This window comes from Heptranchias perlo, chromosome 2 (assembly GCF_035084215.1).
Source record: "Heptranchias perlo isolate sHepPer1 chromosome 2, sHepPer1.hap1, whole genome shotgun sequence".
In the NCBI taxonomy this organism is placed as follows: domain Eukaryota; kingdom Metazoa; phylum Chordata; class Chondrichthyes; order Hexanchiformes; family Hexanchidae; genus Heptranchias; species Heptranchias perlo.
The window spans coordinates 133,063,420-133,116,994 of record NC_090326.1 but is presented as its reverse complement, the minus strand read 5'-3'; the positions used below and the strand labels follow the sequence as shown (position 1 = coordinate 133,116,994).

The 53,575-nt window shown below is 42.9% G+C and overlaps 1 protein-coding gene across 2 annotated transcripts; it reads left to right on the top strand.

Moving 5' to 3' along the window:
• The first annotated feature begins 13,803 nt into the window (after nucleotides 1-13,803).
• mastl (microtubule associated serine/threonine kinase-like) lies at nucleotides 13,804-53,336 on the top strand. 2 transcript variants are annotated; one of them, XM_068007163.1, is made up of 11 exons: nucleotides 13,804-13,941; nucleotides 14,600-14,739; nucleotides 21,205-21,293; nucleotides 21,506-21,612; nucleotides 25,760-25,904; nucleotides 26,428-26,600; nucleotides 30,228-31,586; nucleotides 37,837-37,975; nucleotides 49,077-49,190; nucleotides 49,994-50,095; nucleotides 50,938-53,336. In XM_068007163.1, the coding sequence occupies exons 1-11, from the start codon at nucleotides 13,837-13,839 to the stop codon at nucleotides 51,093-51,095; spliced, it is 2,631 nt and encodes an 876-aa protein (XP_067863264.1). In that variant the 5' UTR covers nucleotides 13,804-13,836; the 3' UTR covers nucleotides 51,096-53,336. The 2 variants fall into 2 exon arrangements, with proteins under 2 accessions (XP_067863264.1, XP_067863265.1); XM_068007164.1 differs by having other exon boundaries at nucleotides 26,425-26,600.
• The last annotated feature ends 239 nt before the right edge of the window (nucleotides 53,337-53,575 follow it).

Genomic DNA, 53,575 nt, shown 5'->3' with positions numbered 1-53,575 from the left:
CGTCACCACACGGACTGCAGCGGTTCAAGAAGGCGGCTCACCACCACCTTCTCGAGGGCAATTAGGGATGGGCAATAAATGCCAGCCTTGCCAGCGACGCACACATCCCGTGAACGAATAAAAAAAATTTTTAAAAATTCAATATTTAGGAAGGACAGGCAAAAAGGGAAAGGAGGTGGGGTAGCGTTAGTAGAGGAGGAAACCAATGCAATAGTGAGGAAGGATATTAGCTCAGAAAATCACGATGTGGAATCTGTATGGGTGGAGCTAAGAAACACCAAAGGGCAGAAAATATTGGTGGGGGTTGTCTATAGGCACCCAAACAGTAGTGGAAATGTAGGGGAGGGCATTAAACAGGAAATTAGAGACACATGCAAGAAGGGTACAACTATAATCATGGGTGACTTTAATCTACGTATAGATTGGTCAAACCAAATTACCAATAATACTGTGGGGGAGGAGTTCCTGGAGCGTGTACGTAATGGTTTTCTAGACCAATACGTTGAGGAACCAACTAGAGAACAGGCGATCCTAGACTGGGTATTGTGCAATGAGAAAGCATTAATTAACAATCTTGTTTTTTTTTTATTCGTTCATGTGATCTGGGCGTCGGTGGTGAGGCCAGCATTTATTGCCCATCCCTAATTGCCCTCGAGAAGGTGGTAGTGAGCCGCCTTCTTGAACCACTGCAGTCCGTGTGGTGAAGGTTCTCCCACAGTGCTGTTAGGAAGCGAGTTCTAGGATTTTGACACAGGGACGATGAAGGAACGGTGATATATTTCCAAGTCGGGATGGTGTGTGACTTGGAGAGGAACGTGCAGGTGGTGTTGTTCCCATGTGCCTGCTGCCCTTGTCCTTCTAGGTGGTAGAAGTCGCGGGTTTGGGAGGTGCTGTCAAAGAAGCCTTGGCAAGTTGCTGCAGTGCATCCTGTGGATGGTACACACTGCAGCCACAGTGCGCCGGTGGTGAAGGGAGTGAATGTTTAGGGTGGTGGATGGGGTGCCAATCAAGCGAGCTGCTTTGTCCTGGATGGTGTCGAGCTTCTTGAGTGTTGTTGGAGCTGCACTCATCCAGGCAAGTGGAGAGTATTCCATCACACTCCTGACTTGTGCCTTGTAGATGGTGGAAAGGCTTTGGGGAGTCAGGAACTGAGTCACTCGCTGCAGAATACCCAGCCTCTGACCTGCTCTTGTAGCCATGGTATTTATGTGTCTGGTGCAGTTAAGTTTCTGGTCAATGGTGACCCCCAGGATGTTGATGGTGGGGGATTCGGTGTTGGTAATGCCGTTAAATATCAAGGGGAGGTGGTTAGATTCTCTCTTGCTAGAGATGGTCATTGCCTGGCGCGAATGTTACTTGCCACTTATCAGCCCAAGCCTGGATGTTGTCCAGGTCTTGCTGCATGCGGGCACGGACTGCTTCATTATCTAAGGGGTTGTGCAACTGAACACAGCAATCATCAGCGAACATGCCCATTTCTGACCTTATGATGGAGGGAAGGTCATTGATGAAGCAGCTGAAGATGGTTGGGCCTTGGACACTGCCCTGAAGAACTCCTGCAGCAATGTCCTGGGGCTGAGATGATTGGCCTCCAACAACCACTGCTATCTTCCTTTGTGCTAGGGATGACTCCAGCCACTGGAGAGTTTTCCCCCTGATTCCCATTGACTTCAATTTTACCAGGGCTCCTTGGGGCCACACTCGGTCAAATGCTGCCTTGTTGTCAAGGGCAGTCACTCTCACCTCACCTCTGGAATTCAGCTCTTTTGTCCATGTTTGGACCAAGGCTGCAATGAGGTCAGGACCCGTGTGGTCCTGGCGGAACCCAAACTGAGCACTGGTGAGCAGGTTATTGGTGACTAAGTGCTGCTTGATAGCACTGTCGACGACACCTTCCATCACTTTGCTGATGACTGAGAGTAGACTGATGGGGCGGTAATTGGCCGGATTGGATTTGTCCTGCTTCTTGTGGACAGGACACACCTGGGCAATTTTCCATATTGTCGGGTAGATGCCAGTGTTGTAGCTGTACTGGAACAGTTTGGCTAGAGGCGCGGCTACTTCTGGAGCACAGGTCTTCAGCACTACAGCCGGGATGCTGTCAGGGCCCATAGCCTTTGCTGTATCTAGTGCACTCAGCCGTTTCTTGATATCACGTGGAGTGAATCGAATTGGCTAAAGGCTGGCTTATGTGATGGTGGGGATATCGGGAGGAGGCCAAGATGGATCATCCACTCGGCACTTCTGGCTGAAGATGGTTGCAAACATTTCAGCCTTGTCTTTTGAACTCACGTGCTGGACTCTGCCATCATTGAGGATGGGGATGTTTGCAGAGCCTCCTCCTCCTGTTAGTTGTTTAATTGTCCACCACCATTCACGACTGGATGTGGCAGGACTACAGAGCTTTGATCTGATCCGTTGGTTGTGGGGGGGTCCCTTCGGAAAGAGTGACCATAACATGATAGAATTCCTCATTAGGATGGAGAGTGAAGTAGTTGAATCCAAAACTAGGGTCCTGAATCTAAATAAAGGAAATTACGAAAGTATGAGGTGCGAGTTGGCTATGATAGATTGGGGAACTTTACTAAAAGGGATGACGGTGGATAGGCAATGGCTAATATTTAAAGAACATGTGCAGGAATTACAACAATTATTCATTCCTGTCTGCCACAAAATAAAACAGGAAAGGTGGCTCAACCGTGGCTTACAAAAGAAATTAGAGATAGTATTAGATCCAAAGAGGAGACATAGAAAATTGCCAAAAAAAGCGGCAAGCCTGAGGATTGGGAGCAGTTTAGAATTCAGCAAAGGAGGACAAAGAGATTGATTAAGAGGGGAAAAATAGAGTATGAGAGTAAACTAGCAGGGAACATAAAAACTGACTGTGAAAGCTTCTATAAATATGTCAAGAGAAAAAGATTAATGAAGACAAAAGTAGGTCCCTTAAAGTCAGAAATGGGGGAAATTATAACAGGGAATAAAGAAATGGCAGAACAATTAAACACATACTTTGGTTCTGTCTTCACAAAGGAAGACACAAATAACCTCCCGGAAATGTTAGGGAACCAAGGGTCTAGTGAGAGGGAGGAACTGAAGTGAACCAGTATTAGTAAGAAAATAGTGCTAGGGAAATTAATGGGGCTAACGGCTGACAAATCCCTAGGGCCTGATAATCTACATCCCAGAGTACTAAAGGAAGTGGCCCTGGAAATAGTGGATGTTTTGGACATCATCTTCCAAAATTCTATAGACTCTGGAACAGTTCCTACAGAGTGGAGGGTGGCAAATGTAACCCCACTATTTAAAAAAGGAGGGAGAAAAAACAGGGAATTACAGACCAGTTAGCCTAACATCAATAGTGGGGAAAATGCTAGAGTCTATTATAAAAGATATGATAACAGAACACATGGAAGGCATTAACGGGATTGGACAAAGTCAGCAATGGTTTATGAAAGGGAAATCATGCTTAACAAATTCACTGGAGTTTTTTGAGGATGTAACTCGTAGAATAGATAGGGGAGAACCAGTGGATGTGGTGTATTTGGATTTTCAGAAGGCTTTTGATAAGGTCCCACACGAGGTTAGTGTGCAAAATTAATGCACATGGGATTGGGGGGAATATACTGGCATGGATTGAGAATTGGTTGACAGGCAGGAAACAGAGAGTCTCTTTCCGGGTGGCAGGCAGTGACTAGTGGGGTACCACAGGGATCAGTGCTTGGGCCCCAGCTAGTCACAATATATATCAATGATTTGGATGAGGGAACTAAATGTAACATTTCCAAGTTTGCAGATGACACAAAGCTGGGGTGGAATCTGAGCTGTGAAGAGGATGCAAAGAGGCTCCAATGTGATTTAGACAAGTTGGGTGAGTGGGCAAGAACATGGCAGATGCAGTATAACGTGGATAAATTTGAGGTTATCCACTTTGGTTGTAAAAACAGAAAGGCAGATTATCATCTGAATGGTGACAAATTGGGAAAAGGGGAGGTGCAACGAGACCTGGGTTGTCTTGTACACCAGTCGTTGAAAATGAGCATTCAGGTGCAGCAAGCAGTTAGGAAGGTGAATGGTATGTTGGCCTTCATTGCAAGAGGATTTGAGTACAGGAGCAGGGGATGTGAGACCACATCTGGAGTAGTGTGTGCAGTTTTGGTCTCCTTATCCGAGGAAGGATGTCCTTGCCATGGAGGGAGTGCAACAAAGGTTTACCAGACTGATTCCTGGGATGGCAGGACTGACGTATGAGGAGAGATTGGGTCGACTAGGCCTATATTCACTCGAGTTTAGAAGAATGAGAGGTGATCTCATCGAATCTGCAGGATGGTCAGGATTGGGAACTAAATATACCGAGTTATGAAGTCTACGGTAGAGATAGGGAAAATGGAAGAGGGGGAGGAGTAGCCTGAGTGATTAGAGATAAAATCACTTCAATGATAAAGGAGGATATAACGAGAGGTAAGCAGCCAACAGAGACCTTATGGGTTGAATTGAGAAATAGGAAAAGATCTAAACTATAGTGGGAGTTGTGTATAGGACCCCTGGCAGCAGCTCTGAAGTGCTAGATTGTATAAATGCAGAAATTAGATCAGCGTGTAACAAAGGCATGGTGGTCTTAATGGGGGACTTTAACCTTCACATAGATTGGGAAAAGCAGACTAGCAACTGTCAGAAAGGTAGTGAATTTCTTGAGTGTGTCCGGGATAGTTTTCTACAGCAGTATGTCCTAGAGGCAACAAGGGGCCACACTAGATTTAGTAATGAGTAATGAACCAGATTTAGTTAACAGCTTAACTGTGTGTGAACATCTCTCCAATAGCGATCATAACATGATCGAGTTCAATGTAGTGTTTGAAAGGGAAAAAAGTGAATCAGCTGCTAAGATTCGAGACTTGGGTAAGGCCGACTTCAATGGGATGAGACAGAGACTGTCCACGGTAAACTGGGCAAATCTGTTAATGGGTAAAATGACTGATGATCAGTGGGAAATGTTTAGAGAAACATTTAATGTGATACAGAATCGGTTTATACCCCTGAGGGGCAAGAACTCTACTTGCCAAAATAAACAGCCATGGACAACTAAAGAGGTAAGGTAGACATAAGGAAAAGGCATATAAAAAGGCAAAAAATGGCACAGATCCTGGCAAATGGGAAAGATACAAAGATCAACAAAGGGTCACAAAACAGATAGTAAGAGCTACAAAAAGAGAGTATGAAAAGAAACTTGCAAGGGATATCAAAACCAATCCGAAGAACTTTCATAGTTATATTAGGAAAAAGAGGGTGGTCAGGAGCAGTGTTGGCCCCTTAAAAACTGAAAGTGGGGATATTGTTGTTGACAATGGGGAAATGGTGGACATGTTGCAATTACTTTGCGTCAGTATTTACAGTAGAAAAAGAGGATAGCATGCCGGAAATCCCAAGAAAACTAATATTGAATCGGGGACAGGGACTCAATAAAATTAACATAAGTAAAACAACAGTAATGAAGAAAATAATAAGGAGTGACAAATCCCCAGAACCAGATGGTTTCCATCCCAGGGTTTTAAAGGAAGTAGGTGAGCACATTGCAGATGCCCTAACTATAATCTTTCAAAGTTCTCTAGATTCAGGAACTGTCCCTCTAGATTGGAAATTGCACGTCACTCCGCTTTTTAAGAAAGGAGAGGGAAACCAGGGAATTATAGACCAATTAGCCTAACATCTGTTGTGGGGAAAATGCTGGAGTCTATCATTAAGGCTAGGGTGACTGAACACCTTGAGAATTTTCAGTTAATCAGAGAGTGCCAGCATGGATTTGTGAAAGGTAGGTCGTGCCTGACAAACCTGACTGAATTTTTTTGAAGAGGTGGACAGGGGAATGTCAATGGATGTTATTTATATGGACTTCCAGAAGGCATTTGATAAGGTCCCACATTATAGACTGTTAGTTAAGATAGAAGCCCATGGAATTGAGGGAAATGTACGGACTTGGTTAGGAAGTTGGCTGAGCGAAAGGCGACAGAGAGTAGGGATAATGGGAAGGTACTCACATTGGCAGGATGTGACTAGTGGAGTCCCGCAGGGATTTGTCTTGGGGCCTCAATTATTCACAATATTTATTAACGACTTGGATGAAGGCATAGAAAGTCTCATATCTAAGTTTGCCGATGACACAAAGTTTGGTGGCATTGTAAGCAGTGCAGATGAAAACATAAAATTACAAAGGGATATTGATAGCTTAGGTGAATGGGCAAAACTGTGGCAAATGGAATTCAATGTTGGCAAATGTGAGGTCATCCACTTTGGATCAAAAAAGGATAGAACAGGGTAACTTTCTAAATGGTAAAAAGTTAAAAACAGTGGCTGTCCAAAGGGACTTAGGGGTTCAGGTACATAGATCATTGAAGTGTCATGAACAGGTGCAGAAAATAATCAATAAGGCTAATCTGGAGGACGAGAGTACAAGGGGGCAGAAGTTATGCTGCAGCTATACAAAACCCTGGTTAGACCGTACCTGGAGTACTGTGAGCAGTTCTGGGCACCGCACCTTCGGAAGGACATATTGGCCTTGGAGGGAGAGCAGCATAGGTTTACTACAATGATACCCGGACTTCAAGGGTTAAGTTACGAGGAGAGATTACACAAATTGGGGTTGTATTCTCTGGAGTTTCGAAGGTTAAAGGGTGATCTGATCGAAGTTTATAAGATATTAAGGGGAACAGATAGAGAGAAACTATTTCCGCTGGTTGGGGATTCTCGAAGTAGGGTCACAGTCTAAAAATTAGAGCCAGACCTTTCAGGAGTGAGATTCGAAAACATTTCTACACACAAAGGGTGATAGAAGTTTGGAACTCTCTTCCGCAAACGGCAATTGATACTAGCTCAATTGCTAAATTTAAATCGGAGATAGATAGCTTTTTGGCAACCAAAGGTATTAAGGGATATGGGTCAAAGGCAGGTATATGGAGTTAGATCACAGATCAGCCTTGATCTTATCAAATGGCGGAGCAGGCATGAGGGGCTGAATGGCCTACTCCTGTTCCTATGTTCCTATGAAACATATAAAATTCTAACAGGATTAGACAGACTAGATGCAGGGAGGATGTTCCCGATGGACTGGGAGTCCAGAACCAGGGGTCACAGTCTCAGGATACGGGGTGTGCCATTTAGAACCGAGATGAAGAGAAATTTCTTCACTCAGAGAGTGGTGAACCTGTGGAATTCTCTACCACAAAAGGCAGTGGAGACCAAGTCATTAGATGTATTCAAGAAGAAGATAGATATATTTCTTAATGCTAAAGGGATCAAGGGATATGGGGAAAAGGCGGGAACAAGGTATTGAGTTACACAATCAGCCATGATCATTTTGAATGGCGGAGCAGGCCCGAAGGGCTGATTGGCCTACTCTTGCTCCTATTTTCTATGTTTCTAAAACAGACCCGAGCAAAATGAGGTTAGGAGAGGTGGCTGAAGTACTGAAGAGATAGATTTTAGAGACTTTTGAAGGTGAAGAGATATTCATTAAGGCAGAGGGAGTAAGACAGTTCCACAATGTAGGCATTGCCATTGATGGTAGAACAGAGGAAGGGGAAAATACACAGTAGATCAGAGTTGGAAGAGCTTAAGGTGCAGCAGAAACACAGGGCTTGAGGAGGTTGCACAGCTAGGGAGGAGTGGGACTTGTTCAGGAATTTGAAGATGAAGTTGAGGATTTTGAAAATGATGCATAGGGGGACAGAGAACCAATTGAGGGTGGCAAAGACAGGATAGATGAGTGGGATTTTGTGTGGGGTGAGATGTGGTTGACAAAGTTCTGGATGATTTTGAATTTATGTGAGGCCTGGGATACCAGCGAGGAGGGCATTGACAGATGGGAACTTGAGCATGCATAACCAAAAAGACACAGTAGGACATATTGTAAATCAGGGAGCAAGGCAAATTTACAGATGCAAGCCAGTTAATACAAAATCATATACTCAAGACAAAAAGAGTAGAATAAGGTAGTATAAAACACTGGATATTACTTCTACATGGCAAAGAACAGGGCTGCTCCAGCTGAAGCCAGGGGTAAGCATTCCGAGCTAGCCATGGGTCATTTCACAACCCAAGCCAAAGCTAAACAACCCTTGAAAGCTCTCTCTAGGCTGATCTTATAACAGTATCCAGCTGATACTTTTTTTCCAGGGTCAGGTTGCTGCAGATTTGAAGTACCAGCCCTCATTGATATGAGGAATGATCAAGGTTACACATAGCTCCTCACTGTCACTGACATCACTGGAATCACTCAGGAGCAATGAAGGCCAAAAGTAATGATTCTCCAATTAAGCAGCAAATTCAACTGTATTTTAACAATGTAGGAATAAACATAACAATTATCATGTACAAAGCTGAAGGAAGTATATAATAAAAATACTTATGCTTAGGTGATTTTCACATTCAAAAGTACTTGTAATCTGGCAATTCCAGTATTTCTACTGTTCCTGATTTCTTATGAGCTCATCATTTGAGCAGCAGACCTAGTTATTGTCACTCATTAAAAAGCGACATTCATCCGTTTGGGTTTAGAGGGGGGGGGGGGAGAGGGAGGGGGGGGGGGGGAGAGGGAGGGGGGGGGGGGGGAGAGGGAGGGGGGGGGGGGGGGAGAGGGAGGGGGGGGGGGGGGGAGAGGGAGGGGGGGGGGGGGGGAGAGGGAGGGGGGGGGGGAGAGAGGGGGGGGGGAGAGAGGGGGGGGGGGGAGAGAGGGGGGGAGAGAGGGGAGAGGAGGAGGAGGAGGGAGGGGCAAAATGCTGCTGATGTTGGAAATCTGAAACTGAAACAGAAAATGCTGGAAATAAATAACAGGCCAGTCAGCATCTGTGGAGAGAAGAGACAAGTTAACGTTTTCAGGTGCAGACCCTTCTTCAAAATTCTGCAGATGCGGACTGACCTGTTGTGTGTTTCTAGCAATTTCTGTTTCGTTTCTAATTTCATGAATGTCGCGTTTTAAAAAAAATAAACACAGCTCCAAGTATTTAAACAGGTTTGCAACTTGTCCCACTTGAAATGAGAATCTCACAGGAGTTCCAAGCTCTTGCTGTTGTCCCTGACTCCGAGCGAGCACTGCGGTCTACTCCAGTCCATCGTTCAGTCACCAGCGACGGGGGCCGTTTGATGAATTTTCTACCCAAATATAAAACCTCGAAGCGAAGTCTGTTACAAGCGATTCCGACCATTTTACACAAAACTCTTTAACAGCGTGAAAGAATAAATTAATGAATCAGATTAATCTGCGATTAACGACTCCAGCCGTGCTGCTAGGACCTATTGATGCAGCTTCCTCACTGCCTGCTCACATTTGTCAAAGCACACGGATTAAAGAGAGATTTTTTTTTTAAAAAGTCAGTTCGAAAGCTTGTACAACAACAAAAGAAAAAAAAAACACACACAACCATTCCAGCGAAATGGGTATTCGTGTTAGACGTTATTCCGGTTCGGCATCTTGTTAAATCACCAGGCTGCCGTTTGGCGAAGGACCCGAGCGGAACTTTCAAAAACAGTTTTGAAAAGTGAGCGCGCGAGGCCGGTATCAGCGGTCGACCGGGACCAGAGGCGGTTTTATCCGTGTCTTCCATTGGAATCGGAAGGAATGGTCTCCCGGTTCGAATTGGAACATGGAGATTCCGAGTAAACGCGACGTTTGCAGTGCTGGCCCGTACAGGGACGTGAAAGCATTAAAGGTGCCGGCAGCCCCCAGTATCGAGGACTTCGCCATCATCAAACCCATCAGTCGCGGGGCGTTCGGTAAAGTGTACCTGGCTCGGAAGAAACACGACGAGAAGAAGCTGTACGCCGTCAAGGCAAGTACTGGACTCAATGGCCAGCTGGGGAGGGGAGGGGAGTGCAATGGCGAGGCAAGAGTCCGAAGACTTGCTGCTGAATGTAATCAAAACTAAACGAGGCGAGGCATGTTGTGTGGTACGATGATCGAGTTTAAATATTATGTTCAACGGTTGTAATTTATTTCTATGACCCTTAGTCATGTCCGGGCATGTTTCCTGGGATTTGGGGGCAAAAAAAAAGGTTTGGATGGGTTCAGATTTAACTGGCTTTTACTCCCCAGCTTTCCATTGGATCATCAGGTATGGACTGTACGGTTTGACTTTGACATTTTAAAAATAAACATTGTGACATGTGATATATTGAAGTCTTTTTCCCCTGTTAGTTTCAATGACCTTTTCCGGCCAGTGATTTTTGCTGAGAAGAAAAATGTGTGATACTGATTGAGGGAAGGGGATTATTATCCAGGAGATGGCAAAACCGGTTCTACACCGTTTTTGAAAAAAAAGGACTAAAAATTCAAGATAGAAAATGAATCAAAGTTGGTAAAACTCAAGGTGACACAGTCACTACTGATAACGCCACTTTTAGAAGAACTAAGATGGATCTAAACCACTAAAATAAAAGGAAAACTGCAAATGGAAATCAGAAATTGCTGGTAATACACAGGTCAGTCAGCATCTGCAAAGAGAAAAGAGAGGTCATGACGTTTTGAGTGTGTACTCTTCATCAGAACTGAATAATGAAAAATGAACGGGTGAATAGTAAGGTTGGAAAAACAAATGGAAAAGAAAGGAGGGGAGAGAAGCAACAGAAATGCCAATCATAGCGAGGGGTGGGTTAAATGGCTTGCAAACTGCTTAACATGATATGTCAAATCATCAGGTGAGATAATGCAAATAATCTGTGAATATTGGGTGGGTGGGTGAAAAGACAAAAGAAAGATCCATACAAATGAAAGAGTGGGAAAATGAGCAGGCTAAAAACATACTAAGATATGAAATTAAAGCAGAAAATGTAAGAGAAACACTGTAGATCTGCCAGTCACGAAAGTAGAACAACAGGCTGACACCACAGGCTCTGACCCATGCCAGTGCTGTGCTCCCACCCAAATGTCAGCCTGGCTCCCTCCCCACTTCTCAAGCACCCACCACTGCTGTGAAGAAAATGGCAGTTGTAGCTGAAGTTACTAAAATTAATGTTCAAACCAGAGGGTTGCATAGTGCTCAGCGTAAAGATGAGATACTCCCTTCCCACCGTCCAGGGCCCCAAACACTCCTTCCAGGTGAAACAGCGGTTTACTTGTATTTCCTTCAATTTAGTATACTGTATTCGCTGCACACAATGCGGTCTCCTCTACATTGGGGAGACCGATCGCAGACCAGGCGATCGCTTTGCTGAACACCTCCGTTCTGTCTGCAAGCGTGACCCTGACCTGCCGGTCACTTGCCATTTTAATTCCCCTTCCCACTCCTACTCTGACCTCTCTGTCCCCGGCCTCTTACACTGTTCCAATGAAGCTCAACGTAAGCTCGAGGAACAGCGCCACATCTTACGTTTAGGCATTTTACAACCTTCTGGACTCAACATTGATTTCAATCATTTCAGATCATAACCACTGCTCCCATTTTTTTGGTCAGCTAGTGCTGGTAATGGTTCTGTTGCTGCCATTTACAGCTACTCCTGATCAATCTTTTGTTTCATAACCTGTCCCTTTACCACCTTCCTTGCCTTGCATCATCATCCCTTTTGTCATTTAATCACCCTACCACTACCCTACCTCAGACCTTCCCTTTTATTCTTTCCTTCCCCCCCCCCCCCCCCGCTTCCCCCTTTCCCTGGCTCTGTACTTGCTCAAAAACTTTAACTCTTAACATCTTTCAGTTCTGACGAAAGGTCTTCAACCTGAAATGTTAACTCTGTTTCTTTCTCTACAGATGCTGCCTGACTTGCTGAGCTTCTCCAGCATTTTCTGTTTTTATTTCAGATTTCCAGCATCTGCAGTATTTTGCTTTTGATTTACAGTTCTTGAAACTTGGGTTGAGTTTCATTGGAGCACTGCAGAGATCAGAATGGGAATGAAATGGGGAATTAAAGTGGCGCAGCACAGGAAGATCAGGGTCACACTAATCGTGTTGGCTTGCCCCCAGTGTAGAGGAAACCACACTGTAGGCAGCGAATACAAGTTGTTGAATAAGTATACTAGATTAGAGGAAGTACATGTGAATTCTGCCTGGTATTGTGTGGAAGGAGTGTTTGGGGTGCTGGAGATTGGTGTGGGACGAAATAAATGGATAGGTGTTACACCTCCTGCGTTTGCACGAGCAAGTACCAGGTGAAAGACAGAGGTGATGGAAAATGGATACGGATTCCTCTGCAAAGTGGAGGGGGAGAAAATGTGCTTTGTGGATGGGGTTGTGTTGTAGGTGGCAGAAGATGATCTGGTAAACGTGGACACTGGTGGCATGGAAAGTGCAGGCAAGGGGGGGTGGCCGGGCTGCTTATGTTTTGAAAGAAGGAGGGGGTAAATGAGGCGATCCAGGAATTGGTGCAAGAACAATCAACTGTCCCGTTGAACACTGGAGGGAAAACTTCGGCTGAGGGAATAGGAAGATGATGCTTCTGGTGTGCAAAGTAGGGTCATCAGAGATGGAGAAAAGGATGGAACCCTTGCAGGAGGGGTGGCGTGGGAAGAAGCTTAATTAAGATAGCTGTGGGAGATGGTGGTCTTGTAATAAATGTCTGTGAAAAGCCCATTGATATAGATGGGGAGAGAGAGGTCGAGGAAGGGAAGAGTCAGAGATGGGCCATATGAAGATGAGGGATGGGTAGAAACTGGAAGCATAGTTAATGAAATTGTCCAGATTGAAGTGAGAGAAAGAAGTAGCACCAACACAGTCAACAAAATAATGGAGGAAGAGGTCAAGGAGGAGGTCTAAATGGGATTGATGCATAGAATGTTCAAGATGTGGAGATGCCGGTGATGGACTGGGGTTAACAATTGTAAACAATTTTACAACACCAAGTTATAGTCCAACGATTTTATTTTTAATCCCACAAGCTTTCGGGGGCTTTCCCCTTCCTCAGGCAGTGTCACTTCCACACTGCCTGAGGAAGGGGAAAGCCCCCGAAAGCTTGTGGGATTAAAAATAAAATCGTTGGACTATAACTTGGTGTTGTAAAATTGTTTAGAATGTTCAACATAGTCATACCTGCCTTTACGTAGGCTAAGACCCATGTGGGTTCTCATAGTGACACCTTATATTTAAAAGAAGTGAGTGGAGTTGCAAGAAAAGTTCTTGAAAATGAGTGTAAAATAAATATATTCCTATAAAGCAAAATTAAATGCATTAAAATATAGAGTTCTATGGCTAAATAGAAATTAAAACTAAACAAAGTTTAAAGAGAGGGAATTGATTAAAATTAGAGTAACAATACTAAAGATAATCACGAGGAATATAGTGGGAAGATGAGAAAGGAAATTGTGGTTAAAATTGATAATGAAAAAATGCTAGCAGATGACATAAAAGGAAATATTAACAGCATTTGTAAAGTCAAAGAATAGGGAGAGTAGGACTGCTCAGGAGTCAAGGGGGAAGCCTCATTGGAGAGGATGAAGGTATGGCAGAGATGTCAAATAAATATTTTGCATTAGTTCTCTGGAAAAGGGTCTGCTGGTGCAAGCAGCGATAGTCACTTTCATTTGGTTAACTGCAAGACTATTAGTATTTTTCCCACCAACAACTACCAGGTTCACTAAGCTGGGGAAAGAAAATGAAGAGGGAAGATAACGGAATGTCTCCTAATTATTTTTTAAATGTGTGAAACAATTATATAGAACTTTTATGTTGGAAAAAAAACTGATGGATGAGTTCCTATAAAATATAGGGAATTAAAATTCTAAACTCTAACTTATAAACATCCAATATTTGATGTATGCAAAAGTGTTTAAGTATCAAAAAGGAACTTTTCATATTTTTATTCTGTCTCTTCCTCTCACCCAAGGTTGTCAAGAAAGCTGATCTGATACATAAAAACATGGTACACCAATTGCAGGCAGAGAGAGCTGCACTAGCTCTTAGTAAAAGCCCTTTCATTGTGCACTTATACTATTCACTGCAGTCTGCCAACAATGTTTACCTTGTAAGTATATGCTATATTTATGTTCAGGTGCTGTACATTGTAGAAAATACCCAATAAAATATTATTTATTAAGTGCTTAAAGGAGGTTCTTTCTTTACTATAACAACTGCTTGCATTTATATAGTGCTTTTAATGTAGATAAATATCCCAAGTTGCTTCACAGACACGTGAAGAAAACATGGACGCCAAGCTAAAGGAGGATAGATTAGGAGGGGTGATCAAACGCTTGGTCAAATTGGTGGCTTTAAGAAGGGTATTAAAGGAGGACAGGGAGGTTGAAGAGGTCTAGTAAGTGAGTTCCAGAGAGTGGCACCTTGGTCGTTGACAGCATGGCTGCTAATGGTGGGGTGATGGGAGTGTGGGGATGCACAAGAGGCCAGAGTCAGAGAATTGAGATGATTATTAAGTTGCTAACAGCTGGGGAGATATTCTTGCAACTTGTTCCATGTTGCAGGCATGCAGTTGGGCTTTGAGAGAAGAATCTAGTGGGGAAATGGTGGAATATGTTGGCTGATGTGTCAATTTAAAATAAGTTTAAAAAAGATCTCCATGATTGCTAGACCATATAATGGCTTTATTTTATACATTTATAAAACTAAATCCAAGATACTGGTTTTCTAGGCATGAGAAATTAGACCAATCTTTTTCTTGCCCTCAGGTGATGGAGTATCTTATTGGTGGGGATGTGAAATCTCTGCTTCATATTTACGGCTATTTTGACGAAGACATGGCTGTAAAGTACATCTCTGAGGTTGCTGTTGCTTTGGATTATTTGCACAGACATGGTATTATTCATAGGTACAGTAAGACTGAACTGACACTTACAAAGTGTGATTGTGTGTATTCATTGACTTTTTTCTTTGTATTTGCCCCAACTTTCCTCACGGCACTGATGTGCTGGGATGTAGTTCCACAGGGGTTAACAGCCCTCTGGTGCTTTGCCCAATTGGGCTTTCTTCAAACCTGAGCCAAGATAGTGAGAGCTGTCAGGGTATTCAATTGTGAAGAACATCACAGATAAGCCTGGTCCTTTCCTCCCCTTATCCAAACACATTCACTTTGCTGTAGCAGTCACTGGGTATTGAGAGGGAGTCAGAATCCCAGCTGGCTGTTCCCTCCCATTTCCTAACTCAGGCATTTTGAGACTAACTGCTCTGGCTAAGATTAACTACCTCAGCGCAGACCAGGCAGGAATCGGGGGCCTTTGTGATCTGCATTGTTGAGTACTGCACTGAAAAGTGGATTTATATAAACTTTTGTATATCTAAAAACTCTTAATCATTGTTTCCCCATTCTTTTCCTCTTATTGATTTACATTGTTACAGTTGGAACGTTGCCTAATGGAGGTGAATTTTGCAATCAATCTCCGCTCCTCTCCACATTTCCCTCCAGAATGTCCATTCACTCACTAACAAGGCCCTTGCTATCCATGACCTTACTGTGGATGATTGCATGGATATCCTGGCTTTGTCTGAAACTTGGCGCTCAGATGGCAACACCTTGCCCGTTACTGAAGTCTCCTTGCTTAGCTATACTTTCTACCATCTGTCTGCCCAAACCACCGTGGTAGAGGTGCGGCCCTTATCACCAAATCGCAGCTTGATCTCTTCCCCCTGCTCCTGGCACCTTCTCCTCCTTCAAAGCACCTCACTTTGTTTGACCTCACCTGCCTCTCCTTTAAATCCCTGGTTCTCTACCATCCCCCAAAGTCCCATCCTGAGTTTCTCCCCTAGATATCCTCCCTCCTTTCCTCATCCTCGACAATCTCTATCTCGACTCACCTTACCCTCACCTGACCTCCCTGCACCTCTCACTCCAAATCCCCTATCCACGGCCACTCCCCTCAATCTTGCCCTCTCCTGTGGCCACTCTGTTAGCGTGATCTAGATCACAGACAAGGCTTTCTCTGACCGCTTTGTTCTATCCCTCACCCCCCCCCCCCCCCCCCCTCCAACTTCCATGCCACTTCCTTCTGCACCTGCTCCTGGGAAAAAAAAAATTCTCCCAAGTCACTTATAATTGCACTTTCAAACTGCCAACTGCCTAGCCTTTGGCCGTCCATACTTCTGCAGCTATCGATCTGCTCAAAAACTTCCTCACTTCCAACTTTGATGCCTTTGTCCCCAGTGAAACCTTTACCCTCTCTGGCCGGTCCCCCTGGTATGGCCCCATCTTTGCTCCCTCAAGTCCAAGAGGCGCATATATAAGCACATCAGATGCACCACTGGCTTAGCCATTCATCGCCAGATTTGACTAGACCACATCAAATACTATCGGGCCTCCTTTCCCTCTGCCAAAACCGCCCACAACTCCAGGCTCACCTGGAAAGCAAAAGCATTTTTTCTCCAGTACCAACCACCTCCTTAGACCCCTCTCCTGTCCTCTCCAATCTCGCCTCCAACAGCAGCTGCAGGGAACTCATGGACGACTTTGTGACTAGGATTGAGACCATCCATTCAGCTGCATTTGCTGCTTCGTCCCCTTGTCTGCCAACCCAAACCTAACCTTCCCCCGAGCTCCCTCCATCTTAGCCCTGATCTTGCATCTTCCTCTAGTTTCTCTCCTGTATTCCCATATGCCCTCTCTGGGCTCATCTTGTCCATGAGACCCACTTCCTGTCCCCTTCACCCCATTCCCAAATACTGTGGCTACGAGAGCAGGTCAGAGGCTGGGTATTATGCGGCGAGTGACTCACCTCCTGACTCCCCAAAGCCTTTCCACCATCTACAAGTCAGGAGTGTGATGGAATACTCTCCACTTGCTTGGATGAGTGCAGCTCCAACAACACTCAAGAAGCTCGACACCATCCAAGATAAAGCAGCCCGCTTGATTGGCACCCCATCCACCACACTAAACATTCACTCCCTTCACCACCGGCGCACTGTGGCTGCAGTGTGTACCATCCACAAGATGCACTGCAGCAACTCGCCAAGGCTTCTTCGACAGCACCTCCCAAACCCGCGACCTCTACCACCTAGAAGGACAAGAGCAGCAGGCACATGGGAACAACATCACCTGCACGTTCCCCTCCAAGTCACACACCATCCCGACTTGGAAATATATCGCCGTTCCTTCATTGTCGCTGGGTCAAAATCCTGGAACTCCCTTCCTCACAGCACTGTGGGAGAACCTTCACCACACGGACTGCAGCGGTTCAAGAAGGCGGCTCACCACCACCTACTCGAGGGCAATTAGGGATGGACAATAAATGCTGGCCTCGCCAGCGACGCCCACATCCCGTGAACGAATAATAAAAAAATAATTCCCACCAAAATGCTGACCACCCAGCTTCCCTTCCTGGCTTGCATGCTAGCGTCCGCACTCCCTTTCAAAACTGCTGTCATCACCAAACCCCCCACCCCCCTACCCCCAAAGCCATAAAGCCCACCATCAACTGCTCTGTCCTTGCAATCTACCGACCCCATCTCCCTCGAATGTGTTGTCACCTCCCAAATTCATGCCCATCTTTCAGCGCATTGCCCTGTTTGAAACTTTCTAATCGGGTTTTGCCTCTCCCTCAGCACTGATACGGTTCTATTTAAATATACAAATGACATTCTCTGTGACTGTGGTGCATTTCCCCTCCTCAACCTCTCTGCAGCATTTGACATAGTTGACCACATCACCCTCCTGCAATGTCCAGCTCATTGGGAATGACCTCTCATGGTTGCACTCTTACCCTACAATTATAGCCAGAACATCTCCAGAAATGGCTTCTTTTCCTGCCCCCACACCATTACCTCTAGAGTCGTTCAAGGATTTACCCATGGTCCTATCCTCTTGCCATGAGATTACGTGGCTCTTGGTGGGTAGGGAGTGTCTGAATTGTGATGCATAAGGCGTCACGACTGTATGGGACCAGCTGGTCTTTTCCTGTCCGACATTTTTGTATGTTCATCTACATGCTGCCCCTTGGCGACATTTTCCAAAAACATAGGGTCAGCTTCCACAAGTACGCTAACAACACCCAGCTCTACCTCTCCACCACCTTTTTCGACCCTTCCACTGCTTTGTGCTGTCAGCCAGTTTGACCAACATCCAGTCTATGAGTCACAACCTCCTCCAGTTACACATTGAAAAGACTGAAGCCATTATCTTTGGCCCCCATCACGAACTCCATATTATCGCCACTGATCTCATCCCCCTCCACGGCCACTGTCTTGGGTTCAACCAGATGTTTGCAACCTTATCGTCCTATTTGATCCCGAGCTGAGCTTCCGACTTCATGTCCTCTCCATCACAAAGATCTTCTACTTCCATCTCTGTGACAGCGCCTGCCTCAGCCAATCTGTGGCTGAAACCCTCATCCGTGCCTTTGTCACCTCCAGACCTGACTATTCCAATGCTCTCCTGGTTGGCCTTCCTTCCTCCATACTCTGTAAACATCAGATCATCCAAAACTCTGCTGTCCATATCCTCTACCACATCAAGTCCCGCTCGCCATTCACCCCTGTCCTCACAGACATACACTGGCTCCTGGTACCCCAAAGTTTCTCATTTAAAATACTCATCCTCGTGTTTAAATCCCTTCACAGCCTCACTCTTCCCTATCTCTGTAACCTCCTCCAGCTGGACAAACCCCCCCTTTCCCCCTTCATTCCTCTTACTCTGGCCTCTTGCGCATCCCCCTTCCCTTCACCCCACGGCTGGCTGCCACTTAAGCCCCATGCTCTTGAATTCCCTCCCTCAACCTCCCCTATCTCTCCACCCCCTCTCCTTTGAAGGCCCTCCTTAAAAACCCACCTATTAAACAAGCTTTTAGTCACCCAGTTTCTCCTTATTTGGCTCGGTATCCATTTTTCTCTGATTACGCCTCTGTGGAGCGCCTTGCGATATTTTTCTACGTTAAAGGCACTATATAAATACAATTAGTTTTTGTTGTACTAAGACAGACAGCAAGGACATAAGATGTTGCAGTACATTGTCATTTAGAACTTGCTCAACAAAAGAACTTTTGCATCAACAATATTTATTGTATAACGTAAATGTCAGTTGTCTGTGTCTTTAGCTTGCAGATAATTGGCAGTTTTATACCTTGTATAATAAAAAGTTAATTTTGAAGCTGGGAACATTAATCCAGCAGAAGGTGCTGATATCTGCTGGGGTGCAGTTCTGTAGGTGCCAACTGCCCTCTGATACCGTGCCTTCTGACCATTCTTCATGTGTAAGCATAAACAGCCAGTGTTGGCAGGCTGTATAAGAACATAAGAAATAGGAGCAGGAGTAGGCCAGACAGCCCCTCGAGCCTGCTCCGCTATTCAGTAAGATCATGGCTGATCTTCGACCTCAACTCTACTTTTTCGCCCGATCCCCATATCCCTTGATTCCCTTAGAGTCCAAAAATCTTATCAATCTTAGCCTTGAATATACTCAACGACTAAGCGTCCTGGGGTAGAGAATTTTAGAGATTCACAACCCTCTAATTCCTCCTCATCTCAATCCTAAATGGCCGACCCCTTATCCTGAAACTATGCCCCCAAGTTCTAGTCTCTCTGGCCAGAGGAAACAGCCTCTCAACATCGACCCTGTCAAGCCCTCTCAGAATCTTTTTATTTTTCAATGAAATCACCTCCCATTCTTCTAAACTTCAGAGAGTATAGGCCCATTTTACTCAATCTCCTCATAGGACAATTCTCTCATCCCAGGAATCAATCTAGTGAATCTTTGTTGTACTGCTTCTAAGGCAAGTATATCCTTCCTTAGGTAAGGAAACCAAAAAACTGTACACAGTACTCCAGGTGTCGTCTCACCAAAGCCCTGTACAATTATAGTAAGACTTCCTTACTCTTGTACGCCAACCCCTTTGCAATAAAGGCCAACATACCATTTGCCTTCCTAATTGCTTGCTGTATCTGCATGTTAACTTTGTGTTTCGTGTATGAGGACACCCAAATCCTTCTGAACACCAACATTTAATAGTTTCTCACTATTTAAAAACATTCCGCTTTTCTATTCTTCCTACCAAAGTGAATAACCTCACATTTCCCCATATTATACTCCATCTGCCACCTTCTTGTCCACTCACTTAACCTGTCTCTATCCCTGTGCAGACTCTTTGTGTCCTCCTCACAGCTTACTGTCCCAGTTAGCTTTGTATCGTCAGCAAATTTGGATACATTACACTCGTCCCTTCATCTAAGTCATTAATATAGATTGTAAATAGCTGAGACCCAAGCACTAATCCTTGTGGCACCCTACTGGTTACAGCCTGCCAACCTGAAAATGACCCATTTATCCCTACTCTGTTTTCTGTCCATTAACCAATCCTCAATCCATTCTAATATGTTATCCCCAACCCCATGAGCCCTTATCTTGTGTAACAACCTTTTGTGTGGTACCTTATCGAATGCCTTTGAAAATCCAAATATACTACATCCCCTCATTCCCCCTTATGTACCCTGCTAGTTACATCCTCAAAAAACTCTAATAAATTTGTCAAACATGATTTCCCTTTCATAAAACCATGTTGACTCTGCCTAATCATATTATGATGTTCCAAGTGCCCTGTTACCACATCCTTAATAATGGATTCCAGCATTTTCCCCACTACTATGATGATGGGAGGCGTCACAATCAGCCCCACAATTGTCCTCACCACATGGAGAGCAATGTGGATTGGATCTGCCCAACCCCACGCACTGTAGCCAGGAGTGCTGAGGCCAACTGTGGTTCCTACTATTGTCCTCGTTGAGATCTGCCAGCTCAGCACACAACAGGATTGAACGTAACTCATTCAGCAGAATATTAACCTGCCACTACTACAACATTTGTACTGTGCATTTGACAAAACAGTAAGGTGGAACAGGCTCGAGGAGCTGAATGCCCTACTCCTGTTCCTACGGTCTGTTGTTATGCTTTTATTTTAAACGCATGTCTCTATGACTGTAGCACAGGCCACTTGCGAAGAAAACCTGCAGTTGTTACTGATTGGCTTTTAGCTGGAATGAGTGTGGGAAGAGGAAAGCAAAGATGATTAGGAACACATTCTGGCCAGTATTCTCCCCATTCTAGACCACGGGTCCTGAGGCAAGCTATGGCATCTCAGTTCAGATCAGCAAACTCAGCATAGACCAAGGATCAAAGCTGGGAGCTTTATGGCTTATCACCACACTGTGTATATACATACGGACCTATCGGGGGCACGGCGTCATCGCGCAGCACAGAAAGAAGATGAAGGAAATTATATACAGTTTTAAAATTAAAAGGCACATTTTGTATGTTCTTTTGAATTGCAATATAACCTGATCTTCTGGTCTCTTTTAGAGATCTGAAGCCGGACAACATGTTAATTTCTAACCAGGGCCACATCAAATTAACAGACTTTGGTCTCTCCAGAGTTACTCTGAACAGAGGTAATAAAGAAATGGACTGCTATGAATTTTACATAATTTAAATCAAGCTATATACTTTATTGAATAGTAAGCGGGACTGTCCTATTTAACCACAGTGCTGGAATTCCTGATTTAAAATGCATTTTTAAAAAAAAATCAAATTTCTATATTTCAAATAAGCCCAATTTGACCACTAAGAATTTCTAACTCTGCATTTTTATTTTTGTTTCAAGAAATAAACATGATGGATATTCTCAACACACCATCCATGATTAATCCAAAACTGGATTACTATCGTACTCCGGGCCAGATCTTGTCTCTCATCAGTTCTCTGGGCCTTGTAAGTACTGATTCTATCATGATTTACCGTAAGCGGTGCTGATCCTGTATATATTGTGTAAAAGTATATTTCAACTGTGATATTTCAGTCGATGGAAAAGTCCACAGACTTAATTCCCAATTGTCTTATTGCCTGATTCTTGCTTACAGATGATACTTTAACACTCTTCTATGTTAAAATGATAACGAGAAATTCTGGAAATGCACAGTGGGCCTGTTAACATCTGAAGAGAGGAAAGACTGGTTAAGATTTGAAGTAGGGGCCCTGCGTTGGAATGTTCTAAACAGCTATTTTACAGTGTTCCGTTCTAGTCACTGGGTGGCACTGTACAATAAAACACCTGCAGCAACATTGTCAACTCTTCGCACAATTCCAGCAATATAGGGAGATGAAAGTATTTTTTATTAGCTTTTATAACAGCCGAGTGCAGCGCTGAGAAAGTGCTGTCCTGTCAGACGTGCCGTTTTTTGGGATGAGACATTAAACTGAGGTGCCGTCTTCCCTCCGATGGATGTAAAAAAATCCTGTGTCACTATTTGAAGACGAGATGGGGAGGTGTCCTGTCCAATATTTATCCCTTAACCAACATCACTAAAACAGATTATCTTGTCGTTATCTCATTGCTGTTTCTGGGACCTTGCTGATCACAAATTGGTCACCACGTTTCCCTACATTACAAGTGACCACACTTCCTAAGTACATCATTGACTGCAACACTTGGGGAAGTCCTGAGATCCTGAAAGATGCTATATAAATGCAAGTTTGTTTGTTCTTTCTTTCTAACTGTTAAACTCAACAAAACTATAACTATTTTCTGAACCAAAATAAGATTGACTGCATTCTGATATACTAAAGGTCTTGTGTATAGTGCACACTTTCTGAAAGTATAACAATTCCTTCCCTTAATTGTCCCAATTCTTTTCAGTCACACTGCATAGTCACTCTTAATCATAGTTAGATTTGTAATAATTAATCTCAGATTTTTTTCTTACCTCTGATTCTAACACATGACCTTCCTACTCCATTCCTGATCACCATTCACTATTGGCTCCAGCACACCAACAAGAAGAGCTCTCCATTTACATGAAGGACATGTTTCCCGATTCTGAGTTAATCTGATCCATACATAGATCGTGTTGGCCTGATTTTTACACTCTCTGGCGTCCCACCAATTACCTACTCATCTGCTATTTTCTTGCCGACTCACACTCCCCACCTGCCCCAGCTATGCAAGCAACTGGTCCTAGCTTCCTTTAAGCACCTATTGCACGTTTCCTCTTTTTGGGCTTTTTCTCTCCCCCTGTATATCAGCAACAGAGTAAAAGCACAGTAGGTGCGAAAAACACCTTGAAGCCGGTTCCGATCTCATAGCCAGGAACTTGATGGGAGTTTGCTTCTTGGACTCTGGGCCTATGGGGCAGCAAGTCTCACTGAAGTCAACACCGCCTCACAGCAGCTAAAGGCCTCAAAGGAGGTCAGCCCACATTTCTCCTAGGCCCCCAATACCACCAGATCACGCCACCATTAATATTGCCAGACCCCCTCAACATTGCCATTCCGACGCATCCCCAATACTTCCACACCATAGCACTCACCTCAATACTTGCAGACCCCAGAACTCCTTTCCCCATGTTCCCCAACATGGTGACCCCTCCCTCATACTCCAACTCTCAGGCTCTGCTTCCCCGTTCACAAATCTCAAGAACCCCCTCCCAGTCCTACTACATCCTGTGGCCTCCTGTGCCCTAAATTTCTACGATAACCCCATCTCACTGCTCCCAAATCCTGATACTCCCCTCTTCAGTACTTCTGTCTTTATATAACTTTTTTTTCTCCTTTCCTTGATGGCTTTTTCCATGTCCTTCTCTCTCCAGTATTCATCTTTCCCTCATTCGCACCTCCTTATCACTAACTTTTTTGATGATCATCACTAACTTTTTTGATGATCATCACTAACTTTTTTGATGATCATCACTAACTTTTTTGATGATCATCACTAACTTTTTTGATGATCATCACTAACTTTTTTGATGATCATCACTAACTTTTTTGATGATCATCACTAATTTGTTTGCTACTGCTAGCTTCTCTCCTTTATTCTCCCCTAAACTTCCACAAACACCCTGCTGCTCAACCCAAGCTCCCACTTAAATTATATTATGTACACTGTATACAACAGCATTTATAGAGCCTTTGACATAGAAAACATCCCCAAGATGATTTACATGGGAGGGGGGAAATGGGAATAGATAAGGGAACAAATCTTGGAGAGGAGAATAGGAGAGGTGACCAAAATCTTAAGTCAAGAAGGTTTTTAAAGGTGGAGCAAGAAATTGAAAGGTGGAGGGAGTTTGAGAGTAGGGCAGAGGCTGCTGAAGATTCTGCCAGCAATGGTAGGGTGAAGGGAAGGGAGCACACCAGAACTGGAGGACCGAAGGATGTGGGACAGAGGATATGAGACATGGGGAAAGATTCAAGTGGCACCAAGCTGATTGGGACCAGGATTTAAAATTTAACATGTTGGGGGACAGGGAGCCATTTAATTCTGTGAGGTTGGAGGTGATGGGTAAGTGGTTCTTACCCACATGTTGTGGAAGAGGCGGAGGGATTTGGGGTGGTGGGGACGGGCTAGTGGATACAGGTTCACAGTTGATTAAAGGCAGCACCTCAGGTTGATGAAGTTGTTCAAAAAAAGCTAATGGAATTCTAGGTTTTAAGGTATAGAATATAAAAGCCAAGAGGTATGATGAGCCTTTACAAAACCGTAACACCTCAGTTAGAGTACTGTGATGGGCTCCACGCTACAGGAAGAATATTGAGGCTTTAGAGAGAGTACAACACCGATTCACTAGGATGTTGCTTGGTGCGAGAAAATACAAATACAAAGAAGGACTTGAAATACTGGGGCTTTTTTTGTTAGAATAACACGATATGGTAGAAATGTTTTTAAAATTATGAAAGGATGGGACCAGGTAGTTGAGGGGTTTAGAATGAGGGGCCTAAGATGCGAAATTAAACGGTAAGAGATTTAGAACAGGGGGCAGGAGAAACAGCTTTACACAAAGGGTTGCGAGGGTTAATAGTAGATGCAGAAATTATGTCAACATTTAGGATTAGATGGACAAGTGGATGAAGGAAAAGGGGTTGAAGGGAAATCGGACAGGATGGGTAAATGTGATTCAGACTGTTTGCTCACGTAAAGGGTAAATGCTGAGATGGATTGGTTGGACTGAATGGCCTGTTTTCATTGTGTAACTTCTATGTACACATTACACGTTACACCATATAATAATTCATCTTCTCAAATATAAATAAAATCCAATTCCCATCAGCAACAACACATAGATCATACACACATATTATATATATATATATATATATATGGTGTGTATATGTATAATATACATAATTATATGTAATTTTACAGTAAGAGCCATATAATTCACAAATTTCTTAATAGTTTATCTCATGGAGAAAAGTTAATCTATAAAAGTCTTAAGTCTAGGACATCTGCTACACTTCAGGGATGACTCAGTTATTTTATACAATCCGTTTTTTAAAAAAAGTATAAAGAGAAAGAAAACGGCAGTAATTTCCTGTTGGTTTTTCTTACCCTCAGGTAACCTTGCCTCTTCCCCAAGAACAGCCACGCAGTGAACAATAAAGACGCGTACAACAAAAACAGCAGCAATTAACCTCCAATTGACCTGCAGATGTGCCTATTTAGACCACTTCCCCACAGGAAATACCTGAATGGTGGTCTTAAAGGAACAGACCCAGGTTAAACCTGAACATATATATACCTGTATCTTGATGCAGATGTTTTATATTTCAGTGGAGTAATATAGTTAGGTGTAGGTGAATAGAGAATATGAATTGCACCCACTGCTTTAGCATTTGGCTGCAAGAACTTGTGAACTACCGATTATCAATTGACAGTAAATTCTCTGTCTGATTAAGTCGAATTGTAGACCTTGGAAAGGTGCTGCCAAACTAAAAAAAAAAATAAATTGCTTTTTAATGAGTGCTGCTTAAGTCACCTATTGTTATTGATTATTCTGCAAAAGCCAAACCTTTTAAATCTAACACAACTAAGTTTCTCCTTTCTAAGAGTTGAATGTTCACGCATTTCTAATTTTTTATTTAGAGCACACCAACGGGAGGGAAGACAAAAGATGCGGTGCCAATATTGAGCCCCATGATATGTAACAACACCAATCTCTCCCTTGGATCATTTTGTTCTCCTCTGCCACAGAGCGCCAAAGGATGTAACAAAGAGCTTAAGACAAAAGGTTTGATTAACACAAATAAATGCTTGATATCGGGTATGTGTCTTTTTAGAGTGAAGCAATAAACGTTCACCGGTGACTCATGTTTCCCTGACTGCAGAAAATTGCTCAGTTTTGAAAGTTTGTGGTCAGTGATTCTTTTACTGGCTCAGGAGTGCACTTTATACTTCATCCATTAGTAGATTAGAAGCTGATTGTCTTCCAATCTGTCAGTATCAGACAAGAGCAGACTTTTTAACTTTGCTGCAGCCAGCTATGTGTGAGGGCTAGCATTTAAAATACAAATGGGAAAGTACAGCCATTTGAATTAAAAATACAAATCAAATGTAGAGTATTTATTATTTGCAACACCACAGCATTCAAATATTTTCTACATCTCATCCCGTTATGGTTGTAAACCACTTCTGAATGTTTTTTTACTTAATCCAGTAGGCACCTATTTATAGGCATATATAGTATATTGCCTTTCATTTGTGTCCCGATCACCCTGATGGTGAGTGATGAATTGTACGTTTTCCTTCAGTAGGTGCTGACAGCTCGTCTTGCAGTCCTTGTATGCCGGTCAGATATCTGACTCCAGACTTTATCCAGTCAAATAAAAGGTTCGGAACATCAAGTGCCAGCAGTCAATCACACCCGTTTCCCTCCAGCACAGAGTCGGGGTGTTTAAACAGCCCAATGTGGGAAAAAGAGCTCCAGGTTAGCTTTGTTAAATCCTGTTAATATTTGGTCGTTATATTTTCAACATTGTCCTTCGGAATATGCAAGTATTGGTGAATATAGTGTGACTATCAAAAGCAAATTTGAGATCAAGCACTGTTTGGGTTATTCATGATCAATTTACCTGATGGATTGCCTCATCCATCTTACAATTTTGTGATTTGTGAGACCAATTAGTGATTCTCTGGCAGTTTAGAAACAGGAGTAGGCCATTTAGCTCCTCAAGCCTGTACCCCCATTCAATCAAATCATGACTGATATGTAACATAACTCAATATACCCGCCATTGATCCATATCCCTTGATACCCTTAACATGGCACATGTATCGATCTCAGTCTTGAACATTTCAATTGGCCCAACAACCACAGCCTTTAGCATAATAGTATAAGCCAATATGATATATGAAAAGATATATAAAGAGCATTGCATCAATGGTATATCTCCAAATATCTGTAATCTTTTTTGTTGCCGACTGTAGAGCTCTTTGGCACAAGTGCTTTTTGTCTCTACTTTCCTGTTACAAACTGCAGTCAGCACATCACCTGCAATTGCTTCTCGCCCTGAGCCCATATGGTTAACTCCAGTGTGCTTCAACCTTCCATCCTTGTCCTCGTTCGTAGGCTGCCCCCGGCAATGTTATCCATAAGCATGGGGTCAGATTTCTCATCTATGCCGACGATACCCTTGATTCCATGACTGGCGGGCGCTCTGCTATCCGATTGCCTGTCTGGCAAGTCGTGGATGGGCCAGATGTTTCTGCAGCTCAGCATTTGGCAACATTGAAGCTATCCTACTGTGTACCCACCAGACACACTGCACCATGACCCCTGATTCTGTCCTCCCTCTGATGATGCCCAATCAAGCTCTTAACGGGCTGGGTTGTACAATTTGATCCATCATACAAATTTTTTTATGATGAGCGTTCAAACCCTGAGGAGTATGGTTATAATCTATATTGCCGAAAGGTCTTATTGGCGCAGGCTCCCATCAGATGGGATTAATGCCTGGAAATAGAACCCTTTGAATACTAGCGTACAAATACATTATACATTTGTGTGAAACTTCTTTTATGTTTAAAAACTATTTTAACTCTGGCGTTAAAATTTTAAAATAAGCTGCAAGAACAACAACTACTTGCATTTATATAGCGCCTTTAACATAGTAAAACCTCCCAAGGCGCTTCACAGGAGCGATTATCAAACAAAATTTGACACCGAGCCACCTAAGGAGATATTAGGACAGGTGAACAAAAGCTTGGTCAAAAAGGTAGGTTTTAAGGAGCCAGTGGTGGAGGTAACAAAGCCAGTGGGATGTCTTGTTGAAGTTGTACAGGGCATTGGTGAGGCCACACTTGGAATACTGTGTACAGTTCTGGTCACCCTATTATAGAAAGGATATTATTAAACTAGAAAGAGTGCAGAAAAGATTTACTAGGATGCTACCGGGACTTGATGGTTTGACTTATAGGGAGAGGTTAGACAGACTGGGACTTTTTTCCCTGGAGAGTAGGAGGTTAAGGGGTGATCTTATAGAAGTCTATAAAATAATGAGGGGCATAGATAAGGTAGATAGTCAAAATCTTTTCCCAAAGGTAGGGGAGTCTATAACGAGGGGGCATAGATTTAAGGTGAGAGGGGAGAGATACAAAAGGGTCCAGAGGGGCAATTTTTTCACTCAAAGGGTGGTGAGTGTCTGGAACGAGCTGCCAGAGGCAGTAGAGGCGGGTACAATTTTGTCTTTTAAAAAGCAGTTGGACAGTTACATGGGTAAGATGGGTATAGAGGGATATGGGCCAAGTGCAGGCAATTGGGACTAGCTTAGTGGTATAAACTGGGCGACATGGACATGTTGGGCCGAAGGGCCTGTTTCCATGTTGTAACTTCTATGATTCTATGATAAAAATCGAGGATGCGCGAGAGGCCAGAATTGTCGGAGCGCAGAGATCTTCGAGGGTTGTAGGGCTGGAGGAGGTTACAGAGGTAGGGAAGGGCAAGGTCATGGAGGGATTTGAAAACAAGGATGATAGTTTTAAAATCAAGGTGTTCCCGGACCAGGAGCCAATGTAGGTCAGCGAGCACAGGGGTGATGGGTGAACGGGACTTGGTGCGAGTTAGGATGCGGGCAGCAGGGTTTTGGATGAACTCAAGTTTGTGGAGAGTGGAAGATGGGAGGCCAGCCAGGAGAGCATTGGAATAGTTGAGTCTGAGGTAACAAAGACATGGATGAGGATTTCAGCAGCAGATGAGTTGAGGCAGGGGCGGAGATGGGCGATGTTACAGAGGTGGAAGTAGGTGGTCTTGGTGATGGAACGGATATGTAGTCGGAAGCTCATCTCTGGATCAAATGGGACGCCAAGGTTGCGAACAGTTTGGTTCAGCCTCAGACAGTGGCCAGGAAGAGGGATGGAGTCGGTGGCTAGGGAACGGGAGTTTGTGGCGGGGACCAAAGCGGTTTAGCATCTGTTAAAATAACACAAAAGAGTTTCGTACAAATGGGTTAAATGCTCATAAGCTAATACTCTGAATTTCACTTAGCATTCCACCTTCCTCAGACGTCTCATTTTGATGTTCCAACAGGGATAAAGAAGACGAGATGGGAATATAATCTAGATCCTCAAAATGCTGAAAGAACATAAGAAATAGGAGCGGGAATGGGCCATACGGCCCCTCAAGCCTGCTCTGTCATTCGATAAGATCTTTGGCCTCAACTCCACTTTCCTGCCTGATCCCCGTATTGTTTGATTCCCCCTAGAGTCCAAGAATCTACCTATCTCAGCCTTGAACATATTCAATGACTCGGCATCCACAGCCCTCTGGGGTAGAGAATTCCAAAGATTCACAACCTTCTGAGTGAAGAAATTCCTCCTCATCTCAGTCTTAAACAGCTGACCCCTTGTCCTATGACTATGCCCCCTAGTTCTAGACTCTCCAGCCAGGGGAAACAGCCTCTCAGCATCGACCCTGTCAAGCCCTCTCAGAATCTTATATGTTTCAATGAGATCACCTCTCATTCTTCTAAACTCCAGAGAGTGTAGGCCCATTCTACTCGATCTCTCCACATAAGACGACCCTCTCATCCCAGGAATCCCATGGATTTTGCGGATGTAACCAGGATATTGAGCAATTCCAATTGCAGGATTAGTGGACCTAATTATGGAATTAGCATGGCTTGAGATTTGCAGATTTTGCTTCCCCCTCCCACAGTGTAGCAGTAGGAATGTTTAACAGGATGTCTACAATCAGTGCAACAACTGACTGGTTAAATGTCTGCAGCTGTAGTTAAAGAGTGTATTCGGTGATACCAGACGATGGTTTAACACCCATGGGGAGCTGTTCTATACAAAGATTACAGCGCTCAGACATTCTTTGATATCGTATATAATATTTTTTCCCGGTAGCAAGATGGGGTCTATAGAAAGATTAGTGAATTGAACAATGAAATTATATAAACTTTGGGTCAAACCAAAACTTCCTTTGTGTTTACAGTTGTCAGAGGTAGCTGATTTGGTTATTGCATGCAGCTAGATTGATACAAATAAGGTATGAAGTAAGCAGCAGAATTTTTTTTTTGCACAGAATTTTTATATTTTTTTATGATCTCTGCAGGGCACAGAAGCTGTACAGCCTTCCACTGGAGTGATTAACACTGCTGGAAGAGCTGTCGCAGGGAGCTCATTTAGAAAGAATGGCGTCACCTATCATAAAGACAGTTTGGGGATCACTGTGTCTCCAGTTGAGAATGAAAGCTGTCCACAAAGCAGGCTCGATGGAGGGACCGAGCACCTTCAGATTCAGGCCACCCCTCTCAACAATGCAGTGGTGAAGGGCCTAGTCAAAAAATGCCTTTACAAAAATGTGGCAAGGGAAGAAGAGAGCAGCACTTCACCTCCAGCTGCAGTGACCAAAGGCACGGTGCACAGACTTTATATCCCCAGCCCTTCGCCTCCCGCAGTAATGGAAAGCTCTGCAAATTTCAGCCACAGTCTGTGTCACACTATACCAGAAGGGACTGTTCCAACTGAAAGTTTACATCTCCCAGGGCACCTAATGGATGCTTCACCTAATGCTGCCCAGAAGTACCGTGGGAATGGATTTCAAGAGGAATGTCTAGATAAGCAAAACAAATCAAAGAGAACTTTTGATCAGGTGGACCACAGCCCATTTTCAATCAACTCTCGAAGGAAGAAAGCTAATTCAGAGTATAAACGTGGATGTGAAATACCAGAATTCCAGCCAATTGCTAGCACTGGTTTAACCAGGGAAATAAAGGCGCTGGAATTAGGTTCTGCAATACGTGACTGCAAAAGTCCTGGTGTAGCTAGCGGGCACTTTGAGGAGAACACTAGTATTTCTGAAAGGAGAATGCTTGAGATTACACCCGTCACTTCCTTAGCCAAAAACCTTTTGAGTGAACTGGATGAGCAGTGTGAAAAGGAGGATTGTAAAGATGAAATTAATTGCAGTTTTCAGGTTGATGAGAATGATAGTCTAAAGAGAAGCCTGAGCTTGTATTCAAACTCTTCAACTCAGGATGGATCTTTCACAGAAGGTCATTTTGAGAAAGCATTAGACATGAGCACTAAAGATTCTTCATTCGAGGAGGTCGTAGCTAAAGACCAAGTATCTCCACAGTTTTGCCTCCAGTATAAAACACTACCTTTTCCTCGCAGTACAGCTCCAAAGCATCACCCTGTAAGCGGTGGTAGTGACCAGTGCATTGACCACTCAGCAGAAATCTGCTACGATTCACTCCTGGTCAATCCTTTGACTTCATACCAAAAGAAGCCTATTGTAGTATTCCGAAGTTATTGCAGTCCGATATATGAATCTGATTTGTCCGTACAAACCAGGATGAGTGTGGATTCTGTAGAGAGGATGGATACATCTCTTTGCATTGGGAGCTACCCACAAGCTGCGACACCCCTACCAAGAGTCCAACGGTACAGGTTAACTGGATCATTTCAGGTAATTTATCTCTTAACATTGCATAAATTAATTGCAACATGAACTCTTGAAGACCTTGTTTTAAGTGGGTTATGTTGAGGCAACAAATCGAGTGAAGCATGTGGAACCAAGATTCAGTACAAAGAGCAAAGATAGAGATTTTTTCTTTAAAAAAAAAATAAAAATAAAAAAAGCTATTGTATATATATTTTTTTAAAGTCTCAAAATTTCTCCCAGGCTCCATCAGGGAGAAATTCCAAGCGGAGAATTACATAGAATTTTACAGCACAGAAACAGGCCATTCAACCCAACTTGGTCCATGCCGGTGTTTATGCTCCACACTAGCCTCCTGCCTCTACTTCAACTCACCCCATCAGCATATCAGGCCAAGTGCCTTTCGGGATGGAGAGGAAATAGGAACATAGGAGCAGGAGTAGGCCATTCAGCCCCTCGTGCCTGCTCCGCCATTTGATAAGATCATGGCTGTTCTGTGATCTAACTCCATAAACCTGCCTTTGGCCCATATCCCTTAATACTTTTGGTTGCCAAAAAGCTATCTATCTCACATTTAAATTTAGCAATTGAGCTAGTATCAATTGCCATTTGCGGAAGAGAGTTCCAAACTTCTACCACCCATTGTGTGTAGAAATGTTTTCTAATCTCACTCCTGAAAGGTCTGGCTCTAATTTTTAGACTGTGCCCCCTACTCCTAGAATCCTCAACCAGCAGAAATAGTTTCTCTCTATCCACCCTATCTGTTCCCCTTATCATCCGTGAACTGCTGCTGTGTGTTTGTGGGATGGGCGACCTGGTTGCCTGTTCACTCAGCTATAGGCACTGTGGCCCTTGGAGTAAATAAAAGGAACTTCACCCCCTAGCAAAAATAAATACATTTCTTCCAACCAACTGATGCACACGAACTGCTACTTGCTATAGTGAGACTAACATAAGTATAAGCTGCAGATATTGTGATGCCAACATGTTGTTCGCTAACTGTGCAGCTTCACTAATAATGTGCCTGAGTATATAAATAAGAACTATAACTAAGCATAGGTGTGAGATCTGTACAAATGTGCTACCTTCCACGGATGCCATTTACTGTATTTGTGCTGTTAGTTTACTCGCTAGTACACAAGAAGCCATATTAAATGTCACATTGGAGAATTTTACTGTAGTCCTGGGAAACGCCTCTTGACAAAATTTGAAATTTTATTTGAGCTTTTGTGCACAATTGCAACGTTCTTTGTAAAAGAAAACCCGGTCACTTCTTTGGCACCTAGTGTTTGAATGTGGCAAAATTACCCTACACCTGGAGATTTAAAAAGTAACACACAAACGATGGGAATCTAAACTAAATATTAGAAATACTCAGCAGGTCAGTCAGCACATGAAAGAGAAAGATAGTTTAATGGTTCAGGTAGAGCCCTTTGCCAGGAGGTCTGGTATAAATGGTTTGAAACATCAATCGGGTGAAGTTTTGAAACTTGTTAATCAGATACATTACATTTTTTCTCCCCGTCCTTTATCCATAGTTTATCCTCCCCCACTCTGAAGGCATTGACATCTACCTGGGGTGTAGTTCTGCAGGTGCTGGGCATTTCTGGCACCTCGCCTAAGCAATCATTCTTCACATGATACAGTGAGTGTCAGCAGTCCAGTCAACCATGGGGAGTGGGGGGTGTCGCATCACAGCTGAGCCTGATGTTTCCTTCACCTGAACATCCACACACACAATAAAGATCACTGGATAGTGATCAGAAGCCAGATCCTGGCTAAATTTGTGCCTTCCTCTTTTTTTGTTTTTTTTTTCCTCCCCCACCCCCTAAAATCAGTGACATGGAGATAAGTTGTAGTGCCTCAGCCATTGCCCTGAGATCAGCTAACTTCTGGGACTCTTTTTGTGATCTTGCAGTATCCACTTTCTACCACTAGGCGGCCTCAATGGGCCATGTAAATATTAAATCTCCATCTAGTGGAGAAACCCAGTATTGCAGCAGAATATCAAGTTACTTCACAGATGATCCCACCGTAGTATTTTGCTCCCCTTCAGTTGAAATTTGATGGTGAAAGAAACTGACTTGCTTTCTGGGGAATATCCTTCTCAGTAGGGATCCCAGCAACGATCTCTGTGGCATTCCAATCTGCCCTGTCAGACATCAATCACTTCCTTAGCTAATGTCTCCTGCTTGCTTCCCAATGTTTTTTTATCCACCTCTGTGCTTTACCTACGATTCAAAATAATCCATTACTTTAGACCTGTATAGGAGCCTTCCATGTAGAATTTTATCAAATGCTTTCTGGCACTCCAATGTCCATTCGGGACATTACTTCCTCAAAAAAGTCAAGGAGGTTGGTCTTCTGAAACTATGTTAGCAGCCACTTAGGGGTACTCCTCAACTTTGTTCCTAATCGGTTCCATAATTTTGCCGGTTATTGACGTAAAACTAATGGTTATGTGGATACCTGGGTTAATCACCTAGCTTGAAAATAGGTATTGCGTGGACTTGTTTCCAATCCAGTAGGAACTCCCCTGTGTTTATTGACTCCTTCCTTTAACTGTCAGCACTTTGTATATTTTGCCCCTAGTCTCATTTAGCACCTTTGGACATTGACTGGCTTTGAGCCCCTTTAAGCCTGTTTAGGACATCCTTGCACGTGATCTCAAAATTAATTTAAGCTTAGATGGGTGGCATGCTCTAATGCTTTCTCTAGTTAATACTTCTGGGAAATAATCATTTCGTATATATTTACCTATTTTCGGTTCATCCTCTGTTTTAACTTTGTTCGCATCCTTAAGGGATCTCAATTCTTTGACAACCCTTTCTCTGTCATAATGCTGGAAGACTTTCTAGGGCTACATTTAGTTTCTACAACTATGCTCATTTCTAGTACCCTCGTGGCTCCTCTGACAGCCTTTTTTATATTTTTGGAGCTCCCTGTATTGTTTCTGCTGGTTTCCCACACCTTTCTCCCTACAGGCTTTGTAGAGTTTGGTTTTCTTATTTATTTCTTTACATATTGTCTTATTAATCCTCCTTGTGTTGTTTCTTTAATCTAATCCCTGGTATGTACGTATCCTGCACATTCAGTAGTATGCCCTAGATGTATTCCTTAACTAAGTTTTCTTCAGCACCCCCCTCCCCCCACCTCAGTTGATTTTGCTTAAGTTCTCCCCTCACTGTTTAGAATTGTCCTTTTTAAAGTTGTATACCGGATTATTGGTTTGTACTGTTTATTTGTCTCAGATCCGGTCACATTTTAATCACGTTATAATTGCTATCACCCAGGGATATGATGACTTCCGTTCCCAGTTTGCTATCTGGGTCACTTGCCATTACCAGGTCAAAATGTGAGTTACCTCTAATGGCGCCCTTAACACAATAGATCAGCAAGCAATCATGCACTGCATTTATTAACTTCGATTCTAAACTACGTCTGCATTCCCTGTTTATATTGGGTCGGCTAAAGCCCCCCCATTAAAATGTCCTTTCTGTTTGTACGTCTCCTCCTCATTTCTTTGCACTGTATCTGTCCTCTTTTATTTGATCTGGTGATCTGTAGCAAACCCCTAGAGTTATCTTTGTTCCCTTTGCGCTTCTACTTCCAGCCAGGCTATCTAATTGGAAAGCTTATCCTGTTCTATTTCCTTTAATTGCCAGATGCCCCTGACGTATTGATCTACTCCACACCCTATCCTGTTTAGTCTGTCCTTCCTGAACACTCTAAGACCTTGTAGTTGTACTTGTCTTCGTTACTGAGACACTTCCCAATTGCCTTGCCAGCCTTGCGTTCAGTCACCTTGTTGCAAATGCTTCTAGCATTCAGGTATATGCACCTAAGCCTATTAATTTACTTCCTTTTGGCCTGCTTTGTTTACCCCCCACCCCACACAATACTCGCTTAACCACCCCGCCCTATTTAAGTTATCTGCAAAAAGAAGACTCCTAGGCAGTCGGTCAGGTTTTAAATAGTCCTAGAACATTACAATAATTTGTTGGTGCAAAAACTGACCGCTCCCAGTCTGAGTCTTGCCCCTTGCAGTTTAAATCCTCCCCGACGGCCCTATTTACCGATCTTCAAGGACATTATTACCAATCCAGTTTAGTTGAAGCTCATCTCATCTGAACAGCTTCCCCCACTCCAGATATTGTTCCAGTGTTCCAGGAATGTTTAAAATCTGACAGACTGCCCATGTGTTTTTTTTTCTTCTTTTTGTGTTCCCAACAAGTGCAAGGGCTGTCTCTCTGATTTCTTCCCCATTACGCAAATTAGTCAGTAGGCCTCTCAATAAAACCGGCTAACTCCCTTCCCCGCTTGGTATGTGGATCTTGAGAAACTATATTCTGCTGTTCTCATATTGAATGGGACCATTCTGGCTTAATGACTCTGGGATGAGCCAATTGACTTTCATCATTTTTGGTGTGAAGTCGACCATAAGCTGTGACATTCTACAAACTGGCTTGTCTGGCTTTAATACACGTCATCAATGCCTGGTCCATTAACATTTCAAACCATCCCTGTCTATCTCAGGCTCCAGCCTATGACCTTTTAAACCTGGATGAATTCACTTTTTGTTTTAAGTGTTGTGTTTTTAAAACATTCTGAAATCCTGTCTGTGAAGAAAAAAGTGATCTAAAATCCTGAAATGTGACACCAACTTTCTACATCAACTCTCTAGCCACAGTTCACATATCTAATTTGTTTCTGCCAGATTGGTCCAGCGTGTGACTTAGTACCCTTGAGGTTTTGGACTTGCATTTAGAACCTACCTCCTCAACCTTCCTCTGCAAAACCTTCATTCTACTCCTTCCAATGACATTGGTTCCTTTGTGAACTTCCTGGAGTGCCAAAAACAGTACTCTAGCTGCTTTGTATAAATTTAATATGATTTCTGTACTCTTGTATTCTATGCTATTTATAAAACCCAACCTGCAGTTGGTCTTTCTGTGGCTTTATCTACCTCCACTCGCACTTTCAGGGGACTATGTATTTGTTGGTTTCTCTGTTCATCCGCACCCTCCAGCATCTTTCCGTTGAGTGTACGCTCCCGTTCCTCATTCTTCCTTTAATGCTCCATTGTAAAACAGCAGTAGTTTTTTTTTGGTGGGTGGTGGGGAGATGGGAAGGTGAGTGAGAAGAACAATCTAGTATTGGATTGTAGGGGCTTTGTTGAAGATGATATAGGCCCCTACCTTGCCCTCACTTTCCACTTACAGTGACCTCTGTATCTACTACAGATTTAAAAGTGTCCGGGAGAAATCCTAGAACACATACACTCCTCAATTCTGGTCACAGCATCTGACTATTTCTTAAATGATTCCATTTTTTTTTTTGTGGCTTCCATTGCCCTGCATGGAAGTCCATTCCATGTTTTGTGAAGAAGAGCGTCTAGACATCAGTCCTAAATTTACCGTCAGCAATTTGAACCCACACACGCTTGTCCTTTGTCATGGTTCAATTTTGAAGTAATGTTCTGGATCTACCTTTTCTATACCATTTCTGGCTTCAAGCCTTCATAGTATCATAGTGGGTACAGCACAGGAGGCGGCCATTCGGCCCATCGTGCCCATTGCTGGCTCTTTGAAAGAGCTATCCAATTAGCCCCATTCTCCTGCTCTTTCCCCATAACCCAGTAATTTTTTCCTTTCAAGTATTTATCCAATTCCCTTTTGAAAGTTACTATTGAATCTGCTTCCACCACCCTTTCAGGCAATGCATTCCAGATCATTACAACTCAATGCTTAAAAAAATGTTTCCTCATGTTGCGTCTGGTTCTTTTGCCGATCACCTTAAATCTGTGTCCTCTGTTTACCGATCCTTCTGCCACTGGAAACAGTTTTTCCTTATTTACTCTGTCGAAACAGCTCATGATTTGAACACCTCTATCAATCCTCCTCTTAACCTTCTCTGTTTTAAGGAGAATAACCCCAGCTTCTCCAGTCTCTCCACATAACTGAAGTCACTCGTCCCTGGCACCATTCTCTCAAATCATATCCATTCAAGGCTGAAAAACTCAAATGTATCCTTTTTTTTTCATTGTACTCCAACCCTCTGACTTTAGGAATCAATTTTGTGGGTTTTTTTCTGCTTGAATGTCTCACTTGTGCCTTGATGAGAATAAAATGTTTTATTCTTGTAATTATCAAAATATGCAAGCGTGTTTAGTGTAGCAGTGGTTTTCTTTTCAATTAACATGATTCTGTGTGCAATTGATCTATTAAAGTATAATAAAGATCCCTAATGTTTTCTCATACGGTTTTTAAATGTTCAGACTCCACTGCCGGCTACTGTGCAGACTCCTTACAGAACTCCAAAAAGTGTGCGAAGAGGCCAGGCTCCAACAGAAGGGGATAGGATTCTAGGAACGCCAGATTATTTGGCCCCTGAGCTGCTCCTGAGAATGCCGCATGGTAAGAGAAGTCACTGTTGTAATACCTTGCACAGCCAGCTTGATGGACGTAAACAGAAAATGCTGGAAATACACAGCAGGTCTGTCGGTTTTGGTAAAGAGAAAAGGCGAGTTAAAGTTTCAAGCGTAGATCCTTCCGCAGAACGGAGAACTGAAAGGTATCCAAGCTCTTTAGTCGGGTGGAAAAGGGGGGAGGAATAAAAAGAGGAGAGGAGGAAAAGAGACAAACAGATACCACAATCACTTGAGAGGAAATTAGTGGATTGAGTGACCTGCAAACAATTTTATTAGAGAAGCGAGAATTTGTTGGATGATATAAAAAGTCTTCAGTGAGACAACAAAAAGATGATCGAAAGACGAAATGTGAAAATAGCTACGGTGGTGAAAGACAAGAAAGTGGGGGAGATTATGGAAAATAGATACCCGAGGATTGAAATAAACCTGAAAATGCGCAGTAGGTCTACTTTAAATCTGCTGTTACGCTGGGTATCCTGTCCCCTGCAGCAAATGTGTTCCTTGCTTACTGCCCAATTCATGCAGGAAATGCAGCACTAATATGCAAATTAGTAAATATCGCCACGTACAGGGTGGTCCTCCCCTCGGATTGTCAGCGCAAGTAGCATGTGCTTTCGAGCAGTCCCGACTGCCACTGCAACAAGACCGCAAAATGTAGCCTCTTTTGCCTCGATTCGTACATGAAACGTGGCCTCTTGGGGAACGTGCCAGAGGATGCTTGTCACTGATACCAAAGACTCTTTATGGATTATATATCTGGTTTAAAATTACTATGGTGTTGTACTGTTGATTTGTACCTTCAGTACACTCGCTTTGAAGCAATTTAGTGCTGTGCCATTTTAAAAATAACAAAAATGTTAAACTTAACAGTTTTAAAATTTCTTATTCGAGACATTATTTTCTCTTTTCCCCTTTTAAGTTGCTCCAACTGAGGAAAGGAAGGATATGTTTAAGGTGATTGGCAAAAGAACCAAAGGTGACATGAGGGAAAAACTTTTTTGCATAGCGTGTGGTTAGGATCTGGAATGCACTGCCCGAGGGGGTGGTGGAGGCAGATTCAATCATGGCCTTCAAAAGGGAACTGGATAAGTACTTGAAAGGAAAAAAATTGCAGGGCTACAAGGAAAGGGCGGGGGAGTGGGACTAGCTGGATTGCTCTTGCATAGGGCTGGCATGGACTCGATGGGCCAAATGGCCTCCTTCCGTGCTATAACCTTTCTGTGATACTATGTCCCTAGAACTGACTCTAGCCCCTCACTAAGTTGTGAGAGTGGTGCCAGCTGACTCGATGTTGTCGTCTTGTCCATTTGGGGTAGCACTTAATCTTCACTCCTCTCTTCCATATTCTGTCACCTCCATTACAACTTGACTGCGATTGGAAACGGCCAGTGGAGGAGGGGGCAGTGAACAGGAGGCATTGACATCGCACTCGGTACAGTATTGATATAAGGCTAGCAATAGTTTAATTTGTAGAGTAAAGCTATTTCAATTTTTAAGAAATGGCTGATTTGTTATTAAATAATTTCTTGAAGGCACAAAGAAAATATTTTCCTCTTGATAGCCAGTCATTGGTAATTGTCCACTCACTCATCCATTCTGTCAATCACTACTAAAGATGCAATTGGCATCAGTTTCAATGTAGTTCTTGATGTGGAAAGATTCCAGATGTGTGAAGTGGGCTTTAGTAAGTGGTATCAAAGAGTGAAGGATTGAACATTCATTCAGAAGCTTTTGGCAAATACATTTAACATTTTTGTTTGTCAGTTTAGTAACTGCTTTTTGGTTCAAAAAGTAATGTTTATGTAGTACAGCTATGGAAAGCTGTTTCTCAGAAGTATCACCTCACCGTATCCTGTAATCATCTTTGCTCTGCCCTGAATTCCAGTTTAAAATTTCAAATGATTACAGCAAATGTACCCAGTGCTGTTTAAACTGGCAGCGTCTCATAAACACTATGTGGCAGCCTTTCGTCTTGTAGAAAGGGCTGCAGGCTGGTGCAGTTGTGTCAGTATCTTTCTAATCCCAACTAACTCCCAACTTACCCTCGATAACAGGAAATCTCCTCTCTCAGGAACTTATCCTGTTCCCGCTTGAAGGACTGCAGAGAATCCATACTCACCACACCCTTTGGTAATCTGTTCCAGAGGGCGATGATTCTCTGTGAAAAGAAATACTTCCTAACATCTAATCTAACTCTTTGCCTAAGTATTTTATGTGCATGCCTCCTAGACCGACCATCGTTATCCATCTCAAATAACCTATTCAACTGGAAAGAATCTAATCCCTTCATCATTTAAAACAGAAATAGACAGTTTCCTAGAAGTAAAGGGAATTAGGGGTTACGGGGAGCGGGCAGGAAATTGGACATGAATTTAAATTTGAGGTTAGGATCAGATCCGCCATGGTCTTATTGAATGGCGGAGCAGGCTTGAGGGGCCGATTGGCCTACTCCTGCTCCTATTTCTTATGTTCTTATCATTTTGAAAAACCACAATAATTTCTCCTTTAAGCCTGCCTTTCTCTACTGAATATAACCCTAACTCCTGGAGCCTGTGCTGATAACTAAAAGCCATAAACTGTGCATTGTTTTGGTCACCCCACTCTGTAGCATTTCTAGGGTTTCAATATCCCGCACCATGTGGGAACTAAAGTTACACAATATCCGAGGCATAGGTGTAACAAAGCATTATAGCAGCCCAAGTGTGGTACTTTTAGTAATTGTTTTGTTCTAGTAATGCAACCTGAAACCTTATTTGCCTTCCCATTGGCCTCATCACTTCACTTGTGGACCTTAAATGATTTATCAATTATGACGCTCGGGTTCCTCACTTGATCTGTAAACATGCCTGGTATAAACATGCTTGGAGTTTCCCAAACTCAAATGCATAACTTGCACTCGTCCACACTGAAAAACATCTGCTACACATTCCCCTAACATATCTGAATTAATCTGCAACCTATCAATTTAGTCTAAATTCCCGACCCTGTGCATATTTTCCTGTCCTCTGCAAACTTGTGAATAGTTCATTAATAGATAATGAACAACAAAGGTCCAACCACTAAGCCCAGCAGGACTATACACCTGATCTGGCCCCATATAAATCTATTCCCATTGATGACGGCCCTCTGCCTATCAGATAGCAATCAGTTACCAATCCAGCATAATATCCGCATACCACTTCCAATACCATCTACTAGAACAACTTGCATTCATTTAGCCCCTTTAACATAAATAACATCTCAAGGCACACCGTAGGTTGGTGTAAGGAAAACTGATGCCAAGCCAGGAAGGGAGAAATTAGGAAGGGTTGGCGAAAGCTTGGTCAAATAGACAGATTTTGAAAAGACTTTTAAAGAAGACGGGAGTGGGGGAGGCAGTGTTTTAGGGAGGGAATCCAGAGAATAGGACCCAGGCACCTGAAGGGTTTACCACCAATGGCGTAACAAAGGATTGGGGATGCACAAAAGACCAGAGTCGGAGGAATGGTGTTTTCAGAGAAGGGTTTATAGGGCTGGAGGTAATTGGACAGATTGGGATGGGGTGATGCCATTGAGGGATTTAAAAGTGAGAATAAGGATTTTAAATTTGATGCATGGTGGGGGAACAGGGAGACACTGTAGTTCAATGAGGAGAAGAGTGATGATTGTGAGCAGGACAGGATACATACAGCATAAATTTGGACAAGTGAAGTTTATGAAGGAAGGAGGCCAGCAAGGGGAGTATTAGAGCAATCAAATCTGGAGGTGACTTGAGGATTTCAGCGGAGATGGGGGTGAGGTTGGGGCAGAGTGAGAAATGCGGTGGTGGAAGTAAGTGTTTGTTTTTTGTTATGGAGAGTGAATTGCGTCTGAAACTTGGATCAGGATCAGATAGGGTATCAAGATTGCAAGTGGTCTGGTTGAGCATGGGACACTGGTTAGGGAGGGGGAATGGAATTAGTGGCGAGAGAGCAGAGTATGTGCCACGAGCAGAAGACGATGGCTTCGGTCTTCCTGTTGTTGAGTTGGAGGAAGTTATGACTTATCCAAGAATGGATGTTGAACAAATAGGATATAGGCCATTAAAGGATTAAGGGAGATGGTGGACAGGTAGAGCTGGATGTCATCAGAATAAGCTGATCCTGTGCCGGCGGATAATGTCACTGAAGGGCAGCATGTAGTTGAGGAGGAGCCAACGATAGATCTGTGGAGGATTCCAGAAGCGATGGTGTGGGGAAGGATGAAAAGCCATTGATGGATATGCGCTGACTATGTTTGGATAAATATGTAATTGAACCATGCACGAGCGGTTCCCAGGAAACTGAATAATAGAGGAGAGATGTTGGAGATGTGGTCAACTGTGTCAAACGCTGCAGGGCGGTCAAGAAGTGATAAAGTCCCATGGTCATGCTCACGACTTTGATTATGACTCATCCATGACTGCATGATGGACAAACAGTCTGACAGGACATAGGCAGTTGAGGAAGGTAGACCTGATTGTCCTGAGAAGATCAAAGCCATCGCCTTCTCGCACCACAAACTCTGCTCCCTCGTCTCCGATTCCACCCCTCCCCAGCCAGTGTAATCTTGGCTTCTATTCATGCTTTGTCACCTCCAGACTCGACTGTTCTCCTAACTGGCCTCCCATCTTCCACCTTCCATAAACTCAAGCTCATCCAAAACTCTGCTGCCCACATCCTAACCCACACCAAGCCTCGCTCACCCATCACCCCTGTGCTAGCTGATCTACATTGGCTCCCGATCCACCAATGCCTCAAATGTAAAATTCTCATCATATTCTCATAAAATTCTCATCAAATGTAAAATTCTCATCCTATCCCCGTAACCTCCTCCAGCCCTACAATCCTCTGAGAACTCTGCGTTCCTCCAACTCTGGCCTCCCAAGTAACCCCACTTCCTTCGCTCCACCATTGTTGGCCATGGCTTCGGCCGTCTAGACCCGAAGGTTGGGAATTTCCTCCCTAAATCTCTCTGCCTCTCCATCTCTCTCTCTCTCCTCCTTTTTAAGACCCTCTTTAAAACCTACCTCTTTGAACAAGTTTTTAGACACCCATTCTTTGGCTCGGTGTCAGTTTTTGTCTAATTATGCTTCTGTGAAGTGCCTTGGGAAATTTTCCTATGTTAAAGGTGCTATATAATTATATAATTGCAAGTTGTTGTTGTTGTGAGAGCCATTTTGGTATTGTGAGAAGGGTAGAAGCTGGACTGCAGTAATTTGAACAGGGAAATATGGGCATGGAGCTGGGAGGTAATGACGGACTAAAAGACCGTAGATGAGAAAAGGAGATTGTAAATGGTGAGAACGTGCAGATCAACGGTGGCTTTTTTTGAGCGAGGACAGAGAATGGTGGTTTCCAAGAGGAGAAGAATGGTGCCTGAGAGGAGAGGGAATCACTGATCATGTCAATTAGCAAGGGGGCCAGGACAGTCAGAAGTTGAGTGGGAAGAGGATGAAGGGAGTAGTCGGTGAGTATCAAGTGAGATGAGTTTGGAGAGGATGGGGGAGAAGCTGCAGAGCGACAGGGGGTTCAGACACTAGAGTGGATAGGAGATTGGGGTGAGGCTGAGACCTGGGGACAACAGGAAGGAGAGGATGCAGCAAGGCAGCTACACAGATGATCTCAATCAATCTTGGGGATGAAAGAAACTCATGAGCTTCTTGTGCTTGGACTTTGAGATGCTGCTTTTGTGGTGAGTGTGTCAAAAAGATTTTTTTTGAATTGTGCCTCCTCTCTTTAAGACCAGCAAACTGAGAGACATAAAGATAAAATGATGAAACGCATGTATCAACTAGTTAACTAGCTTAGATATTGTAACCAGTTATCTGTTTAGACAAGACAAAACTAATTGGAATCAGCATGCGTTAGAATATTTACACAGGCTGCTTTACTTAACTTAATGTCTGTGCACATATTCCATGTGCGATCAGTGCATGACACCATCTTTGAATTGACAGCATTTCCTGTTTCAAACTTTAGGTTGTGGAGTTCTGCAATGCGGTAAGATTACTGTAATCTAACCATTTTAGTAGTGGGAGTGGCAGCATGCAGAGCAAGTGCAAAATTGAAATCAATTAAGTAATGCATGTTCTGGGGATTATTGGCTGCTGTGCTTTGCCTCAAGTAGTCTGAAATGCAACTTGTTCAGTTGAGTTTCGATTAAAAGATTCAGGCTGTGAAATTTTGCTGCAATACCTCTGACCCATTACAATTGACAAATTTGCTTAGCAGTCATCTTGTTCTCTTTGACTTGACCTTATCAAGCTGATGGTATTTATAAATAACAGCAGACTTGCAAGTTAACTTTTTCCTGATTTCAACAGAAAATACACACTCTTTTCAAATATTCTTTTAATATGTGGATGCTCAATCATTCAAGGCTGAGATCAATAGATTTTTGGACTCCAAGGGAATCAAGGAATATGAGGTTCGAGCGGGAAAGTAGAGTTGAGGTTGAAGATCAGCCATCATCTTATTGAATGGCAAAGCAGGCTCGAAGGGCCGTATGGCCTACTCCTGCTCCTATGTCTTATGTTCTTGCGTCTGTATCCTTCGCACCACACAAAGGTAGCTGACTGTTTTTACATTGCTGATCCTGGGTCTAACACTGTTTGTCCTTCATACTTTATCTTTAAGCCTCAAGGTACATTTAATGCTTCTGCAGTTTAGCTGGCAGGAGCTGGGCATCTTTGTGTTGACTCTCTGCATAAAAATGAGTACTAACATTATGGTAGTAAAGCTCCTCAAATGTCAGGACTGTCTTTATTACTATAAGAACCACATTCAATCAAAAAAAATTATATTTTGTGTATGTGTGTAAAATTGATGTTTACTGTGCAGGATGTCATTTTTGGCCCATGGTCTCTGTGCTGGGAGATTACAGGAAAAGATTACAGGCTATGGAATTGGGGGGAGAATAGAAAACCGGATTCAAATGTGGTTAGAAGGAAGAAAACTGAGAGTAGGAGTTAAGGGCGGTTTTTCAAGAGTGGTTGGAAGTGATGGGGATATCCTACTGGGTTCTATTCTAGGGCAGTTTTGTTCACTGTATAGCAATGATTTGGATATAGGCCTAGAGGGAGTGCTGTCAAAATTTTCAGATGAAACCAAAATAGGAAGTATAGTTAATTATTTAGAAGACCAAAGGAAACTGCAAAGGGACATTGATAAGATGGGCAATGGGCTACAAAGTAGCAGATGGAATTCAATGTCAATGTGAGATGATGCATTTTGTTTACAAAAAATAACAGCACTAATACCCTGACTGGAAGTAGGCTTGGTGCTATGGAAGAGCAGAGGGATTTGGGTGTTCAAGTTCACAGGGCATTAAAGGCAGCACCTCAGGTTGGGAAGTCCCTTGAACCTTTTCTGCCATTCAATTAGATCATGGCTGATCTGTACCTCAACTTAATTTACCTGCATTTGCTCTATATTGCATGACACCTTGACCTAACAAAAATCTGTGGATCTCGGTCTTGAAAATTTCAATTAACCCAGCATCCACAGCCTCTTTGGGGAAAAGAGTTCCAGATTTCTACGACCCTTTGTGTGAAAAAATGCTTCCTGATTTCACTTTTAAATGGCCTAGCTCTAATTTTGATTATGCCCCCTTGCTCTGGATTCCCCCAGCTTTTCTGTGTCTACTCTATTGAATCCCTTTAATATTGATTAGCTAACCGCTCAACCTTCTAAACTCAAGGAACTACAAATCAAGTTTATGCAACCTGTCTTCATAATTTAACTCTTTAAGCCTAGTGCCATTCTGGTGAATCTGTGCTGTACCCCATCCAAGGCCAATGTATCCACCCTGAGAATCAGTGCCAAACTGTACCTGGTATTCCAGATGTGGTCTGACCAAGGCTTTGTACAGTCCTAGGTTTTACCACAAGAGGTATAGAATCTAAAAGCCAAGAGGTAATGATGAGCCTATATAAAGTCTTGGTAAGACTTCAGTTAGAGTACTGGGTGCAGTATTGGGCTCCACACTACAGGAAGGTTAATGAGGCTTTTAAAAAAATATTTGTTCATGGGATGTGGGCGTCGCTGGTCAGGCCAGCATTTATAAGACCATAAGAGATAGGAGCAGGAGTAGGTCATTCGGCCCCTCGAGCCTGCTCCGCCATTCAATGAGATCATGGCTGATCTGATTTTTACCTCAACTCCACTTTCCTGCCTTTTCCCCATATCCTTTGACTCTCTTGCTGATCAAAAATTTGTCTAACTCAGCCTTGAATGTATTCAATAACTCAGCCTCCACAGCTTTTTGGGGTAAAGAATTCCAAAGATTCACGACGCTCTGGGAGAAGAAATTCCTCCTCATTTCTGTCTTAAATGGGTGACCCCCTTATTCTGAGACTATGCCCCCTAGTTTTAGACTCCCCCATGAGGGGTAACATCCTTTCAGCATCTACCCTATCAAGTCCCCTCAGAATCTTGTATGTTTCAATAAGAACCCTTCTCATTCTTCTAAACTCCAATGAGTATAAACCCAACCTGCTCAGTCTTTCCTTATAAGACAATCCTTCCATACCCGGAATCAACCTCGTGAACCTTCTCTGAACTGCCTCCAATGCAAGTATGTCCTTCCTAAAATAAGGGCACCAGAACTGTACGTAGTACTCCAGGTGTGGTCTCACCAGCACCCTGTACAGTTGTAGCATGACTTCCCTGCTTTTATACTCCATCCTCCTAGAAATAAAGGCCAATATTCCGTTTGCCTTCCGGATTACCTGCTGCACCTGTATGTTGACTTTTGGTGTTTCATGTACGAGGACACCCAGATCCCTCTGTACCGCAGCATTTTGTAGTATTTCTCCATTCAAATAATATTTTGCTTTTTTATTTTTCCTTCCAAAGTGGATGACTTCACATTTTCCCACATTATATTCCACCTGCCAAATTTTTGCCCATTCACTTAACCTGTCAATATCCCTTTGCAGATACTTTGTGTCCTCATCGCAACTTGCTTATCCACCTATCTTTGTATCATCAGCAAATTTGGCCACAAGACACTCTGTTCCTTCATCCAAGTCATTGATATATATTGTAAATGGTTGAGGCCCCAGCACTGAGCCCTGCGGCACCCCACTAGTTACAGATTGCCATTTTGAAAATGACCCTTTTATCCCGACTTTGTTTTCTGTTAGTTAGCCAATCCTCTATCCATGCTTGTATATTATCCCCAACACCATGAGCTCTTCTCTTGTGCAGTGATCTTTTATGTGGCACCTTATCGAATGCCTTTTGGAAATCCAAATATACTGCATCCATTGGTTCCCCTTTATCCACCCTGCCCGTTACTTCCTCAAAGAACTCTAATAAATTTGTCAGACACGATTTCCCCTTCATAAAACCATGTTGACTCCCCTTGATTGTATTATGAGTCTCCAAATGTCCTGCTACTACTTCCTTAATAATGGATTCTAGCATTTTCCCAATGACTGATGTTAGGCTAACTGGTCTATAGTTACCTGCTTTCTGTCTCACTCCCTTCTTGAATAGGGGTGTTACGTTTGCGGTTTTCCAATCTGCTGGGACCTTTCCAGAATCTAGTGAATTCTGGAAGATTACGACCAATGCATTATTGCCTATCCCTAACTGCCCTCGAGAAGGTGGTGGTGAGCCGCCGCCTTGAACCGCTGCAGTCCGTGAGGTGAAGGTTCTCCCACAGTGCTGTTAGGAAGGGAGTTCCAGGATTTTGACCCAGCGACAATGAAGGAACGGCAATATAGTTCCAAGTCGGGATGGTGTGTGACTTGGAGGGGAACGTGCAGGTGGTGTTGTTCCCATGTGCCTGCTGCCCTTGTCCTTTTAGGTGGTAGAGGTCGCGTGTTTGGGAGGTGCTGTGGAAGACGCCTTGGCGAATTGCTGCAGTGCATCCTGTGGTTGGTACACACTACAGCCATAGTGCACCGGTGGTGAAGGGAGTGAATGCTTAGGGTGGTAGATGAGGTGCCAATCAAGCGGGCTGCTTTGTCCTGGATGGTGTCGAGCTTCTTGAGTGTTGTTGGAGCTGCACTCATCCAGGCAAGTGGAGAGTATTCCATCACACTCCTGACTTGTGCCTTGTAGATGGTGGAAAGACTTTAGGGCATCAGAAGGTGAGTCACTCGCCGCAGAATACCCAGCCTCTGACCTGCTCTTGTAGCCACAGTATTTATGTGGCTGGTCCAGTTAAGTTTTTGGTCAATGGTGACCCCCAGGATGTTGATGGTGGGTGATTCGGCGATGGTAATGCCGTTGAATGTCATGGGGAGGTGGTTAGACTCTCTCTTGTTGGAGATGGTCATTGCCTGGCACTTGTCTGGCGCGAATGTTACGTGCCACTTATCAGCCCAAGCCTGGATGTTGTCCAGGTCTTGCTGCATGCAGGCACGCACTGCTTCATTATCTGAGGGGTTGCAAATGGAACTGAACACTGTGCAATCGTCAGCGAACATCTCCATTTCTGACCTTGTGATGGAGGGAAGGTCATTGATGAAGCAGCTGAAGATGGTTGGGCCTAGGACACTGCCCTGAAGAACTCCTGCAGCAATGTCCTGGGCCTGAGATGATTGGCCTCCAACAACACAGGGCGCACAACACAGATTCACTGGGATATTGCCTGGTATGAGGAAAGACAAATATGAAGAAAAACTTGAAATAGTGGGCTTCTTTGTGTTAGAAGATACTTTTTAGTAAGTCCACATCGCACGTGTGCTATGCAATATAGTACACCAATGTAATCAGTTCTTTCAAATTGCATCAAACAAGATTCATGTGCAGCATGATGGTGGGAAGGTACGATACATAGAAAGTCCCAAAACAATTCTGAAAGATTTTTATTGGTGCAAAAATAGTTTTTTGGAGCTTAATACCCAAACTACTAAATATTAATATGGACTAAAACAAAAGAGAAAAGATGGGTTCAAGTTTTGGGTAGAAACCTACAAAGGGTCTGTTTGTGAAATGCTAAATATCTTTTCTTTTCACTGATGCCAGCTGACCTGCTGCATAATTCCAGCATTTCCATATTTTTTTCTTAGCTCCTTCGAATATAATTGAAAACTGCGTATAATCTGTGTTTTGATTATTTTTTTTATGTCCTAGGTTCTGCAGTGGATTGGTGGGCCCTTGGTGTGTGCTTATTTGAGTTTCTGACAGGTATTCCACCTTTCAATGATGAAACACCACAACAAGTCTTTCAGAATATCTTGAACAGAGGTATAAGCTTTTATTTGGTGCGTTTTACTTTAGAAGTGGCAAATCAAATGTCAAATTGCTACCTGCAGCTCAGTATTAATATGTAATATGTGTTCCCTTTAATCACCAAGTGATCCAAAACGTTTACCTTCACACCCAATCATGTTTTAATTTGGTACTATCAATAGACTTGCTAACGTTGCATTTCTATACATAGCAATTAGCTTAATAAAAAGTAAGATTTAAAAATTAGTTAAATCATTTTGAACATGGGCAGATCGAGTGAACCGTGACAGTGTTCTTCGGTTGTGTCCTGTTTCCATTTCTCATAAGTTGGGATCACTTTCATGGAAGTGAGTAGCTGTATCGTACAGGTTCAGAAGGTCACAGGTTCGAACCGTGTTAGTGGGCTGGCATGAGCATGAGCAAATTTCTCGGCCAATGTTCTTCCCTCAATGTTGGTTGAGGGAAGAACATTGGCCAGGACATAGAGAATTCCCTGCTCTTCTTAAATGGGATCTTTAACTTCTACCTCAATCATCAGAACAAGCAGATATGGGGCCTTTATTTAACATTTAGTCCGAAGGGTAGCACTTCTTCAGTGCTGCACTGGAGTGTCAGCCTAGATTATGTACTCAAATTCTAGAATGGGCCTTGAACCCATAACTTTCTGATTCTGAGGCTAGAGTGCAGCTATTTTAGGCACAATGACATTTTAATGTGGCTCTGTCACCATTGGCCATTTCTCTCTCTCACAAGTCATATGATCTTGGTAATGAGCCTTGACTCTAATTTTCATTAGTAACTTTCATTTTTTTTTGCAGATATACCTTGGCCAGAAGGTGAAGAAGAATTGTCTAAAAATGCCCATAATGCAATTGAGATTCTACTGACCATTGAGTGTTTCAAGAGAGCTGGATTAAAAGGTTTGACCTCGGGGAACTGTGACATTTAAATAAATTTTTTTGGTCAAATCATTTCATGGTTTAAGCATAGTGTCTGAAATGAGGTGCTAGATATTTTGAAAATATAACTTTTAATTTGGAAATTAAGGTGTGCAAGTTCAAATGGACAAAAACTTGAATATTTCAGACACAGGTTTGTATGGGGATGGTAACAGGGTAAAGCCTATCGTAAAATTCCAAAATGTTCTAAAGGAACAATGCAATACCTTTTTTTAAAAAAAGCAAATGTTTTTTTCTTTTACTAATTTGGTCCCTTTTCCCATATTTTTGTTTCCTCACCCTTTATTCTCCTGAATGTGAAACCACTAGGATTTCGGTAAAAGGTGACTGCACATCAAGTCCTTTTCAAAAGTGAGGAAATTTTGTATGTTCCCCAACTTGTACTCACCATTTGTGCTCACTGACCCTCTTCAGGAAAGTTCAGGTCGTGGGTCCATGTGAATTAGCATGTGTAGAACCCTCACAGGAAATACCATTGTTTCCTGGGGTCAGTCAGCTTGCAGGTCGTCAATTGGAACTTGCAGCTCATTTCTATTGTGGAGTGGCTAGTCTGTGAGTTCTGCGTAGTGGTCAGAAAATTAATATTCTTTTATAAAATGTCTATCAAGATTTACATGTATGTATGCACTATAAAGTAGCAGAGTACTCTGTGGGGACAAGAAGGTACCCCTCCCTAGGGTTTCCTTCCTTTCAAACATTATTCCCCTTCTCTCTTCTCCCTCGCCTCCCACCCTTTCCTTCCATCACTTAGTGCAGTTTCATCCCAAACAAAGAGCGACAACTTTTTTTTGGTTTTCTTTCAGAGCTCAAGAAGCATCCCCTCTTCCACGATATGGACTGGGACAATCTGCAGAATTGTCCTATGCCCTTTGTACCACAGCCAGATGATGAAACAGATACAACATATTTTGATGCCAGGAATAATGCTCAACACCTCACAGTTTCAGGATTCAGCTTGTAGCACCTGAAGTTGATGGAACCTAAATACTACACTGGGCAAGGGGAAAATGCACTAATTTGTATGTAATAGTAATACTAGACCCTCGTCAATGTCGAATATGTACTGTCTCTGGTGCCAGTGAAAGCTATCTTTTTTTTTGTTACTTTTACTAAATTAAAGATTGTCATTTATTTGCAATGATCCTGGGGTTTATTTTGTTGGCCATTCTGTAAAAGCTGTACCAGGCTGTCCAAAGATGTCACTGTTTCACCTTTTACCTGCTTTTGCCCTGTGCTGATTTTTATTCCTTAACATTATTCAGTGAAATTTCCAGTTTTCCATGGAGTTGGACAACATAGATTATTGTTACAAACCAAACTGAACCAAAAGTCCAACAGGCCCTCCCTAAAACAATTTCTCCCTTCCCTCGATTAAATGCACTTTATGTTTACAGTTACTAACTGAGGTGGACAACAAAATACTGCAGTGGTTTTAATTACTGGGAATGTATTTGGTTCTAATTTTGTTTACATTAGTAAGTCCTAAAACCTTGTTGCTTTCCCTCTCTTTTGTCTGTTTTTGATTTGTTCATTTCATTGTCTGCTTATGCTTTAGTTGGCTTGAGATCCCTTAATCCAAAATGAAAGCTGCAAATTTCTGCACTCTAATTCATGCATTGTTCAGCATGTGAGCTCTTTTAAAGATTTTTTTTTCCCCTAAGTTCTTGGCCGATACTGTGTCAGTGTTAGTGTTTGCTTGTCAGCCAAAAGTGATCACAAATGTGTACCCTTGAATCCTTTTCTTGTTCTATTTAATCAATTAAGAATTTGCAGATCAAAAATTGACCTCTTAAGAAAGTGATTGTTTTTTTGCCAATGACTCATGCACCTGCCTATACGGATGCTTCGTGTTTTTGGCAGCACACAAAGCACATCAATGCAGATCTACTCTATTGCACTTTCAGTTCTGTGCTAGATAGACTACATATGTAAGCTATATCCAGAGGTGATTTAAATTAAAAAAATCTTTCAATAATGGATTGTTGGGTGTTTTAGTTTTCTGCAAACTCTAAAGGAGCAAGCTCAAAACGCTGACCTTTGATTTGAATGTGTTTACCCTGGCATTCATAGTGGTTGTGGCCAGAGTGTTTTGTTCTTTCTGCTGTATACCATGTACTGAACTGGCTACACTTTGGTTGTGTTTTAGAGCATTAAGTTTCAGATAAAATGAAAATGTAACATACAGCTAGAAGAAGAAAATGAGATGTATTGTCATATAATATCTGCCACTGGCATTCTTTAACACCTTGTGATCCTCAACAACTATGGGTCAGTTCATTATGACTTTTTTTTCTGGTTCTTAATATGCTTAAAGACATACCACTGTAATTCCATACCAAGATATTAAATGACATTGCTTTGCAGGTTTTTGCTGAGTGGTGGGAGGGGTCGGGTAGACATTTTAATAATATTGTCCTTGGGCAATCAAATTAATAATGCAGAAGCATTACTAAATTTGAAGACCCTTCTCTTTTTCTCCAGCTCTTTTTCAGTATCTTATAAGAGCCCTGAATTCCAAAACTTGACTTGTCATTTTCATTCCAAGATGTCAATAGCCTTTTGAGGGCAGAATTTCTACAATGTAACTGCCAGTCTTTTGAGTTGTACCATTACATTAGTGTGACTCTTTAGAAATAGATTCATGATTTCACGATAGTCAGAAATCTTCCTCCATATTTTGTCTTTTTCTTTCCTCTGATGATTTTCTCTCCTCCCTCGTATAAGGCACAGATTCCTTGTTGGTGTACAGTTCCACAGTCACTGGGCACTTTCCAGTACCTCATCCAAGTGGTCATTATTTGCACGCGAGTCTTGACATTGAGTGGCAACAGGGGCATCAGAGATTAGCTCAATCATGTCCTTACCTCGTGTCTGCCCATGTGCATATCCAGCAGTGCTCACTGGATAGCAATCAGGACTGGGCACCATGGCTGCTTTTTTTTTCTCCCCCCACCCCTTCTGCTGCCCCGACTGAAATCAGCCAATGCAGCAGAGACCGGAAAGCAAACCAGGGATCTTCCTGATCTGTATGGCTCAGTTACTTGCTGGGCAAACCTGTTGGCCATTATTTTGTCTTTTAATAATGCTTGTTTTTAAAATTAAAAAAGTTTTTTTTTCTCTCAAGGTATTGAAAATGTTACAACTGAAATTTGTGGGTAGAAATTTAACCGTATTATTGTATTATTTGTCCCGTTCTCTTGTATGTGTGTTGTACATAATAGAGACCCTATGTTTTCAATAAAAACAAAGGGAAAGATAGATCTAGCAACAGGTATCACTAGAGTTTTTTTAACATTAAGAAACTAAGGTGAAGGACCAGGGCCCATAGTTCAGGACATCATCAAGATTGAAAAGCATAACTGAGAAGACAAAGTAAAGTGGGAAGCAGTACAAAGTGACAGAAACTTATTTTTTAAAACCCCTAAGATTGTAGAGGAAGGC

What these genes read in the sequence shown, in the direction of transcription:
- mastl (XM_068007164.1), top strand. Translation starts at nt 13,837, where the DNA reads ATGGTACACCAATTGCAGGCAGAGAGAGCTGCACTAGCTCTTAGTAAA. An exon ending in CTGCCAACAATGTTTACCTT is followed by an intron (nt 13,942 to 14,599) that starts GTAAGTATATGC and finishes TCTTGCCCTCAG; the next exon opens with GTGATGGAGTATCTTATTGG. An exon ending in GCTCCTGAGAATGCCGCATG is followed by an intron (nt 37,976 to 49,076) that starts GTAAGAGAAGTC and finishes TTTATGTCCTAG; the next exon opens with GTTCTGCAGTGGATTGGTGG.